At 35.2% G+C, this 72,089-nt stretch overlaps 3 protein-coding genes, 1 non-coding gene and 1 pseudogene across 4 annotated transcripts in view; 2 read left to right on the forward strand and 3 right to left on the reverse strand.

Moving 5' to 3' along the window:
* Positions 1 to 5,686: 5,686 nt before the first annotated feature.
* Positions 5,687 to 5,793, reverse strand: LOC116111858. The gene has a single exon (XR_004125131.1). It is a non-coding gene; the product is annotated as a small nucleolar RNA R71 (small nucleolar RNA).
* A 26,328-nt stretch (positions 5,794 to 32,121) lies between these two features.
* Positions 32,122 to 35,120, forward strand: LOC116111806 (annotated as a pseudogene).
* A 244-nt stretch (positions 35,121 to 35,364) lies between these two features.
* LOC116111807 (putative disease resistance RPP13-like protein 1) lies at positions 35,365 to 38,722 on the reverse strand. The gene is made up of 3 exons (XM_031397955.1): positions 38,164 to 38,722; positions 35,564 to 38,121; positions 35,365 to 35,442 (listed from the first exon to the last, which is right to left on the reverse strand). The coding sequence occupies exons 1-3, from the start codon at positions 38,720 to 38,722 to the stop codon at positions 35,365 to 35,367; spliced, it is 3,195 nt and encodes a 1,064-aa protein (XP_031253815.1).
* A 28,355-nt stretch (positions 38,723 to 67,077) lies between these two features.
* On the reverse strand, positions 67,078 to 70,371 carry LOC116111808 (putative disease resistance RPP13-like protein 1). The gene has a single exon (XM_031397956.1). It carries the CDS (start codon positions 70,369 to 70,371, stop codon positions 67,078 to 67,080), a length of 3,294 nt encoding a protein of 1,097 aa, XP_031253816.1.
* Positions 70,372 to 71,899: 1,528 nt separating this feature from the next.
* Positions 71,900 to 72,089, forward strand: part of LOC116111827 (sufE-like protein 1, chloroplastic/mitochondrial) — a 1,201-nt gene continuing 1,011 nt past the window's right edge. The window contains exon 1 of the mRNA XM_031397977.1: positions 71,900 to 72,089. This exon is cut by the window's right edge and continues 1,011 nt beyond it. Coding sequence (XP_031253837.1) covers positions 71,918 to 72,089 — 172 coding nt within the window. The 5' untranslated portion in view covers positions 71,900 to 71,917.

Below are 72,089 nucleotides of genomic sequence, written 5' to 3' on the forward strand. Positions count from 1 at the left end.
AGTGTCATTTCATTTTTGGACATACTTCGACTTTTCTTCCTTTGGAGAGAGAGAAAGTAGCGAGAGCTTTTGCATTCCCAAGTTTAGGTTCTTCCGACCATTTTCACTGTAAAACTTGGCTTCTTATTTAGTTTTTTTCAATTGTTTTTTGTTCCATTGGTGCTTTCAATGGATTTTAGGTCTTTAGAACTAGTTTTGGGAGAGTTTGGGTCAGTTTTGAGGGGGAGACTAACGGTTTTGTTAAAAAATGGTTTACTAGTTGGTTTTATGGTGCGATGTTTTCAACCTGTAGTGGTATTTTGGATTTTGGTGGTTTTTGGTGTCTTGAGGGAGAACGAAGATGAAGTTCTTAGGCTTTTCACTTGATAAGGCAAGAACTATTTGGCCAAGCCGAACGAAGGCAAATACGAGTTACTAGGGGAAAGGTTGAGTTGAGCAGACGCATTTTGTTAGAGCCGAGCAACGCTTTGAGTAGAGACTTCAATAGGCAGAGCTAAGCAGACATGTTAGGGGGTGATCAATACCAGAGCGAGATTGCCCTAACTAGGGGTGTAAATATAGCTTTCCATGTTAGGCATATGCTGAGCGGTCATAGTGCTGAGCCGAGCGATGATGGCCCAAGTAGAGAAGACTTGAATATTGGCTCTGAATTGGAGAGTGCTCATGGAGTGGAACATGTTGATGGGAGTGAGGTTCCCTCTACTAATAGTGGTCATGGAGATGAGCAGAGCCTTCCCAGAGTTGGGATGCTCGTTGATAATTCGGTATCCAGGCTTATCCTGAGGGAGATGCTGAAGATCTCGTATCTTTAAGATACCTAAGTCCATAGAGATCAGAGCCCCGACTAATTATGAAAGGGTGGACTGGCCGTGCCGGGGTGGGTCAGCATCTATAAGTAGACCTTAGTGGAGGGAATGTGTTTTCCTATTCCGAGGTTGGTACGAGACGTGTTGAACACTACGTCATCACTCCCAACCAATTGATGTTTAACGTTTGGAGGTTGCTCATGTCTATCGAGTGTTTATGTATGCGACTCAACATAGAGTTCAAAGCCATGGATCTGCTCTACTCGTATTATTTGAAGAAACACAACAAGGAAAGGGCTTGGTACCTCTTTATGTTGTGGTATGGCAAGAGACACTTGGTGACGGGGCTTAAGACCTATGATAAGAAGTGGAAGGATGGCTAATTCTTTGTAAAGGGGGAATTGGTCTTCAGGGAAAGTGGAGCCAATGATATCCCTTTCTTTCGGTAGGCAATGAGTAAGTAACCTTAGAGTTCTTCATACATGTTAGTGTAATGAATCTCATTGTTCTTTCTTTTGTAGAACTAAATTACAATTGAGCATTGCCTAGACTTCGTGATAAGGAGAAGAGCTGAGCGATACTTGAACTCGTTGAAGAAGAGAGGAAATATCTCCACATATTGGCTGAGTCAAACTTGAGAGGGAGTCATTTATGGGAACACGTTTCAGAAGTGCAGCAAGGTATCTTACTTCCACCTTGGAATTTGTTGCTGTACATCCTGTTGGTTCGGTACAACAATCTCATTATCTTTGGTAAGTCTACTCATCACCCTCTAACTCATGAAGAATTATACTTTGCAAAGGAGAGGATGATGGGACCCTTTCACGTGCCAAGCGTGAAAGAGATCAAGGAGAAGTGTTGAGTTAAGTCGGTAAGGAAGAGGAAGAGGAAGAGAGTAGAGTAGGGAGAAACTTCTTCGGTTGTCGTTGATGTGAGTCTAAGCCTTGTCCCCCCATCCACTCAGAGGGTGGAGCCAACTCTGAGGGAGGTGGTGCCTGATGATGATAGCATGAAGATCGTCATCCTGTCCAACACCTGGGCCTACTCCAATACTTCTTTTGTTGAAGCTGTAATGGAGTCTTTCCCCCTCCCTGACGCTCAAGAGGATTGGTGCGGTCTAGGTGGCCGAGTGGACTACCACCCATATTTTTCAAGTATCTGATGACTTAGTCAAATTTTGCATTCACTTTTTTTGTACTTGACATCATTTTACTCTTTTGCTAATAGGCTCTTACTAATAAGAGCTTGAAAATACACATTTACTTAGTAGTTTATGGAGATTATTTATGAGAAATTAGGCTTAATTTGGTAAAGTTGCTTGATATTTTCATAATTGTCTTTTATGGGATCATAGGTGTGTTTGAGTGTTTTTTAGGTTATTAGGAGTAAATATTATACCCGAATGAACATTCATATCAACAACGGAAGGAGTGACAAGTAGAAACAAACGGATCAAGAATCGGAGTTGAATTGAAGAAGTTATGGAGCTTTGAAGTAAATAGGAGATTCTAGATTACGCTCTAGTTTGAGCATGCCTTGGTGTTTTGAAAATATCTCGAGCTATAGACCTTGGATCAGGACGATTATTTGACTATTGGAAATCTGATTCAAAGGCCTACATTTCATATGTTTACCACTTCTCTAGATTACATCGTTATCAAGCTCAAAAATCACCATCTCTGAAGTGCTATGGAATGATGCGAGAAGAAGAAGAGTTATTACTATGTTGCGACACACTTTATCCACTAGCTACCATGCTGCAGCACAGTACCGGGGCTAGGGATGGGCACAAAGCCCGGCCTCACGGGGACTCGCCCCGCCCCGCCCCGAACGGGGAGGATTTTCCCCGAATTTTTCTGGCTTCGGGCTGGGATCGAGCCCAAGATTGGCCCCCGGAATTCAGGGATGGGCTAGGGCCAGGATAGGTTTTGGCCCGACCCGCCTCGCCCCGTCCCCAGCCTGTATATATATATATATATATATCTAATTAAAAATCAATCATATAATATTTTAATATTTGAAAATCAATTATACATTATACAATAACAAATTATAATTGTGTAAGTATTTATGAAACTATATACAAATAGGTTTTGGCCCGACCCGCCTCGCCCCGTCCCCGGCCTGTATAATATTATATATATATTAAAAATCAATCATTATAATTTTAATATTTGAAAATCAATTATACATTATACAATACAAATTATAATTGTGTAGTATTTTATGAAACTTTACAAATAGATAATAAATAAAACAATATAATAAATAAATCATTATAAATATTTGTAATATATATATATTATACATATATGTTATAATATGAAACAAAAGTTATACATTCAACTTATATTGATATACATTTAACATTATACATTATACATTATATATTATATGATATATACTATATAAGTATAATAAATATAGCATATATATGTTGTACATTATAATTATACATAATATGCTATTATCTATAATCTTACGTTAATACATAATATTATGTAATATATTTTTGTTTGTTTGATTGATTTAATGAATCAATAAATCACTATAATTTTTTTTTTGTCCCTCATTGAATCATTATTTCAATTCTATTACCTAATTGTCTTTGTTATATTGTGAATTGTGATAGTTTTTATTTAGAATTTATTATAAATATATGGTAGTTATTTATTTAAAATTTATTATAATATATATGTAAATGTACATATATATACATTATATTATATATTAAGAGACCTTATTAAAAAAAAAAAAAAAAAAAAAAAAAAAAAAAAAAAAAAAAAAAAAAAAAAAAAAAAAAAAAAAAATGTATACTTATTACTTAATACAATAATACATAATATTATACTATTAATATATAATATATTTATATATATGTATAATGTATTATAATTATCATTTTGATATTTGGATTCATTATAATCATTAATCAGGGGCGGATCCAAAACTTGTTGAGGACTTGAGGGTGGGCATTTGAACAAAAAAATACTAATATGTATAATTTCTAGATTTTGCCCTACCCTAATAGAATTGTTAATTATATATTTAATTTTTTTTTTTTGTCTTTACGTTTAATATGTATATTATATATTTAATTTTTTTTTGGTTGATATATATAATTTGGAGAAAAGAATAATAAAAGTATAAAACTAAGGATACAAAAATACAAAAAGAACCCCAAACGGGGAATCCACGAATTCCCTGTTTGGGGAATGGGCTTTTTTTGGGGATTCCCCGAACGGGGCTGGGATTGGGCTTTCGGGCCGGGGCCGGAGATAGGGGTCCCCCCCAGCCCGTGCCCATCCCTAACCGGGGCACAGTCACGGTAGTTAAGAATTTGTTATTTGTTTAGGAAAATAGGGTTAAGAGTCCTAAACCAAATAGAATTAAGGAAAATAAAACCCTAACCCTTGTGGGATATAAATAGAAGTCTTTTAACATTAATTAAGGGATTCTTTGGGGGAAGAATTAGAGGAGGCTAATGCAAGAGAATATCAAAGTGACAGAATTTCTAAAGCTTTTGATTGGCAATATAGAGAAGTCTTCTTATTTCTTTCTTGAGCTCATGTTTCTTATTTCAATGAAGATGATTATTTCTTTCATGTTGATTATGAACTAAACTTATTCTCTAGGGCTAAGATGTAGGCCAATCTCTTGATTATGTGTTGATTTATTTATGTTGATTTTTATTAAGATTTCTTCATAAGTTCTATTATTATGCTTAATGTTTTTTATTCTTAAGGGCCCAAGAATTGAATGAACTAATGTACTAGGTTGAGATCGAGAGATGATACTCAGTTGGTCTATGGTAGTAAAACCATAGGTTGACGAACGCTAGAGATAGGACGATTTGTGAGGTTTTGGTAAACTCCATAAAGCGTAATGATCTCCAATTGCTTAAATTTGATTAGAGATAATTTGGATTAGAAATTAGGGGTTAATTTGATAATTGTTCGAGAGAAAGTTATTGGAAATTTAGGGAGTTTGACCTGTAGGAAGAGCTTAATAAAATTAGCACAAGTGATCAATACATATGACTAAGAGTTGGTGTGAAATCTATGCCCTAGGTCTAATCATCTTGCTCTAAACCCACAGATTTATTTTAGTTGTTTTCTTTTCAGTTTTTTTTTTTTTTCTTAATTTCAATTGCTAATTTTATTTAATTTAGGTTTTCCTTGATACAATTTGGATTAATCAAATAGTAACAAGATAGTAAATTTTGGTAATTGATAGTAGTAATTCCCTTGGGTTCGACATCCGTGTTCTTACACTTTATTACTTACACGATTTCGTACACTTGCGAAAATCCACAACAAGTTTTTGACACCGTTGCCGGGGATTGTTTTTATATTATCAATATCAATACAAGCTGTTTAGTTGCTAATGTGGTTTGTATTATATCTTTTTTTAAATTATTTTAGTTTTTAGTGCTTTAATTTTTAGTTCTATATTTTTAGTGTTGGACTATACAGAGGGGTTAGTTCAATGACTGATGCAAGAGTTGAAGTTGTTCAAAGAGCATTGAAGGACTACTCTAGTCTTACTATTGAAGGGTGTTATTCTAGCATCAGGAAGCCACCAGTTCAAGCGAATACTTTTGAAATAATGCCAGCAATTATTCAATTGATACATTCGGTTCAATTCGCAGGGTTACCTAATGATGATCCCAACATGCACATTGCCAACTTTCTGGAGCTATGCGACACATTTAGACACAATAGAGTATCCGATGATGCAATTAGGCTTAGACTTTTTCCATTCTCTCTTTGGGATAAAGCTAAGAGTGGTTGATTTCTCTGCCATCAAGAAGTATTACTACATGGAATGAGTTAGCTCAAGCATTCCTTATGAAATATTTCCCACCTGTCAAGTCTACTAAGATGAGGAGTGACCTCACTAATTTTTTCCAGCAAGATATGGAGTCACTCTATGAAGCTTGGGAGAGATATAAGGATCTCTTACGGAGCTGTCCTCACCATGGGCTGCTAATATGGTCACAAGTGTAGACGTTTTACAATGGGTTGTTGCCAAATATACAAGTGATGATTGATGCTGCAAGTGGGGGAGCTTTGAATAATAAAACACTAGAGGAAGCCTATAAATTGATTGAGGTGATGGCTAGCAACAATTACATGAGACCTTTGGAAAGGAATGTTCAAGGAGAGTAGCGGGAGTGCATGAAGTCGATGGCTACACCGCATTGGCCGCTCAACTTTCAGCCATCCAAAAACAATTAGGTGTTGCTCTCACAGTTAATGCTATTGAAACTCGTTCTCTAACATGTGAATTTTGTGTAGGAAATCATTTATCTAGAGATTGCCAAGTAGGAAGTCTGTTTGCTCAACTTGAACAAGTGCATCATGTCAACAATTTTCAAATAGGGCAAGAGAATACATACTCAAGCATATATACTCCAACATGGGAAAATCATCCAACCTTCGTTTGGAGTAACAACAATGAGCACAAACCACCACCAAGCTTCCAACCTCAAGAAAAGAGATTGAATATGGAGAGAGTACTCACTAAATTCAAGGAGGAGTTAGGAAAAAGATTTGATAAGAATGAAGCTCAACTCCAAAAGTATGAAGTTTTATTGCAAAACCAATCCACTTCCATATGAAATCTTGAAACTCAAATGGGGCAAATCCACAATACTTTCGCGGGAAGAGTTCAAGGAACATTTTCAAGTGATACCGAGAAGAATCCGAAGGAGAGAGTCAATGCTATCATGCTGAGAAGTGGTAAGGAGTTGAAGGAAGCAAGCAAAGAAAGAGAAACAAGGGAAAAACTTGAAGATGAAAAAGAGGGGAGAACCAAGTGTGCCGCAGCACGGTGTTGCGGCACAGGGGCAGAAATTGACGAAAATGCCCATGTTGTGACGAACGATGACACGACCCTCCCATATCCTCACAGAGTGCAGAAACAGAGAATATACAAGTAATTTGGTAAGTTTATTGACATGTTTAGAACTTTACACATTAACATTCCTTTTGTAGACATGTTGGAGCAAATGCTTAAGTACGCAAAATTTCTAAAGGAGATTCTTACCAGGAAGAGAAGGTTTGAAGAACATGAGACAGTGATACTTACGGAAGAATGTAGTGCATTGCTATTAAAGAAACTACCACAAAAGCTCAGAGATCCAAGGAGTTTCACAATTCCTTGCACAATAGGTAGTATTCATTTTGATAAGGTTTTATGTGATCTAGGTGCTAGTGTAAATTTAACGCCCTTTTCAATTTATAAGAAACTAGGCCTAGGGGAAGTAAAACCAACCACTGTTCATCTTCAATTAGTAGATAAGTCTATAAAATATCCTAGGGGAGTAGTAGAGGATGTCTTAATAAAAGTAGATAAACTATTTTTCTCGATAGATTTTATTGTATTAGATATGGAAGAAGATCGGGAGGTGCCTCTAATTTTAGGAATACCTTATCTAGCTATGGGTAGAACGCTGATAAATGTTCATAAAGGAAAACTAATCTTGAGGGTTGAGGATGAACAAGTTGAATTTAATGTTTTTGATACTATGAAATGTCCACCCAAGTTAGATACTTGCTTTATGATTAGCATCCTTGATGATAAAGTAGCTGAGACCTTAGAAGAAAAATACCCTCGTTTACCCCTAGAAAAATGTGTTGTCAATTTTAGGACTTTGGAGGAGGAAATTGAGAATAAGAGAGAAAGGGAGCAATTGAAGCTTTATGTAGATGGTGGCATTAAGGATAGAAGGATTTGGATATTCCTAGATGATCCAGATTGAAGGAGTCAAAAAGTCGAGCTTACGACTCAAATAAAGTGCTTCTTGGGAGGCAACCCAAGCTCTCTACTTTAATTTTGAGTTTTGTTTTGAATTTATTTTAAATTTTTGTTTAATGTGTAAGTTGTGATAACTTTGGTTTGGTTTGATATGTTAGTTGTTTCTGTTTCACCCATAATTTTTGTTATGCACACTAAATTGGCCAAGAAAGGCACATAGTTTGTTTTTTTTTTTTACTAGATTTCCAATGACTATTGGACACAGCAAACGTTATGCATGCCTTCACGCGATTATCTCCACATTCATCTTGAACACGAAGGGTATTGTAGTTGTTCTCTTTGCAATGGTCATCTCTAACGGTTGGGGTAAGGAATATTTTTTTTCTTTTATATGGCCAAATTTGGTTTCATTCGTTGGACATATTTTGAATATCTTTTGTTTTTAATTATGTCTTTAAAAAGCTTTTGGGTGGAATTGTTTAGGTATGTTGTAGGGTCAAAGAGTCAATGTATTTTGTTTTGTTTTGGAACTCATACATAAGTCAATGATAAGACCATGATTGTGAATTTGTGACATTGAGATTTTATTAACTTTCATATAGTGTAAAGATGATAGTGGATGACAATTGCATTTAGTTATGACTCTCTTGGGAATGGGTTTGATTGGTTGAATAATTCGGAAACTTAGAGACATTTTATGTATGTTTTTATGGGCAATAATTTTTTTTTGGTGAAAATTGTGCATAAACTCTAGAACTCATTTGATAACCACTTGAGGCGAAATACTAGAGTCCTCATTGCTTAGGATATGATTTAGGCAATTTTCATTGGAACGATTGAGCCTTTCAAGCCAACCTATATTATTTTATCCCTAGTTAACCCTTTGAGCCTATATATACACTTGGTAAGCCTTATTTTTTTTTTTTTTTTTTTTTTTGGTTTTAAACCCACTATATCTCACTTTGATGATGAAGCCTAAAACACTTTCCGACTCATCTTATTGCGAGAGACTTCATTTGGGATGGCCTTAGAAGAAAAACTCATTAAAAGAAGTGTGGTAGAAGAGAGTAAATATATCTTTTGGACCATAACCTGAGTATGTGCAATGAGATAGGTTGTGGGGGCTGTGAAAAGAAAAAAAAATGATAGTAGAAACAAGGTGGGGTAGACAATTTTTTTATGAGTTGCTATCTTTCTAAGTAAAAAAAAAGCAAAAAAAAGAAGAAAAAAAAAAATTTTGCAGAAAAATGGGAAGAAGTAGCTGGGGAGAAGAATTGAAATGAGGTACATTACATGAGGGTTTGTGCTAATGTTAGAAGGAATAGTTCAATCAATGTGAAAGAGTAAAGGGTGAATGAGAAGGGAAGCAAGGAGGAGATTGTTCATGGTCATTTATTGTAAAATATTAAGTCTCTTACATTTTGTTAAACATTCCTTTCCATTCTTTCGTAAACCATTACCCTAGCCTAGTGTTACAACCATGATAAAGACCTAATGATCCGAGGTAGTGATTGGATTCTACATTAGTGGAGAGTGGTTTGAAAAGTGAGCCTATGGAGTTTGATTGTACATTTGTTTTTTTTCTCTTACTTTGCCTATGAAAGCTATGCATAAAATCATCCGAGTTTTTGAATGAATGGTTTGTGAATGATTATGAGATAGTCAATAATAAAAGTGTAGTTGAAATTTGCTTATTCTTTATATTTGCGTGTTGTTAATTATTTGATTTGTTCACATTGACACAATTTTTGAGACGATTATATGTATGGATCCTAAAATGTTTGTTTGAGTCTTTAGTTTTGAGTCTAGGTGAGGTTAGGTTTGGATGTTTGTGGGTATCATCACTAGAAACCCTTACGAGACTACAACTCGTCCAACTAGGGCCGCCTAGGGGTTTAAAGCTTGTTGCATATGCTAAATGCAACCGTGACAATCTACGGAAGTGATTTAGGATAAATTACATATAGATTTTATTTTGTTTTTCTTTTCAAGCTAAAAGACTTGTTCTATCGCTTAGCTTGCTAGGGACTAGCAAGAAGCTAGTTGGGGGTTATAATAAGAGCTTGAAAATACACATTTACTTAGTGGTTTATGGGGATTATTTGTGAGAAATTATGCTTAATTTGGTAAAGTTGCTTGATATTTTCATAATTGTCTTTTATGGGATCACAGGTGTGTTTGAGTGTTTTTCAAGCTATTAGTGCTAAATATTATACTTGAATGAATAGTCATATCGACAATGGAATGAGTGACAAGTAGAAAGAAACGGATCGAGAATCGGAGTTGAATTGAAGAAGTTATGGAGCGTTGAAGTAAAGAGGAGATTCTAGATTACGCTCCAGTTTGAGCATGCTTCGGTGCTTCGACAATAGCTTGAGCTATAGAACTTGGATAAAGACGATTCTTTGATTGTTGGAAATCTAATTCAAAGGGATACATTTCATATGTTTACCACTTCTCCAGATTACATCGTTATCGAGCTCAAAAATCACCATCTCTGAAGTGCTGTGGAATGATGCGAGAAGAAGAAGAGTTATTATTATGCCGCGGCACACTTTGTCTAGTAGCTACGATGACGCAGCACAGTGTTACAACACACTTTGTTCAGTAGCTACCATGTCGCAGCACAGTGCTGGAGCACAGTCATGACAGTTAAGAATTTGTCAACCGTTTTTGTTTAGGAAAATAAGGTTAAGAGTCCTAAACCAAATAAAATTATGGAAAATAAAACCCTAACCCTTGTGGGATATAAATATAAGTCTTTTAGCATTATTTTGGGGATTCTTTGGGGGAATAATTAGAGGGGGCTAACACAAGAGAAGATCAAAGTGACAGAATTTCTGAAGCTTTTGATTGGCAATATAGAGAAGTCTTCTTATTTCTTTCTTGAACTCATGTTTCTGATTTTAATGAAGATGATTGTTTCTTTCATGTTGATTATGAACTAAATTTATTCTTTAGGGCTAAGATGTAGCCCAATCTCTTGATTATGTGTTGATTTTTATTAAGATTTCTTCATAAGTTTTATTATTATCCTTAATGCTTTTGATTCTTAAGGGCCAAAGAATTGAATGAACTAATGGACTAGGTTGAGATCGAAAGATGATACTTAGTTGGTCTACGGTAGTAAAACCATAGGTTGAGCGAATGCTAGAGATAGGTTACCACAACTTGTGAGGTTTTGGTAAACTCCATAAAGTGTAATGATCTCCAATTGCTCAAATTTGATTAGAGATAATTCCGGTTAGTAATTAGGGGTTAATTTGATAATTGTTTAAGAGAAAGTTATTGGAAATTTAGGGAGTTTGACATGTAGGAAGAGCTTAATAAAATTAGCATAAGTGATCAATACATATGAATAAGAGTTGGTGTGAAATCTATGCCCTAGGTCTAATCATCTTGCTCTAAACCCCAAGATTTATTTTAGTTGTTTTCTTTTCAGTTTTTTTTTTTCGTTTAAATTTCAATTGTTAATTTTATTTAATTTAGGTTTTCCTTGATACAATTTGGATTGATCAAATAGTAACAAGATAGTAAATTTTGGTAATTGATAGTAGTAATTCCCTTGGGTTTGACATCCGTATTCTTACACTATATTACTTGCACGATTTCGTATACTTGCGAAAATCCACAACACTTACTAGAGGTGCACATCTCCGAAAGTTGGTAACCACATAGGACAGAAGGAATAAGGATTTGGAGAGGCACAATAGAAATCTTGCCGATTCTAACTCCCAGCTAGAGGGCAAGTTTCATGTTGTAGCTGAGTACAAGAGAGAGAGAGAGAGAGAGAGAGAGAGAGAGAGAGAGAGAAGGAGCTTGAGGGTGTCTAGGCTGAGTTAGAACTCCAACTTCAAAAAGCCCGAGCCAAGTGGGAAGCTGAAAAGGCTTCTCTTTTTAAGAGGCTCAAGACTGTAGCCATAGAGGCAGTCTTGAAAATTCGGTCAAAGCTGATGGAGGAGTTCAAGGAAGTAAAACAAGGAGAGTGGGAGCCAAATGAAGACACTGTCGAGTACAAAGCCATCCTTGCCAAACAGGGGATTGGATCTGAGCCAAGAGGTGGCAGTGTTGAGCCTGTTATTTCTGAGATTTGTCTAGAGGAGCAAGGAGATGGGTTGCAAGATCCCGAGTGCGAGTAGTTGGTTGCGCCTGAGACTTAACTGTTGTGGGATATGGCTGGGCCAAGCAACAAGGCTACTAAAGATCCTTTGCCTTAGTTAAGTTTTTTTTTTTTTTTTTTTTTTTTTTTTTTTTTTTTTTAAAGTGTTGAGTGCACTGGATGATGTTTTTATTAATAGTTTCTGCAACCTATTATATAGGGGCGTGACCCCTCTTGCCTTCATTTCATGTGTTTATTTTTCTAAGTATTTATGCAAGTTTTTTATTCTTGTGACTTAACAATCCGGGTTGTTAATTATGTATGAGAGGAATGACCCTTCTAGCTCTTGGGCATTTGATCACAAACAAGCAATTTTACACTTAAAAATACTAAATATACCTCGATTTATTAATAAATAAAGAGAAAATAAATTTGCCTTTGAGCAGAGTTACTTAAAAGAATTATGGGAAAGGACAGGCCCACATTGTCCCCTATTATTAATGAGAATTGTCTAAGTTTTCTGGGTGATAGAGCTGAGCCGAGTGCTATCAGAAGTGATAGACTTTTAGGTGAACTACATTCCAACTGTTGTTGATGTCTTGACCTTCTGGTGTTTGCATTTTGTAGGCTGCCTTTCTGACATCCTTGGTGATCTTGTACGGTCCCTCCCAAGTGGGACCACGCTTATCGACTTCAAGTTCCTTCGTGTTCTAAAACACTTGGCGTAAGACCAAATCGCCAACTTTGAAGACCTTGGCTTGGACATTCTTATTGTAATGTCGAGTCATCTTTTGTTTGTATATGGCGTTAAGAATGAGGGTCTGATCCCTTAGTTCATCTACGGTGTCTAGGTTATGGCAAAGTTGCTACCTATTGTTGTCATCATCCATCCATTGTAATCGAGCCGAGAGGACCGAGACCTCCACGGGAAGGACTACCTTCAAGCCATAAGTAAGGGAGAAAGGTGTTTCTCCGGTAGAATCACCTGGGGAGTTCATCTGCCCAAGCCCCCTTGGCTTTTTGGAGCCTTCTCTTTATTGTCTGCATGATCGTTTTGTTAGACGACTCAACTTGTCCATTTGCTTAGGGGTAGCGTGGAGTAAGAAGCTTAGCTTGATCCCTCACATCTTGGAAAAGTTTTGAAAGTCAAAGCTTATAAATTGGGAACCATTGTCGATGACTATCTCCTTTGGCAGGACGAACTAACAGATGATGTTCTTCCATACAAAAATCTTCACTCTCAATCTCTAACTTGGGCAAAGGCTTTGGCTTCTATCCACTTGGTGAAGTAATCAGTAAGTGCCAACATGAATACCCACTGCCTCCACGGGGTTGGACGTTTCCCCACTATGTCCATCCCCCATTTCATGAATGGCCAAGGGGTAAGGATGGAGTTGAGCCATTTGGGAGGAAGGTGTGAAACCTGAGCAAAGCATTGGCAATTGTTGCAATGCTTAAAGAATTTGGCTGAATCAAATCGCATAGTGGGCCAGTAGTAGCTGACCATGAGTGCCTTATTAGCAAGGCTATGACCCCAAGCGTGATTCCACACTAGCCTTTGAGGAGTTCTGCGAGTACAAACTTTGCTTCCTCAGGGGTGATGCACTTGAGGAACAAACTCAAGAAGGATCTTTTGAGTAGGTAGCCGCCTAATAGACTTATAATTTTATATTTTTATTATCCTTGTATTTAGTTTATTTAGCATGTTTAATATCTTATGGTGCCTATTTGTAATGATTTTTATGTATAAGGCATTTGTGGTTAGGAGTTAGTAAAATATACGTAAAATCATAAGTTTCTAGCATTTTTACTTTTGGATGTTTTGGGCTGTTTGTAGATTTTTGACAGAGTTGGAGTTACATGCAGTTTGGTTTTTGGACCACCTATGAAGCTAAAGTAGACATCTTAAGCTTTCCAAGTTGGGGTGGTACGTCCAGATATGACTTGGTTTGGGCTTCCAATTGTTGGTGTAAAGTCAAAGCTGAAAACTGAAATCGAATCCTAATTGGAGTAGGATTTATGTCCGACCATAGGAGCTTTAAAAGGGCATAACTGGATCTTCAAGAACTCAAATGAGACAATTCAAAAGCCCGAATTGAATTAAACAGCCTGAACTACAATTCTTCTGAAGGGGCCGAAGTCCATAAAGCTCTTTATCCTATCCAAAACTAGCCTGGAAGTTACAGCTTTAGCCCAGAAGCTTTAATCCTTAGCCGATTTGGATTATTTTTGTATGGCTCGTATAAAGACTTCGTCCAACTTCAAGAGGGAGTTCAATACAAATCTAGAGGGCTGAAAATTCATGTGTATGAGCTGGAATTTCACTTGCACAAATTAAGGGCAGGTTTGAAGAGAGAGAAAGAAGTGTTTTCCTAAAAGGGTTTAGTTATTTGACTTAATGTTAGGAGTTGCCTTTTAAAAGGGAAGTTTTGATACGTTTCTTTGGGAAATAAAAAAAAAAAAACAGAACTTTTAGGATGCTAAGGTTTTAGAGTTGGAGACAGAACGCAATTTTATTTTTCCTTTTCTTAGCGTCTTTCATCTCATCATTTCGGGCTAAATTCTTTTGTTCAATTCAAGGAAACACCAATCCCGTTAGCATAATTGTGAGACTTTGTTATTAATTTTAGTTATTCTTATATTCATATATATGTGTTTCTTTGTTTTATTCAATATGGTTGCATGATTTAATTGATTAAAGAGGCTTGTTAATTGATTGATTGTGCGATTGATTGCTAAACTAAATTTGTAATCCGTAATTGTTATAATATTCAGTTACATTAGTAATTAAGCAAAACAATTGTGATCCAAGCTTTTGTTGATTGTTCAAAAGAAACATGGAATGAATTAAATAATCTGACGCTTGTTTGATTGTTATTCATCTTTAACTACTTCCTAATTCGTAAGGCTATCAGTAAATTCATAAGGATTACGTAATACCAAGTGGTTTATTGATAAGAATTAATTTGTGTGTCGGGCTTAGATTAATGAACTTAGGGAAGATAAAGATTGGCTGGCTTCTTGATAATCTTTGGTTAAATAGTCAATTAAAGAATCATATATATTAAAAGTCAGTGATCAGTTTGCAACCGTGGGTAATTTCCTTGAGTTGAAATCCTATTTTTTTAATTAAATTCTCTTTACTTAATTCTTGTTAGTAGTAATTAATTTTAGAAATAAAATTTCCCCCTTTTTATTTCATTAATTTATTGTGATATTAAGTTGGGTAATCTAATTAGCTAGTCTCTGTGGATCGACTTGTACTTATTGTGATTACAAGTTGTGAGTAGAGTAATTTAATTATTTTTGGTTGCACTCGGCATGCATCACTGTCATAGATTGTTGACAGGCTATTCGCAAGTATACAAAATTGCGCAAGTAGTAAAACTGGAGTAAACGAGTGTCGAATCCCAAGAGAACTACTTACCAAGTACCAAACTAATCTATTTTATTACTATTTGATAAAACAAAATTTTAAGAATGATTTAATGAAAAATAAAACGACCCAAAGGCTAAACAAAAGCAGAATTGTATTAATACTTTGGTAAAAAAATTAATATGACTAAACCTAAGGCACAGATTTCACACCAATTTAATCCTATGCATTGACAATTATTGCTAACCTAATTAAGCTTATTCTAAAGGCCAAACTCCCTAATATTTCAAGAACTTTCTCTTGAACAATTAGCAAATTAACTATTAAGCAACAACCCAAAATATCTCTACGTTGGATTTAGAAGTTAAAAGATCATTAAGTTCTATGAAATTTACCAGAGTCTCACAGATCTTGGTATAACCTATCTCTAGCATTCGCTCAATCTATGGTTTTATTACTTTAGACTAATTAGGTTTCATCTCTCGATCTTAACCCAACCCATGATATCATTCAACTCTTGGATCCATAAGAATTGAAAGCATTACACACAATAATAAAACTTAGAATTAATGCTCAATTAAAATTAACAACAATGACGTCAATACATATTCATAAATTGGGCTACATCTTTAGCCCTAGAAAAGAAATTTAGTTCATAATTGCAATACTAAAACAACCATTGTATCTAATAACATGAGTTCAAGAAAGAAAATAGAAAGCTTCTCTAATTGGTGAACACAAACTACAAGAATTCTTGTCTCCAAAATAGTAACTGCTCTTTCTCCTTCTCTAATCTCCCTAAAAATTAATTAAAGACTCTTATTTATAGTGCTAGGGTTTGGAGATTAATTAGGAAAGAATTAAATGCCTTAAACTACTCAGATTCGGACTAGGAAAATACAATAACCCAAACAGGCCCGCAATTCATCGTTGCGATGACAGAAATAGTCGCTGTAGCAATCGTTTTTTCTGTCCCACGAGTCTGGAATCTTCAGAATTTGCCAAAGTCATCAACATGAACTTTGTAGCTCTCTAAATAATATTTCCAACGCCACAATAATCATCGAATTATGATTTCTACAGCTCAAGTTATGATCAAAACATCAAATCATGCTCATCTTGAAGAATTTCCAGGTTTTAAGTCTCATTTTCAACGCGTCACAACTTTCTCGTTTCAACTCTGATTCTTTCACCGTTTGTTCCAACTCATCACAATTTATATCGACATCATTCTTCTTTATTCAAATATCATTTATAACCTAAAAATACTCAAAATACACTCGTGATCCCGTAAAAGGTATTTATGAAGTAATTAACTCAAATTTCACAATAAAAACACATTTTTCCACAATTAATCCAATTGAGTCGCTAAAAAGATATGTATTTTCAAGCTCTTATCAATGGTGAACCAAGCCACTTTGGCTTTCAACCGGCTTGCTTCATTTCTGTCCCTTGGCACCTCATCATTCTCTGAGTAGTGAAGGATGGGTGTCATCCATGATTCATCTGGGCCGATTGGTAATACCTCGAGTGATCTAATCCCTATGGTCAATGCTTGGAGGTGAACCATAGGAATCATTGTTGGTGAAAGTGCTTGAAGAGCCAAGCCGAGGTTCACCAAAGCATCCACATGAGAGTTCTTTGACCTTGGGACTTGGGTGATTACAGTCTTCTCAAATGCCAATTGAAGTTCTTTGGCTAAGCTGAGGTAGGAGGTCATCTTTGTGTCTCGAGCTTGATAGGAGCCTTGAAGCTGATTCACCACCAACCGTGAATCAGACTTAACTTTGAGTTTCTTAACCCCCATTTCATTTGCGAGGGAGAGGCTAGAGATCAATAACCGTGAATCAGACTTAACTTTGAGTTTCTTAACCCCCACTTCATTTTTTGTTGTCTTGAAGCTACAGCGTATGGACTGTTGTATGACATCCCCTTTGATGCGTGCAAATGCAACATCTAATTTTACCTCACTAAATTCTAATGCAAACTCATGTAGTAGCGAAGAACAAGTAAGGGTCTTTCCCACAAAGGATTTGCGAACTTAATTAATTATCTACTTCAAATAAGGGTTTGTCACGAATTATAAAAACTCAACAAAACTAACAAACTAAAAGCAAACAATGTAAACCAAGCAACTAATAACGAAAGAGAAATCAATGAGAGAAACGAGATTGAAGTTTATTCGCCACCACTAGACATGGATTACATATAATAAAAGCACTCTTCAACTTTCTACCCTCTTGACCATGTCAGCTCAGAAAATACCAAACGTTGATAAGTCTTATCTCTCCTTACTGAGTTGTTGGACTAGACACTATCATAACCCAATTCCCTATTTATTAAATAACCTAGGATATGATAATAACAAAGACGAAGAAAATCTTAGTAAAACTCGGTTGGATTAATGGAGTTGATGATGATCTCCTCCAATTCTTCTTCTCCAAGCTTTCTTTAATCTCCTTTTTCCTTATGTTCTTGAACATCTTTGTTTTCTCTCTATTATCTCTAAAGAATCCCCCAAAATAATGCTAAAAGACTTGTATTTATATCTAAAAAGGGTTAGCATTTTGTTTTCCTTAATTCTATTTGGTTTAGGACTCTTAAACCCTATTTTCCTATTCAAAAATGGAAGAAAACTTTTCAGCTATCATGACTGTGCCCTGGCACCATGCTATGGCATGGTTGATTATGAACTAAGTGTGCTGCGGCATAGTCGAATTCCTCTTCTAAACCTAGCAAACATTCTTCAACATACCAGAGATGGTGATTTTTTAGCATGATAACATGGAATCTGGAAAAGTGGTAAACATATGAAATTTATCCCTTTAAATTAGCTTTCCAACGATTTAAGAATCATCTCAATATGCTATCTACAACTCAAGTTATTGTCAAAACACTGAGGCACTCAAACTGGAGTGTAATCTAGAATCTCCTCTTTACTTCAAAGCTCCAAAACTTCTTCAATTCAACTCCGATTCTCTATCCGTTTGTTTCCAATCATCAAAAATTCTCTTGCCAACATTATCTATCATCTGAATATTATATTTAAACAATAATGCCCTGAAAACACAATAAAAACACCCGTGATCCCGAAAAGTACATTTATGAAACAATTAAGTTAATTCATGCAAATCAATCCTAATTTCCCACAAACACTCCCAAAAAACCAATAAGTATAACTTCATTTTCAAGCACTTATCACCCTTCCAGAGAAGTGAGGACAAGTCCTAGCTCTCTGCCGTTGACGTTGTTTGGACCATCTATTGATAGGGTCTATTTGGATGACACATGGTCTATCAAGCATAGGAGCTCCCTCTTTGCCTGGATAAAAGTGTTAGGTGTGAAGTCGGAGATGAGGTCAGCTAACACTTGAGACTTAAACAAGTTGTGAAGGTAAAGAGATTCCTTCCTATTTGTCATTTTTGTAACAGAAAAGGTCACAACCTAAATGTTTTAAGTTCATTGCTTATTTGAAAAGATGTCTTGAAAACCATAAATTGTTCTCTAGTGTGAGCACACGTACTGAGAATGGTTTTTCTTCGAAAAGGGTGTGGAAACCCAAGTCTGATGTGAATTGTTTTGTTTCTCATGTGTCATTACTTGCTTTTTAAGATGATATTCGGTATTTTGATAGTGGTTGTTCTAGACACATGACAAGAAATAAATCACTTTTGTCTATTCTTGAATGCATTGATAGTGGACATGTTACATATGGTGATGGTAAGAAAAGTAAAATTCTTGGAAAGAGCTCAATTTTTCTACCAGGCTTTCCTGTTTTAAATGATGTTTTGCTTGTTGAAGGTTTGAAAGCCAATTTGATGAGTATTAGTCAGATTTGTGATAGGAACTTTGTGGTTCAATTTTCTAAGAACAAATGTCAAGTCTTGAATGGTGAATGTATCTCCTTACTAGAAGGGACAAGATCTAATAACAATTGTTATTTCCTTTCTAACCGTATTTCATGTTTCAGCTCTAAGATTGATTGCACTAACTTGTGGCATGAAAAGCTTGATCATATGAATTTCAAGGACTTAGTAAGGCTCTCAGAAAGGGAAGTTGTTAGAGGGTTACCCAAACTTAAACCTCCCAAAGGTAATGTGTGTGTTCCATGCCAACAAGATAACAAACCAAGAACTCTCATAAAGCTTTATCTTGTCTCAACACCTCTAGTGTGTTGGAGTTACTTCATATGGATCTAATGGGTCATATGCAAATTGAGAGCTTAGGAGGTAAGAGATATGTGTTTGTTTGTGTTGATGATTTCTCTAGATATGTTTGGGTTGAGTTTTTAAAAGAGAAATCTGATTCCTTTAATGTTTTTCAAAAACTGATCAAAAGATTACAAGCTAAGAAGAATAGCATGGCTAAAAGGATTGTGAGGATTAGAAGCAATCATGGGAAGGAATCTGAGAACACTGACTTTGCCAATCTTTGTGATATGTAGGGTATCTCTTATGAATTTTCTGCCCCAAAGACACCCCAACAAAAGTTTGACAAAGGGGAAGATTGTTGGTTGTTTTTGTGAGACGGGTTTGTATTGATCTTGTGATCAATTTCTTGTTTTGTTCATAAGTTTGACAAAGGGGAAGATTGTTGAATATTTTGTCAAACTTATGGTGCGTGTGTGCACTAAAGTTGTGTGTGTGCACAATTATGTCTAACTTATGCTTTTTGCATTTTCATTACTAGTGTGTGCACAGATGATGTGTGCTTGCACACTTATGTCAAACGTATGTATGTTGGAATTTATTTCGCATTTTATCATGACTGTGTGCACACTTTCTTTCTGCGCTAACATTTGCATGTCTGATTTAGTTTGCGCAAGTTGCGTATTTTCATTTCATGCTGAGATATTTTTTTGTTATCTGATATGTTGGTGTGAGGACCACTTATAAGTGTCCCAAATATTTAGAAGTGGTCCAAGAAATCTGATATTTCCTTTTTCGTCTGTGGTCCCAAAATTTTGGTGGAATATTTTCCCCTTTTGGACCAACGTATATATCAGCCCTTGTCTGCTGACTTGGCATGAATATTTGTTCACAAAAATTCTCTTTATTATCTTCATTCATGCGCATTTTTTAGCTAACCTGAATATCCATTTTGTTGGAGCTCTAATCTTTTTGGATAGTTGTTTCTTGGTCAGGTTCATTTTTATGGGTTTGTGCCAAAACCATTTTGCTTATTTTCTTTATTGAATGGCAACTGGAACAAGGTTCCATTGTTGATTCTGGAGCGTGGCTTCAGTGTGTGAAGCTTAGGAGGAGCTCAAGCTTGTCCAAGAGTGTTCCTGGTGTGTAAAGCAATCCAAGAGTGACAAAGCATTAGGGAATCAGGTGGTGTTTAGCATAATATAGAACAGGGAGTTCTCTTTGTTGTATCTAAAATCAACTCTAAATGTTTGTTCTTATAATGTTTGATGTTATAGTTGATTAGCTTCGATCTGGACAAGGTCTCATAGATGTAGGCTAAGAGAGGTTTTAGTTGAACCATGTATATGTTTGTGTTCTTTATGTTTTCCTGCTTATGGTTGTTGATTCATACTTAACTTGACAATGTTTAATCAACATGGTAAAAACATTTCCACTATGCTTTAAAAATGGGTACCTAAACGTTTACTAGAGTTCATTAACTCTTAACATTACTTAACTAAATGAAGTGAAATAACATAAATGTATTAATAACCTGATTTCAAAATCTTTTGCACCTTATGCTGTGAGCACCTTGTTGAGGAGTCAATAAGTCATCTTTGATAAGTGAAAATTACCTGAAGAAGCCACTGTAAGTTAAACATGTAACAAGTTGGTCACCTTGTGAATCTAAGGAAGAGAACTAATTAACAAAGACTAGATAATGTAGAAAAAAATTATATGGTTCAGTAGGTAAAGAAATTGACACTGGGTTGTAGATGTACTTGTGATCTATCTTTACTTCAGGAATGAGAGCTATCTTGGACCACTTCTCCCCTTTTATATATTTTGCACCCTTTTTTTAGCAGATGACAATTTTTAGGATACAATTGCAAAAGTGAGGAGGGTAAGCCTGCCTCCGAAAACCATTTGAGCTCAGGGCAACTCTTAAGCCACAAAATTGCAAGCAAAGTGAGGTTCTAAAAACCCTTGGAAGACAATTGTTGCAAGTCTGAGAACTTTTCAATTTTAAGTAAAGTTAGAGAGGCAGGCAACATCACTTCCACCTCTTATTCTGTAAAAGACATTACTTCTGAGCATTTAATTATGCGGAGCTGTCTAAGAGATGCAAACTTCAAGAGCAGAGATGGAAACTTCCTTTTCACCATGCACACATTACCAAGTAGTAAGCCCAAGTCTATGATCTAAACTGAGATTAAAAAAAAAAAAATACTAAAAATGTAGTTAAATTTCTTACAATAGGCATCAAATTACTTTATCAAATGAAATGAAATGACATATAGGATCTGTTTGTTACATTATATGAAAAATATTATTCTGAAAAAGTGTTTTAAGTTGAGCTGAGTTTAATCAAATCGAATAGGATTTGAATATGAAAATGTGATTGGTAAAATATCTGAAAATTATATCAGAATTGGATAAAATGCTGAATTATTGCTTGACATATTTTTTCAAAAGGGTTTTTAAGCAGGATAATTGTTTGATACATTTTTTGAAAATATTGATTATTTGATTCTTAAACTTTTTTTTTTTTCAGTTTAAATAATATTAAATAGTTGTTTGGTAATTTTTTATTTTTTTTTAAATCTCCATAACAATTTCAACTACTAATACATAAGTTAAAAACTAGAAATTGAGTACATTACAATATCGTAATTTCATAATGCATTAATACATATCTAAATTAATAATAGGAAGCTACTAGTTATGTTACGAGATGGATAGATGTTGAACTCATATACCACTAATTATGTTATCCCTCAGAGTTGTCATATTGTCTGTATTACGTTGATACGATTGATACAATCCATCCCCATCCTCTTCATTTTCTTCCCCGTTTTTCATATCACAATCTTCATCCTCATAAGCTCTATCTTCATTAAGCTCATCGAAGATAGGGTCCTCTATATTGAACATTCTGATAAAAATATGAATTATAAAACATGCTATAATAATCTCCAACAAGTAATTGTTCATGCCTTCAAGAATTGGGAACTTATTTTTCAAAACACCAAAGGTTCTCTTTATAACATTCCAAAGCGATGAATGTCTATAATTAAACAGTTCAAGGAGACCATTCTAGTTACGACGTCGATCGGCAACATGGTGAGGGACCCATCTATGAGGGGCAAGGAACCCACCTCTATTCGCAAAACCGACGTCAACTAAGTAGTATTTACCTATAATTAAATACTGATTATTATTTGCTCAATGGCTAAAAAAATGATTATCGTACGCAAAAATACGTAGAGAAGTTAGTTATACTTGGTAAAGGATGTGGGAAACCAGAATTAAGATTATCTAGAACTAAATTTAAAATTCTAGAGTCATGGGCAGATTCTTCCCACTTGGCGACGACATAAGTGAATAACATCTTGAAATCGCATACAACCATCACATTATGTGATAATGTTCCTTTACGATTTCAATTCAACTCGGCCAACTCAACAGATGCCCAAGCATGTACATGTATACCATCAATAGCTCCAATACAATTCTATTGACAAAATTTAATTTTAATAATATGACAGGACTAACAATATACAATAACAATGAATATAACTACCAACAAATTAAAGATAATAATTAAGTACCTTAAAGAAAGAGTAATACTTTGGGTTTGTTGATATCTCCAATGGAACATCATTGAAGTCAGTTGGCTTCATAAACATTGATTTCAACTTACAAATCGCATCACAAATTATTCCAAAATATCTACAAACTATCTCACCAGAGTGTTGGAAATTCTCCATACAAGATCTATTTGTTGCATTTTGCCCCATTGTTGTTAGAAATATCAGTAGTTGCTCTTGAATAGTCATGTTCTCGGTCAATTGCAATTGCCCTTGTTGTGCCAATATATTACATAACGTCTCAAAACATGGTTTGTACATGCGACACTTATGTACAATCTTTTGGGATGACCATTTAGTAGTTCTATCATATAATCATGACCATTTAATGAAGATGTATGTCTACGTTGACGTCTTTGCCTTCTCAACTATGTTTCTAACACAGTAATTGCTCTTGAATAGTCATGTTCTTGGTTGATTGCAATTGCCCTCATTGTGCCAATATATTACATAAGGTCTCAAAACATGGTTTGTACATGCGACACTTATGTACAATCTTTTGGGATGACCATTTAGTAGCTCTATCATATAATCATGACCATTTAATGAAGATGTATGTCTACATTGATGTCTTTGCCTTCTCAACTATGTTTCTAACACAACTAACGCACACAATCCAACTGCAACATATTCTAGGATTTCTTCTCCTTCACGTTGACGATTTCGTTGACGGTTTATATGCCTAAACGACGACATCTATACCTATCTATTTGTAACAATTTGTAAAACATTTTATATTTGCAATACCGAGCAAAAAATAACATTCAATGTATAAATCACATTACAATCTTCAACATATATAAAATATGTTCTTTCACATTGCAGAACAACACAATTTTCATCATTTCTTAAAATAACAAATCAAATGAAGTTATGGAATAACCACAAATGTTCATCAAATCTCTAATCAAGGCATAACTCAAGTCTTCAATAAGAAGGTAGTAAAAAGAAACAACTGTCAAAGGAATAAGTATCAAATAACAATTAAAAACATTTGTTCAACACATAAGACAAACAATCTCATCCATCAATTGTCAAAGTCATGATGCACCCAAGTTGTCCTTTGCTCTAGTGTCATGTTCACAAATATCTCACGCCATGTCGACTTGTCAACCAAGAACTTCACAGCCCTGATGAATATCTTGAAATCCAACATCGTACTTATCAAAATCTGCTAACAGTTTGCCATGGAATATAGATCAGTTGCAGCGCTTGTGTTCTCTTATGCATTCGCACCTTCAGATGCCAAACTCCTCTTAGTAATAGCCTCTATCAATTTATCAATCTCAATGTTTCCAAACATGATGTTGTGTTCATCCATTATATATTAAATGACAAAATACATAATAATTAATAACAAAACATTTGGTGCAAGTGTTTTTCTTTGATCCATCTCCATGTTGATTGAGCTTCACACACTAACATCAAAATTCATCATCACCATCACCATCATCTACGTAAATTTCAGTAAAAAATAGAATTCATAAGTTAAAACTTGTAATTTAATTTAAAATAGATACTAAGTTGCTTAAATATTTGAAACCAACCTTCTGAACCATCAGTTGAATCATAAAAAGAATGATGATCAGCAACTCCAACAGGAATAGATCCTTCTCCATATAACATTTGTTCCAACTCCTCATAATTAAGTTCATTGACCTCCTCTTCATCGTCAACTATCCAACCTTCAATTTTGTCAATACTTTCATAATCAATAGGATCGAAACTTATTCTCTTGTAACACCTCCTAAAATATCATAATGAAATATTAAAATCATGACAAGTAAAATATCAAAGAAAATAATAGATAATAACAATAAGAGTGATGCATAATTGAGTAATTGATAATGTTTTATACCTGTTTTACAAACGCAAATTATAGTGAACAAAAACAAGATCATTCAACATTTGATGCTCCAATCTATTCCTCTTTTAATTATGTATGGGCTCAAAAGCAATCCAATTTCGTTCACATCCCCAAGAGCTTGAAGTTTGGCTAAGAATTTTTATTGCAAACTTTTGCAAATTTGGAATACTATACCCAAATGATCTCCACCATTCATCTAATTGAAAATTGAACATAATAAATAAATTAGACTTAAAAAACAAAAACACTCATAAATTTTATAACTATTACGTACCAGGACGTGTGGTTTTGGCAGTTTCAAAAGCAAGCCCACGAGAAAAGTTTTCCCCTCAGTTTGAATATAATCTACTCTCTTCCATTAACCTTGTCTTGTTCAAATTGAACGCACTTGTTTTACTGTCAATAGTATCAAGGAAACCACTCATGACTTCTAGCTTGGCGCAAAAAGATGCTTCGTCATATTTAAAGGCAGGATTCAAATAATAAGCCGCAGCATGGATATCACGACGCAACGTCTTTTCCCAGCGTAGCTTAATGATTCGTGTATAAGGTTTGTACAAACCTTTTTTATTCTTAAACTTCTTAATTGCATTTTTCGCTCTGTACATGCCATCATACACATATTCTATTGCAGGCTTCTCATCTGGGTCAACAATCTGCAACAAACGCATCAATGGACTCACAACTTTGGATATCTTACCCATTTGTGTTTGCCTTTATTGCTTTTTGCATATCGAGAATCGACAGATGACTTATCTGTCACCATGGCTTGCAAGTCATGTTTGTGCTCATGAAGACTTCTCATTGCAATGAAAGTTATAGCAAAACGGGTTGCGCCCGGACAATCAATTTCTTTCCAACCCTGTTAAATTGATAAATAATAGATGTTAGTCAATTAAAAAAAAATGCATATTATGTTATGACTTGACAAGAACATGAGCTAAAAGTATATTACCTGTCTTTTCCTCAACCAACCTATCACGAATGTATGATTATATACAAACTTTGTCACCTCAGAAGCACGTCTCGCAAGATAAACTATGTGACCCATCTCAACTATGTCTTTTAACACCAAATTTATGCTATGTACTACACACGGTGACCAAGTAATACTCGGATATTTCTCAGACAACATTCTTCAAACAACTTTATAATTGGATCCATTGTCTGAGACAAAATGGACAATACTATTTGGTCCAATCCATAAAGCTACCTCCTGAAACATCTTCAACAATGTCCCAGCATCCTTTACAATATCTGAAGCATCAACTGATTTCACAAAACAAACTCCCTTAGGATAATACATCATAAAATTGATCAATGACCTATGTGAATTATCAGTCCAATCATCAGCCATTAAAGTACATCCAACATTTTCCCAAATCTTTCTGTAACTATCAACAAGAAGCTGCACTTCCTTCTTAGCATCTCTTAACAAATTGACATGCAAACCATGATAATTTGAGTGTTTATACTCAGGCTCAATTGCAACTATAACATCCACCAAATACTGAAGATAAATTGAATTTACAACATTAATTGAGATGCAAGCATCATAAAAGAATCTTGCAAAAGCCATATCTGCTCTCCACGTCGTATCTTTTCCAACTAAACAACTCCTAATTGATGGTTGAGATCCACCAATTGTCCTTGGAGCAAAATAGTCATCAACCCAATAGATTTTTTTCTTTTTGATTTGTCTAGCATTGTACTTTGTTTTTTACTGCTAAACCTACCTTCATTTATGTGAATTTCTGATGGACGAAACTCTTCACTATCTTTATTTAACATCTCTCTCTCAAATCCATGTATAGGAGCACCGTCGAGAGTATTATGCTTACTAGAATTAGTCTTCTCTTTATTCTTTATCCCAATGCCTTTTAGTGATTCTCTCATCAAGTATTGAACATCAAAATGAATTTTTAAACAAGCACCAACATCCCCCTTTGTTCTAGCTAGATGCTGTTTCATTCTAAAAATACCTCCTCCTCTAGTTACTTTCCCACAATGAAGACATTTTAATGTCTTCCTTCCATTTGGATCTACACCCTCAATAACATGTGCCCATGTTATATCAGTTCTACCTCTACTAGATTGTGAAGAAGACCCAGAGCCAGATGTTGACATTATCTATTTTTAATCTTTATCTACCTGTCAAGCTGTCACACAAGAAATAACAACAATTTAGTATGTCTTTCTTAAGCCTATTAATATATATCTAATATTATTACACTTGGTAACTTGTAGGTGAGAGATGAATTTGAACATTTGCTAGATGATGACAATGACATGGCTGATTTCAAAGCTATGATACAATGAGAAAAACAAAGAAAACAGAACAATTTACTAAAGACAGTTCTAAAAAGTGTGGCTGAGTTTGTTTATAGCTGAAGTTTAGTTTTTACTTTTTATACAATTTGTTCTATGATTTAAGGAATGTCAGAATTGAATTGTCACTGACTAATCCAAATATATTGAGAAATAAAAATGCATAAAACAAATCCAAACAATAAAGTAACAAGATGAATGTGCAATCAAGAGGCTACTTGAACACATAAGATATATGTCGTCCAATGAAATCATACACGAACTCTGTAACTTTTGATGCAATGCCAAATACAACACCACCAATATCAATGATTTATACTTTTTGACTCTTAAACGATGAAAATAATCAAGTTTTCGTAACAAGTAAGGCCTGTTCTTGTTCTTTTCTCTAGTGTATTGTCATCGTCACTCTTACCCAAATACTAGTAATTGAATAACAAAGGTAGAGGCAAGCCCTAGCTCTCCATAATTCTCTTTATATTAAAAATTGTTTTTGTTTGTTCTCATCCTCTTGAATAAGGCTTCCAAGCTAGCAAGAGCAAGTCACAAATTTTTATTTTTAATTTCTCTTTTTCATCATATAAGAATACGATTGTTTGACAGATACAATGAAGCTGTGGTCCATGACTGAAGACAAAACATGCCCCAGTTTAGTCTCATCTCCATTCACTAGAATAGAAACAACAATATTTCTCAATATGGGTATTAAAACAAATCTCAAAATATTTATACAAAACCACCCAACAAAGAACTAATTCACCAAAATTAAGGAACATAAAAAAAACAAGCACAAATGCATATACATTATTATGCTATAATTGCAACTATTAGTGGACCTCTAAAAACTAACCCACAAATGCATATACATTATTATGATAAATACATTAATAAAACAAGTCAACGCGCATAAGATATTGGCTGTTTAAGAGTCAAACAAGAGAGTTTGCTCTTCTTGTTTGTGAGGATGAACCAACAAAGACCGAAAAGATTCAACGCACAACTGCACAATCTACTTTACTTTAATATATTATGATAAATGCATTAATAAAATAAGTTGAAAAACGAAATGGAGCTGTCGTAAATGGTGTGTTTTTTACCTAGATCGTTGACGAGAGGAGGAATGGAGTTGTCGTCGTCGTCGTTGTCCAGGAATGGAACTGTCGTCGTCGTTGTCAATTTCCAGCAAGGAATGGAGCTGTCGTCGTCGATTTCCGGCGAGAGAGGAAGACTTCGTCGCGATTTCAGAGAGTTGAGTTGCGATCGATTTCAGCAAGGAATGGTTGCGATTTCATTGAGATTAAGTTTTGATTTGTGTGGGATTTCAGTTTTCAGAATGGTGTTAAAAAATTTTCAAAAGATTTTGCGTAGAGAAAGGAGAAAGTGAGAAATTAGGGATTTTTTTTCCCTTTTCAGACGTTGGACCGGTTTTTCAAGCGGTCTAGGTTGGACCAACAGTTTACACTGTTCACGCGGTTCATTGACAGGTTAAAGCAGGTTATTGAGTAATGTCGGGTTTTATATTAACTCGAACCGGACACATGACTGAGTCCCGATCCAACCGGTTGGACTGGCCGGTCCGGTTTTTAAAACCATGATCAATCCTATCCCAAAGTGGGTTTTCACGAACCTTTTTCTTCTTCCTATCTATGCATCTTCTATGTTGAGACATGTTTGATCGTTTTTCCCTAGCTAATCTTTCCGGATCAGGTTCCAACTCATCTTCATCAATGTCCACCGCTATAGTATCTCTAAAAAAAATGTTGGAGTCTAGTGGTTAAGATGTGGATGAGTAAGCCAAGTTTCTTGTTGCGTTTTGCTTGTCGAATATAACTTCATGTAGTTCTTTATCAACAAGTCCCTTATGTGGGAAGTCCTTTGCCCTTGGGTTCTGCTGTTAATGAAAACAAACATACATTAAATTTCATATTTCCCAAAAAAATTCGTACAAGTTACTTTGTAGTAAAACTCATAAAAATTTGAAATTTACCTTTAAATAATCTTGCCAAATCTCTTTAGGACATGTTGGAGTTTGAGACTTATGATCCCAACCGAACCCCGTATATTGAAGTAGAGCACGCCAAGAGTTATATACCCCTTTCAAGCAAAAATAATTAGAAGATAACTCTTTGACTTCAATTTTCCTCCTTATTTTAGTCCATAATTTATCACTAATAATCTTGTACTCAAAAGTTTTAATTGAAGTACCATGTGATGTTTTCGCACGCTCAGCCAACTGAACTAGAAACTCATGGGTCATTACAGCATCCCAATGAATAGTCACTCATCTAATAACAGTAGGTAGAGAACAACAACCAAGATTCAAACATCATAACAATCAGCACACATATTCAATACCAACATATCCAAATTTAAACCTTAAAAACTAAACAGATGCTCCAGAACATGCTTTTTGACTAACAAAATATAATCTTACAAAATAGAGAGAAATGATTACCTTGTTTGACCCAACAATAGTTGTAGGGGTAAGTAGAGGGGATACTACGGACTAAGTAAACCAACAAGGTCTTCGGTAGAATTCAAGTGCAGAAAAACGTCGGAACTTTTTCTTTTACCCAAAGTTATAATCAGTCCTGCAATCGTGGGCTGATTTACACCCCAATTGTTCATAGCATCCTATTTAGTTATTAGGATCAAATTACAATGCTCAAACTACAATATGAAATTCACATAAGTTAGACAAATCCCAAAAAACCAAAATGTGTGTTCCGTAATTATCACAAACTCAAAGGACAACCATAACACAATCATGTCCACGCATTTCAATTAAAATATAATTGACTGCAATTGGAATCGACAGTGACAACCATACTTCTCAAACTAAAAGGTGTGTTCTATAATTATCACAAACTCAAAGGAAGGCCATCAAATTCATCCAAATTGATGTATTCATATTATTCTCTCCTAATCTTATTTTTATGCTATGATTATATACGTAACTCAAGAATACTATAATTAGAAGTTCAATTAACAAAAGACACGTTTCTAAGTGACATACCTAACAAGTAACCCATAAACATCACATATGAAAACCAAAAGCAAAAGTTTGATAATTTTTCATAGTTTGAAGTTAGCATAATTGTGTATTCCTCAGATTATAGATATCATATTAATTTTTCACATAAATAGATAGTTTTTGTATTAATTTGCACATGTAGCTCTCACTTTCTAATGGTTAAACTGCATATGAATCTTTTTTCAAACAATGTTAACCGTTAACTAATTGTCAAACTCTTAGATGTTATAAAATAATTGCCAAATCCCGATTATTAAACAAAAGAAAAAGTAACTGTCATAACCAATTGTCACGCTTTCTAAAGTGTATTATATCAAGATTCTATTTCAAACAAACTCCAAAACTAATTAAATCCAGTATCACATTTGGAATAAACTTTATCTTGATACATGTACAAGTATAAACAAATAAACAATTAGTATGTCTTTAATAATTTCTTGAATGATTATTTTTATTATTATTGTAAATGTCTAAATAAACTCTAAGTTCTAGAATTATGCTCATCAATATTAAGATTTTATATATATTTATATAAAGGTTATTAATACTTACAACTCCTAAAAGTGGGCTTGGGTAGAACTCAATCACACCAGAACACTTCTATAGCAACACAGTCAATAACCCACAACTTCACCCACACCAGAGCAGTCGATCACACTTCTATTCCTTACCAGCTACAATAATTTACAGCTACATTAATAACAAAAAATAATCTACAGATACAAATCAATAACACAACCAGTTGGCCTTCACCAGTCCTGAAACACTGACCTTTATAGACGCTTCACCAAATTCACAGAAGTCGATCCAGCTTTATCAGATACTTTATCAGATAAAATTCAAGCCTGTCAACATGTGATCAATATGGTTCATTCTATGATAGGAAAAGGATATTTTCATAATATTTCATTAGTATTTGAATTTTGTCTAAGTTCGAAGTTGCCAAAACAGCAATTTCAAACAATATTTTAAGATCAGATCACCAAAATAGACAACAATGTTAAAAACAAATCCAAACACACGCCATTTAGAAGGAAAGGCATCGATGCACAAACCAGAAAAATCACCAGACGGGGAAAAAGGGAAAGGAAACTCACTTGACGATTCCTCGAATTAACGTGGATACTAAACAAACCATGGAAATTTGAAGAGGCAACACTAGATATACCAAAAGAAAAGACTTGAACTGAAACCCATTAGATTCATGCATAAACTCCTTTTCTAGGTCATTAGGAAAGGAGTAAACCTGCGTTCAGGCATTTCATCAAAATCATACCATCGGTACTATCTCTGCCCCAATTTGAGAAGATAAAAGAGATGGGCCTTGATTCAACTGTTCAAACAAAATACATAATGTTTTCCAGGTAGTGTGTAACCTGAAGTTATTGATGAAGATGGTGTTGCCGGTCAATTGGAGAGGATTGGCCGGTGAAAATCGTTAGGGATTGGGATTTTTCAATTGAGTTTAGGGATTTCAATTGGGTTTTAGAAATCGATTTTACATTGTCAATGTGGGGGGTTGTGCGAGGCGAAAGACGAAGAACAAGAGGAGGAAGAAGAGCCGAGGCTCAAGTATCAAAAGATGGGAGGTTTACGACTGGCGATAGAGCAATTAAGAAAAGGAGTTGAGGGAGTTGATGGGAGAGAAGAAGAAATGTTTTAAGTTGAATAGGATTGGAAAATTAGAAAACAGGTCCAAGCTATTTTCATTTTCAGGCAAAAAATATTATTTGAGTAGGATTGATTTTCAAATTAGATTCCCTCAATAACTAAACAAACACTTATTCAACTATTTAATCTAAATAGGATAGCAGAATAATGATTCAAAATACCGCAACAAACAAGCCCACAAGTATTGATAACCTGATTTCAAAATCTTCTGCACCATTATGCCATGAGCATCTTGTTAACGATTCAACAAGTCATCATTGATAAGTGAAAATACCTGAAGAAACCACTGCAAATTAAACTGTAACAAGTTGGTCACCTTTTGAATTTAAGGCAAAGGACTGATCACCGCAGAAAAGAAAAAATATAAAAAAACATATAATGGTTCCGGAGCTTTACAAATGGACAAACCTGAGATGAACGTACATCAAATGAGGTATGTAATTCTTTGAATTTTACTCTCTTGCTTTCTAGATGTACCCAAAACATTTGAGCTCGGGGCAGCTCTTAAGCCACAAAATTTCAAGCAAAGTAAGGTTCAGAAAACCCTTTGAAGATAGCTACTGCAAGTCTGAGAAATTTTCAATTTTTAGCGAAGTTAGAGAGGTAGGCAACATCATTTCCATCTCTTCTTCCGGAAAGGACATTACTTCCAAGTATTTAATAATGCAGAGTTGTCTAAGAGATGTAAACTTCAAGAGCAGAGACGGAAACTTCCTTTTAACCATGCACACATTGCCAAGCAGTAAGCCCAAGTCCATGATCTAAACTGGGATTAAAAAAAAAATAATACTAAAATTGCAGTCAATTTCTTACAGTAGGCATCAAATTACTTTACCAAATGAAATGAAACGACATATAAGTATTAATACCCTGATTTCAAAATCTTCTGCACCATTATGCTGTGAGCATCTTGTTAACGATTCAATAACTCATCTTTGATAAGTGAAAATACCTAAAGAAACCACTGCAGATTAAACTGTAACAAGTTGATCACCTTTTGAATTTAAGGCAAAGGACTAATTACTGAAGACAAGAAAAAATAGAAAAAAAATATAATGGTTCCGGAGCTATAGAAATGAACAAACCTAAGACGAATGTACATTGAATGAGGTATGTAATTCTTTGAATTTTACTCTCTTGCTTTCCGGATGTACCTGTGATCTCTCTTTACTTGAGGAATGTGAGCTATCTTGGACCACTCCTCTTTTTTTATCTCTTCTGCACCATTTTCTTTTAGCAGATGACAATTTATAATATACAATTGCAAAAGTGAGGATGGCAAGCCCAAAACATTAGAGCTCAGGGCAGCTCGAAAGCCACAAAATTTCAAGCGAAGTAAGATTCTGAAAAACCCTTTGAAGATAGCTGTTGCAAGTCTTAGAAATTTTCAATTTTTAGCGAAGTTAGAGAGGCAGGCAACATCCTTTCCGTCTCCTCTTCTGGAAAGGACATTACTTCCAAGCATTTAATAATGCGGAGTGGTCTAAGAGATGTAAACTTGTGCAACCCCCACTGAATTAATGGCTTATAGACAATCACATCTTCAATTGTAAGTGATGTGAGGTTGGCAGAAAACCTTTCTCCAGAGAAAGAATGAGATTCTGGCAGTTGCAAATTCCAAGAGAGCTGAGCCAGTGCATACGATCAGGCAGAGCTAAAAGTTGATCACATCTGCAGAGTGCAACGGTTAGACTGGTGCTGGGAAAGCCTCCATTTGGGAATGAAAAAATATTCCAACAATACCATATAGAAATCAGCTGAAGGTGACTTAGATTGTGTAGGCCCTCACGTATAAATTTAATATAGCAACTGCGGATTGCAATGTCTCGAAGAGATGTATTATTGTGAAAGCTCTATGCTATTGACTCCAATTGTGAACAATTCTTGACCTCTCCAGACAAATCTGATTTATCCAAAAGTGTACAAGCTCTTCAGAATAAATATTTAAATGTTCTACTTTTAGGAAATTTCAGCCCTCCCCAAGATAAAATTCTGGTTTTGCCCCTGTGGAGAACTCTGTCATTACACTGCATTGTCATTAAGCTGAAAACATGATAAGTCATAAATTATAGAGTTAAATTAGGCAAAGGTATAATAGTAGGTATGATCAAACTCAATTATATAAATACCAAACTACTATTAAACTTTTCATTACCTGATATCAGACTTACACACTATCACCTCCATTTCCTCACATATCGTAAAACAGGCTTCATAAACTCTTTGTCTGAATTAAAATAGTATAATTTAAAAAGTTGCAGTCAAATTTCAGATAGAATGTATTACATTCAACTTAACCAAACAGAAAGAAATCCATGCAAAAGCACTAATTACCTTCACTTCAAAATATTACCGATTAAGCGTCTTCTTGACAATTCTGTAACTAAGTATTGATAAGCCAAATTACTAGAAGAGTTGAATGAAAAAATGTTAGTGACAGTTCTCATCAAGTCATGGCACCGATTAACAAAAGCCAACAGAGGGAAAAAATTACAGAATTAAAACAAAAAAAAAAAAAATCATTTAACTAAGGAAAAGGAAAAAGGTCTAGAAACTGCGGCTTCATTGACTTCCAGTTCAACTAATTCAGCAGCTAATTTTTTAGTAACTAATTCAGCAGCTAATTTTATAGTAACTAATTTTAAAGATGTAAGAACCTGACATACCAGGATTAGTGTGTAAGGAAAGAATGAAATAATTCTCTGATGTTATTCTATTTTCTTCATTTCTGAGATAAAGGAGAGCTCATTCTTCCTCCTCCAGATCTGGATCAGAGATGAATCTGCCATCTATTCGAATGCGAGGAATGTGGGCTATTTTGGACCAATCTTGACCTTCAGTCCTTTTGCACCGTTTTTTCAACAACGGACAACCATAGATATATAATTGTAGAAGCGACGATGGTAAGCCTGCCTCTGGAAAGGATGTGAGATTTGGACAATCGCTGATAGACAAATATTCAAGAGCTGAGAGGTTTTTAAAACCCTCAACAGATAGGAATTTCAATCTCTGGAACCTTGCAAGGGTTATCCGAGATAGAGAGGTGGGCAACATCATTGCGTTATCATCTTGTGGAAAAGACACCACATATGGGCATCCTCTGATCTCAAGGTTTCTCAGAGATGTGAGTCTTTGCAAACCCCACTCAAATAGTGGCTTATAAAAATTAAGATCTGCAATAAAAAGTGATTTCAGGTTAGTGGGAAAACCTTCTTCTGGAATGGATGCAATATCTGGACACTGCCGTATTTGTAATTCTTGAAGAAATTTGAGGTTGTGCATGTGGTTCGGCAGAGCTTTAAGTTTCTTACATCTCTCAATTGAAAAAACTCTTAAGCTGGTCTTGGGAAGGCCTTCTTCTGGAAAGGAAACAAGATTCGGGCAATCCCATATATAAAAATCACGAAGACTGCTAAGATTGTGGAGGCCCTCAGGTATGAATTTAAGATTGTTACATTTACAGAGCTTAATATATCCGAGAGAAGTGTTATTGCGAAATCTGTCAGCTATCATCTCCAGCTTTGCACAATCAACAATGTTGAGGTGTTGAAGTGTATCCGGTAACTCGCCTCTGGTTGATAAGGCTGTGAGCTTTGTGCAACTCCAAATCTCAAGGTGTTTAAGTGCCACAAGTTGTTGGCCTATGGATGATATGCTCGTGAGAGATGGGCACTCAGAGATATACAAGTACTCAAGACTAGATGTATCGCTACTGTGCACTGAAAAAGAAGAAGATGAATGAGAAGTACAAGTATTCTCTTTAAAATCCAACAATCGCAGCAATTTTTCACAATTTTTTATCTCAAGCCATTTTAAAGAAAAAGGTAGCTTGTCTTTTACAATGAATCTTAGAGAACGGCAACCTCCAATTCGCAATCTTTCAAGAACTGCATTGTTACCCTGTATTCCCTCAGGCAAGGACAATAGAGCATTACAATTTTCAATCACAAGGACACTCAAATTGGGAAAGAAAGCAGCCTCTGGAAATGAAACAAAACTTGGGAAATTTTCAATATATAGTTCTTTGACAGAGGTGAGGCTGTGTAGCCCTTGTGGTTGCTTCATATGATGAATATCTTTATCCCAGAAACATAAAAGTTCTTCACAATCAACAATCTTCAGATGTTCAACATTATGAAACTCTTGTTTTAACCAATTTCCAACGTCTCTGATATTTGCAAGAGTCATAGACTTCAGTGACTTAGAATCAATCTTTTGACAACTGCACACAATCTCTTTGCATCCATCTATTTCTAGTTTACAGAGCATTGGGAAGCTTGAGAATGAAACCACCAACTGCAAACATTGAAAAATAACAAGCTTATTTAATGAAGGAAGATGACCAGGTAATCTTCCAGAGAGTTTGGGGCATCTTATAATGGAAAGCTCAAGAAGGCAAGGAAAATTTTCAGGTAATCTTCCAGAGAACTTGGGGCATCTTACAATAGAAAGCTCACGTAGGCAAGGAAATCTTTCAACGTGCTCATTTTCTTTGATAGAATCCCAAAGCTCCCATTCATCCAAATCCACTAAAGAAAGAGTCTCCAAACTTTGAAAAGGCTTTGAACAACCTTCCCCATAGATCTCTAGACCTATACTTTTAAGTCCTGTCATCCCCTTGATGGTTAAGTCTTTAAGTGACCCTAAAAGCCCCAAAGAAGGCAAGGATGTAGAGTTTCTACAGCTTTCCAATTTTAGGGTCACCATATTAGAGAATGATGGATCTCCTAACCAAGAAGGAATCTCTTTACCACCATAACCTTTAATAGTGAGCTCTTTTAGATTTCTATGAGGTTGTAGCATGGCAAGTATATCCTTTTCCAGTAGATTATCTCTTGAGTCGGAAAATTGTGAACTCCATTGTAGCGACAATACTTCTAAATCTTTCTTCTCACTTAACAAGGCCTCTCTTGCATCATGAGAACTAGTCACGTTTTCTAATCCTGAAATACGAAGTTTTCCACAAAGGAACTTTAAATTCTTCAATTCTTTCAAACCAGCTCCAGTTTCTTTACCCACAACAAAATCAGACAATGTCCAAAGATGTTTCAGATTTTTTATTCCAATAGGCATTTCTGTTATTAAGTACACATTTGTAATATCGAGATGATGAAGATTGATCAACGTCCCTATTTCCAAAGGCAGTTTCTCGAGACGAGAACAAGCATTTAGAAGCAATGTTTCCAAGTAGAATACTAAACTCAATGAACCTGGTAAACATCTAATTTTAGTGTCAGAAAGATCGAGATACCTTAGAAGCCTCAACTCTCCTATAGAATTGGGTATCTCAGTGATATAATATTTAGATAAAGATAGGGCCCTTATATTTTTTAACTTGGGCAACAAATCAGAAATAACCCTATCAGATATGTATCGACAATGACCATCTAGTGGCAATGGTAAAAATGTCCTTAGGCAATTAACTTTATCTAGAACGTGAAACTTACTTTTACTATCATAAGAACCAGTGATGCAAGAAAAATGACGAACCTTCTCACATCCTTCTGATTGCATATTCGCCTCAAATTCATCCTCTAACATAAAAGTACCACCTCCAGCAGCCCATTCAGCCAGGTCATGAATAAGGTCGTGCATTGTAACAACAGAAGGATCATCTTTCGAAGGTAGAAGCAATGCCTTGGACACTAAGGCATCAATGCATTCACCAGCTAAATCACTCAGCTCCTTCTTTTTCGCGGAGTGAAGAAATCCCTGTGCCATCCACAAATGAACTAATTGCTCCTTGTCAATTTTATAATTCTTTGGAAAAATTGAACAGTAAGCAAAACAACTCTTAAGATGAAATGGAAGATGAAAATAGCTTAATTTTAAGAAAGGAAGAATAACAGTTTTGTCTGAAAAATCCCAAAGTTTGCTATCCAATAATTTCACCCACTCATCCCCACTCTGCTTGAGTCGTAGAAGCCCACCCAAAGTTCTTGCAGCCAAAGGTAGTCCTCTACACTTCTCGACAACTTTTTCACGGATTAATTCCAGATTTCGCAGTCCAGAAACAACTCTGCTCCCACCAACATGATTTTCAAAAATACCCCAACAGTCATCGTCCGAGAGAAGCTTCAAACTGTAAACTTCGCCATTTCCAATCGTTAAAGCAACGTCTCTGCTGCGTGTGGTCACGATCATCCTACTCCCCGGTATGCCACCCATAAGGGGAGATTTTAGAATTTGCCACAGCCCATAATCAGTCGACCAAACATCATCCAAGACCAGCAAAAACTTTCCTCTAGAAATTGCCCCTCTCAGTTGGACCTGCACCTCATTTAAATCCTTGAGATCACAGGATTTGCCAGTGATTGATTCCAGAATTGTCTTGGAGATTCTCAGAACATCAAAATCATGGGAGACACAAACCCATGATTTTAGAAGGAAGTCTTCCACTGACTAATAATTGAAAAACATCAGAACTAGGGTAGTTTTACCAAAACCTCCCATCCCCCATATAAATATAACACAGAAGTTAGCATCACTGGATTCATCTGTCAATAACAAGTCAAGAATTTTGGCTATATCATCATCTCTCCCAATAACAGCAGCTTCAGTTGGCACACATGTGCTGGGTGGTCTTTGCCAACCACCAGTTAAAGAGCCTTCAGCAATTTCTTTCAATCCAAGTCCCTTTTTTTCTTCACAGATATCTTCCAAATGGCCAGTGATCTCTTCTATCTTGGACTTCATATCAAGCTCGATGTTGATTGGTTGTTCCACCACCAAATTCCGCCGAAAAAATTGATAGGAAAGTCCATCCAGGAAATCCTCCACATCATAGGCCAAGACCTGAATATCATCTAACCATTGGCTCACACACACGTTCTTCACTTGCTTCTCCTCCGCATCATTAAGCACTGCCCGAACCGTCAGCAATTGCTTCTTCAGCAGCTTCAGCTCTGAACGCAACCCATCTTCACATCGTTTCAGAGATGCCAATCTCTCAAACAACACTTCAAATATTGGAGATAAAAATATCTCTCCCGTCGGCATGGTTGAACAAGAAGAAAAAAAGATTATCACACAAGAAGAAAAAAGATTATCACGACAAGAAGAAGAAAAGATTATCACGACAAGAAGAAAGAAAGATTATCACAACAAGAAGAAAAAAAGATTATCAAGAGTAACCAATCTCAAATTGCAGATCTGTAAATCGGTTCTCAATAGTCTTCTCTTTTTTTTTTTTGGGTAATTTTTCTTTCTCAGTAGTCAATAATTCATCAAAATCCTAACTTATAGCCATGACCACTGTGAAAAAGTGTACTGATTGTTAACCTAGCCCCACAGTAACGTACTGGTTCACTGGTTATCCTTAGATCGTGGTCCCGTGAACCATGGACCATAATCTACGGCTGTCAACGCCTCTTTTTGGGACCGCATTATCGGTGTTAGCAAAGCCAGTAACGTTACAGGAGATAAGGTAAATCTTTTTGTCTTAACATATAATAATGGGAAAAAGCCACTATTAAATTTAGAAATTTTTTTTGTGGGTCCATCATCCATGTTTGCTAAATAACTATGGGTGCGTTTGATTTATTATTTTGGGTAGAATTTTGGGGATAGTATTGGATAATTAAATATAGTAGTATTAGAGGTAAAATTTAAAAATTTATTAAAAAACCCCCTAAGTTTGCTAATTTCCTAAATACCCCAACATGTAAATTGATAAAAATACCTCCACCACCTGTAGTACCAGATTCCGGCTACCACCGTCAGAATCTGGCCTGAAAATTGCGTTACGACACAGACCGATCAGATCTGTGTCGTAACGCATCATTTTCCAGCTAGATCTACGGCCTGCCGTGGCCGTCGACGGCCGGAAAAGGCCAAAACGACGGTCATCTTTGGCCGCGACGGCCAAAGATATGGCCGTCGTTTTTGGTCAACGATGGCCAAGATTTGGCCGTCGTTGACCTCAACGAAGGCCATTTCTTTGGCCGTCGTTCACGTCCAAATCTGACATTTTTCGACCAAATCCGTGGTGGATCTGACCGAAAAAGGCCAGATCGGTGAACTTCCGTCCATTTATGGTTGGCAGGTTGGCCGTTGTACAGATTCCAGTTACCACCGACGGTGGTTGCAGGAATCTGGCGAGTATGGGTTGTAGGGGTATTTTTGATAATTTTTAAACTTTTTTTTTAGGGTATATTTGATGAAATTAATAACCTTATGGAGTCTAAAAGTAATTAAAAAAATAGATTAATATTCTTGGAATAATGTGCCAAACATTATTTGGAGAATAAGATCCAAAATTTAGATAAAAATAATAAGCCAAACATAGCCTATAATAATACGCATGGCAATCATAATTGTTTAACGATTCCATTTATTCAATCCCCTGAAGTTTAATTAATTACAAAAATGCCTCAAAAGTTTCTAAATTAACATAAAACCTCATGTCTTTAAATTTTACATATTAAAATAAATTGTAAATGGGCAATTCGATAAACATCTATAAACTTCTAAAGGTGTATGTTAAGATGATTCACTAAACTTATCTATAAATTTGTAAAAATGTATGTTCATCCACTAACCTTGTACTAATGATAGAAAACATTTATAATTATAAAAACATGATATGGTAAAAATCTATAAACTCGAAAAGGTGTATGCTCGGACAGTTTACTAACCTTGCACTGACAGGTGACAGCAGAAAAAATTTATAATTTCTGAAATATCAGAGAGTTTTTTATAATTACATCAAACTTGAGGGATGAAGGCCTTTTAAACTCTTTATTTAATTGATTGCTTCCTAGTAAAACCGCGTGGTCTCCACCATTTGACGTTTTGTTTGTAGCATCTTCTAATATCCTGTCAAAATATTCTTTTATTTAGTTTGGTTTAGGCATGGGAATACTATTATTAATATTCACCATAAAGTTAAACCCTAAATATGATTTAGGTTCGTTTGATTCACTATTGAGAATACTAATAAAGTTAAACACTAAAAAATAGCTTATTTTTAAAATATTATTCTATATTATTTAATTTCTTTTAAACCCTCCTAAATTTATTAATTTACTAAATATCCTTAAATATTTTTTTTAGAAATTACAAAAATACTCCATCATGGGTGGGTTAAAGGTATTTTTGTTAACTTTTAATATTTTATTATAGAGGTGTTTAGTAAATAAACAAACATATGGAGTATTTTTGTTAATTTTTAAATCCTACATTGTAATACCCGTCTAATTTAACTTTTTTCAAAATATTATTCTAAAAACTATCAGAATAATGAACTAAACGGACCTTATTTTCAAAATATTATTCTATATTATTCAATTTCTTTTAAACCCCCCTTAATGTGTTAATTTAACTAAATACTCCCAAATATTTTTTTTAGAAATTGCAAAAATACTCCGACCACCCTTTGGTTATAGTGGCCGGCTGTCCGTATTTAATGGGTGGGTTGGGGGTATTTTTGTTAATTTTTAATATTTTATTATAGGGATGTTTAGTAAATAAACAAACATAGAAGATATTTTTGTTAATTTTCAAATCTTACATCGTAATACCCGCCTAATTTAACTTTTTTCAAAATATTATTCTAAAAACTATCAGAATAATGAACCAAACGGACCCTTATCTTCAAGTTTTGTGTTCAAGTACCCAAGGACCAATTCTGATCGTTCATAGTCAAAATGAAAAAAAATAAAAAATAAAAATTATTCACAAGTCAGCGGTGAAAATGAAAATTCTAAATAATGAGACAATATTAATTAAATACTCGGAAGTTATAGCCATCCAAATTTTTACTGACTATAAAATTTATGAACATTCCATTCTTCAAAGCACCTCTTTCATGTCACTAGGCATGCATATTCATAGTAAGTTGTCAAGTTCTTTCAGAGAGTAGGGCACGTACAAAAGAAGAAACTAACACCATCTCAAAGCATTAGAAATTAATATTTCTCTCCTATTTTGTAATGCTTTTTTTTTTCTTTTTCTTTATCTCATACTTTTTTAAGAGAAAAAATAAAAACCTACCAAGAAATTCTATGTACAAAAAAGTATACAATGAACTTGATTGGTATTCCTGTAACTAACAAGAAGTCAGTGACCCTAGACAAATGGGGTTTCAAAATCTTCATCCATGACTGCTCGTTTGACACAAGAACTGAAAGTGTCGCCCATTGGAGCTTGTACCCCGTTGGACGCAGATGACAGGGCCACAATTTGAACAAATCAACACTATCTTTATTTATCTGCTATATGCTTTCTTTTGGTCTCGTATGATCTTGTAATCGCTAGAAAGAAAAAAGAAAAGAGAGCAATTAGGGCTTCAAAGAAATTCTATGTATAGAGTACAACAAAGAAACTTGAATGGTATCCTTGTACCTAACAAATCAGGAAGGATCCAAAAATTTCTGTTATGGTGGATCAACATAAAAACTAATTACACATTAATATTTTTGTCTATTAATATTTTTTTTAGAGTGGGTCAAAATCCAGAAATTATATATATTAGTATTAAAAAAAAAAAAAAATCCAGGGTGAGCCAAAAACTAGGCTGGATCCGCCCCTGCTAGCAATGATTCAGTGACACCGGACATTGTACTCAACAGCGGCTTCTTTATATTACCACCACTGCTTGAAACAAGTTTCAAAAGTAGCGCAAATGGTCGGGTCCTCCCATTGCAGGCCGTCCCACCATTGTTGCTCTCCCTTGATAACAATTCTTCCTTCTTTTGAGCTTTCAGAATCAAGCGGAAGCTTCTTGAGCTTAGGGCATCCGATAACTTCAATTTCCTTCAAATTGGGGAAGGGCAAGGCAGTCTGATTGATTCTCTGCAAGTTTTGAAGATCTCGTATTACAATAGATTCTAGTTTTTGGAATGGGATACGACCTCGCACCCTTTCTGGAAATTCACCCAGTCTCCCAACACTGATAAGGTCTTCCATATCAGAGCAATTAGATATCAAAATACGCCTGAGGCTTTTTGCAAGAATAAGCCATGTGAGGTGCTTCAGGTTTGAGCAAGACTTTATGTTTACTTCGCGAAGGTTACGGAAATCACATATTTGGGCGTTTTCTCCGTCTTCACAATTAATCTGCAACTCTTCCAAATATTCACAATCCGAAATATGTAATCTCTCGAGATTCTTCAAATCTGCTAAAAATATTTGGATGGACCTATGGGTTAAGTTTTGAAGGGATAAAGATTCCAAACAACTCACCAAACTGCGGGAGCTCAGAAGTCTTTCGAGAGCTGGAGGACTTCTTATTCTGATGTCCAAACTATTCAAACGTCCCAAACGAAGCAGCTCTTCTATCGAAAGTACTCCATCTAGATCCATTCTCAATGTCTGTAACTTTGGGAAGTTGGATAACAGATGTTGCGAATTTGTTTGGAGTTGAGATTTGACAAGGCTTTCAACTCTTCTGGCAATTCTTTGACCCCGGTGCTTGATAGATCAAGATGCTTCAGCGAAATCACTTTTGAAATCTCCGGCGGTAGTTCAGTGAGGGAGGGATTATTTGACAGATTTAGAAGAGTTATAGGCAATTGAAAGATTCAAAGGAAGAAGAGAGGAAGAAGCAATAGAGTGATGGCTGAGGAGTGCAATGGAAAAGACAAAAGCTTCGGTATTGAGAGGGAGCTTTGGCAAATTGGCAGGGTAGTGGAAAGAGAAAAAACTTTTAGGACTACATTGTGTTTTGTAAAAGAGACCTAGCCAAAAACAAAGAGCAAACGACATGTTCCCACTTGAATTCATATATTCTAGATTTTCACTTTTAAATTGAGAGAAAATTGTTTTATATAACGGTCAACGGTAAAGTGGTCATTTGTAAATCCAAGCAAACCCAAATTCAAAACACAAAAATCCTCTCACAGTAGCCGCCCACCATGGCCTAGTCGACTCCCATAACTCTTCAATCGTATGGTGAGTCGAAACAATGCGAAGTGCGATCAAAGCCAATCATTCAAAAATCCAAATCAAAGCAAAATCCAATCAAATCGAAGCCAAAAACAACTAACAAAACACAACCCAAATGCAATGGTAGGTGGTGGTATCTCGAACGCCAATTAGCGAGGTGTTAGAACATGAGACTATGGGGGTTTTGAAGAGGAGACGCCAATGATCCCAAGGATGGTGACTGAGGAGAGTTTTGGTTAAATTCTTTGGGTGGAAACATGTCGTTTGCTCATGACCAAATTAAGATGCCCCTCTTTCGTTATTTAGGAGGTATAATGGAAGTTAACTTGTTTTAATAAATCATTTCAAATTGATCACAAAACTGCTAGAAGATTAAAGCTTAATTTGAAATTGTTGTAACTTGACTTTTAATTAGGAGTCAAATTTAAAAATAATCGATTTTCACTAAAATCAATCAGGTGTTTGTTTTACTTAATTTCAAAATTACTGTTACCAAAATATGTATTTTTAAATATTTTAATTATTATGAAAACATATTTTAATATGAAAACATATTGATAAACCTTCCATGCGAACGTATAAACATTAAAGAAATTAAAAGAAAGTGAAAATTTGATCGTGCTTGTACTTCAACACTTATCATCAAGGCCTGAATTCTTAATAAATAAAAATATCATTTGACTATCTATATAATTAAGCTGTTAACAAACAAAACCTTTACGATGCGTTTATTTCCCTATTGTTGCCATATCCTATTCTTATCATTTCTAAAATACGTATTTGTTTTCCTATTCTAAAAATATTATTATATTTTATTCAATTTTTTTAAACCTCCTAAGTTTGTTAATCTAATTAACACCCCCCAAAAAAAGTTTTAAAGTTAACAAAAATACCCCCATCCACCCACATTAATTTGCTAGATTTCGGTCACCACAGCCGAAAGGTGGCCGGAATCTGGTATAATAGCACATTATCAGCTGATTTGGTCGGCAGTGTGCCGATATAACCATTTCTGGCTAGATCCACCATGGATCTGGCCGGAAAAGCCAAGATCTTCGGCTAAAGATCTGGCCATCAGCTAGTCATCAATGGCGGCCAAGATATGACTATCGTTGACGACCAAACATAGCCAAATCTAGCCGTAGATTTAGCCTTTTCGGCCAGATCCACTATGGATCTGGCTGGAAAAGGTCATCTTGGAGCACAACGAGCTAGATCTAGCTGGTCGTGCGTCGATACAGTGACTCCAGCCAAGGGTGGTGGCCGACTACCAGTATTTAATGAGTGGGTGGAGGTATTTTTATAATTTTTAATGTTTTTATTATAAAGGTGTTTAGTAAATTAACAAACCTAGGAAGTATTTTTATTAATTTTCAAATTCTATCTGGTTATTACCATTCAACTCTTACTTTCTCAAAAATACTATCTAAAATGCTAAAAATTTTGTTCTATCTAAAACCGTGTGGACTGCACCACAAACTAAGTCTTACTAACAGTCAATCCTGCAATAGTTTTAAATTTTAATTCGTGATTAACAAAAGTCACCAGCCGCAGATATCAATTGTTTCTTTCACTAAGCAATCAGTTCTTACCCTCAAATTCTTTTTACTTTCTGAACATGTTCAGTGAAAGGCAAAGGCAATTTCAGGGAAGAAAAGGTGTAGACTTTGTCAAATTGACTCAACTACATGAGGAAATATCAGTCCTTCTGGTGCTGATGACTTAAAAAAAGTTTCATACAGGAACTCGTTTCACTTCATTGTTCAGCAGACAAAATTTCCAAGCTTTATTAACCTTACTGAGTCAAGTAAAATCTGGTTTAGACTAATGCTGTTCGCTGCCTAATACTGCCAAGTTTTAAACCTCTTTTCTGGCTCCTGAAATTTAAACGCAACTTCTCCGCAGAAAACTTAATCTGGCCTTGTCATATTGACCCCATTACAAATATGGTCTTTGTTAAAATCTAAAAAACAAAATGAAAAGTCACTTTCATCTGATTTTTTATATTTCCAAACAATTTCAATCGCAATGCAATGGCAATTTCTCTGAAGAGAAGGTCTGGACTTCGTCACATTGACTCTGGTAAATCGATGAGAAAGACAGTGGACACATCGACAAATTAAAGTAACCTTTCCTTAGATTCCTCTTTCCTAACCAAACATGCTTAATTAATTAATACAAATGTTGCAGTTTCTCTTTAGAAAAGGCGCACCTTATTTCTGATTGAATGGATATAAAGTTTGAACTTCACTACTTTACTCCTTAGATTTACATAGGATTATGCACAACTTCTATTTTATTGGGTTTGCAAAATGTTGTGTTTTAACAAATTCACTTGGGTTTAGACTCAAATTAACACATCGGATAATTTTTAACGTTATTTCACTTCTCTGGTACTAATTAGCAAATCCTTAATTATTTGCTTCCTTCACTTTTTTTTTTTTAACCACAAGACAAACCTCTGGGACAGGATCAAAAACAAAAGTCTAACCAAGACAAAAGAATTACACGAAATACTATCTTCCAATGCACATCCTACATAGGACAAACTCTGGGATAGGACGAAAACAAAAACCCATACAAAACCATCTCTAAAACATACACAAGACAATCATCATCAAAACAAAGCCAACCAACAAAAATTCACCCTTTAAAAATGCACTCTTTTTCTCATTTTAGAAAGAGCCAGTTGATATTTCAATTTTATTTTAATTTCCAGAGGCATTTGGTTAACTATGACTCTCATTTATTTAATTATTTTCATTCATATGTATTTTATGTCTCTTCATTCTTCAAGCATCTATTTGGCAGTGGAATATTTAAAAAAAAAAAAAAAATTGCCCCGAACAGGGCATCACTTGTAAAGAACATTGACTATGTATACATACAATTTAATTTTATTATTTTCAAAACACATGAATAGCACACAAATAGAAACATTGACTACCCATTTTCTGATATCCTACCTATACTCATCTTTCCGTCCAATTTTATTTCACATTACAACTTAATTTCTACTTTTTCTAAATTGAGTGTCGAAGTTGATCTTTTACAAGTTTATCCTCATCTTTTCCAAGTTGTTCAAGTTAAAGATGATAAGAACCTTGACATTGTTGGATGGTTTTCATTAGGCCATAATAATATTGAGTAATTAACTTAATGAGTTATTACATATAAGTCATTTTTCATTAAACATCCCTAAGTTTGATCATGATGTGTTTCTATGTTTGATCAATGGCCCCTTAACTCTACACAAATTGTTAGATCAATTTGTAACCATTAGATAAAAATAATATCAATGATTTAGATGTGTTGATGCAAGATTTACACCAACCAGAGTGATCTGATTAATCTTGGTGGAATCGGAACCGTTGTGTGTGTGATTAAAGATAACCAACAATTGCATATGAAAAATGCGTAAATGTAAAGAACACAATAAGTTTTTAAAGTAGTTCGGCAAGTTAAAACTTAAGCTTATGTCCACCATTTTTCTTATTGCTTAGAGAGCTTACAAGAATAATAATAAAAATACCTAGAACAATTTGCTAACCCCTCTCCCATCGTTGGAAGGGGTTTATATACAAGTTTGTAAACAAGGAAAGAGAGAAATTATTGGGATTGTAATCACTTTCAAATTGCAATTTTAATATTCTCGTGATTGTGCGCTAAGATTGCGCCAGTACTTCTGTTGATCTGATCTCTTCTAAAATATCTGAGATCTGAGCTTATCTGTGATTTGTCGAACAATTGCCAGATTCAGTTGCAACTAGCTTATGCTAGGTCGAGCTATAGCTCAAGAAGCTTATGATGAGGTCGGACAAGCGTTAAGTTGAATTGATTCTAGGTTGATTCAGACTTCTCCGAGCTTAATGGAAAAATCACACACAACATCTACCCCTAGTGTTCAGTGCTCGTTTCGAGCTCTAAAGACTAATTGCTCAATTTGACATTTAGCTCAAACTTCACAAGTTGTGTGCTATCTGCAGACTTGACTTAGCTTTGTGAGTCAACTATAGCTTTGGTCAACGTTAGCAAGGCTTAAGCTTTTTTTTTTGTGATATTCTTGATAAACTTAGAAGTTGAAATGAGGGGCATGTAATTTCCTTGTGGTCATGTTGCATTAAATGCAGCCAGCTTTTACAGTTACTATTCGTTGCACTTGGGCGACTACAGCTGTCCAAGCACGAAGTCGACTACAGCTGCAGAATTCCGACGATTGATTGCCTTTTGTGGATGATTGACACATGGATGCGTCGAGTGGCCAAGATTGCTCGACGAATGGAGAGCTGAGATTCGTCGTAAATCAACGGTCGAGATCGAATCCTTCCCTTTTGTCTCCCATGCTCACCATTATAAAAACAGGCATTTTCATTGGAATTGTACAGTTGCAAATATTTTCATACCTCAAAGTTGGTTGCTCTCTATTCTCCATCATTGCTTCTTCAGACCTATGGCAATCTTCCAGCGACTTCTCACCGTATTTCTCATCCAGTAAGGCTCTTGTTCTCATTCTTCTTTATTTCAAGCTTTCTTTGTCATTGAGGGTGGCCATTGTCATGGGCACGCTAGCTTTTTTAGGATTTTTTTTAGTAGACCCACTAGTTTGGGTTTTAAGAGGGTTTAGGGAGGTGGCCGCTGGAATCTTGGTAGCTCGCTCACACCTCTTGGTCATGCAAGCTATCTTGGATGCCTAGACTGAAAGAAAGTGTAGATAGGTCGTTGATATTTTAAGCTTTGACACTTGGTCACTTCTGTTTTTAGTATCCAAAGGCGTGCTTGTAATGATTTCTTTCTATTAGTATGCTCAAACATATACTATGTAAAAACATACATACTTTTTAAATGAAAAATAGTTGGGCCTAAAATTTTTTTCTTTACTTAACATATATTATTCTTTACAAAAAAAAAAAAAAAAAAAAAAAAAAAAAAAAAAAAAAAAAAAACTTAAACACAAGGGACAGTAATGCCATTTCTCTCTGCTTGCTGACGTCCATCTGACCGCTGTTTACATATTTCCTATAGAACATGGAAAAACAACGAGGTAAGCACAAAAATGCTCAGTAAGTAAATCCTCTGCTACTTATCCCTGAAACTTATTCTTGATTCTTTCCTTACTCTATTCTTTATTCTTTATTCTTTCTTGGTTCTTTCTCTGCTTCTAACTCTTACTGTTCTTTCCTTCTTTCTTTCTCTCTGTTCTTTCTTTCTAATTCTTTCTTTCTATTCTTTCTAACTATGAAATAGGTCATGGTATTATGCATGAATGAAATGTATATGCAATAATGCATAGAAATGCATTTTCTTTCTTCTTTTCTATTCCTTTTCTTTTCTGGTCCTTCTTTCTTTCTTTCTTTCTTTCTTTTCTTGCTAGCTCAAGCTCTTCTTTTCTTTTCTTTTCTTTGCTTGCTCAAGTTTTTTAATTATTTCTTATTCTTATTCTTATGCCGATAGGACTCGGTTGATGCATGGATTCGGAACCTTGACTGTGTGAGTGAGTATGATTCTTATCTACATGCACTCTTGCGGACTGTACAAATTCTTTCTTCTTCTTAGGCCACTCAATTAAGATGGCGTGCATGTAGGAAATTCTTCTTGGTACAACCCTCATCCATATGCACTCTTGCAGGTCCTACAAATTCTTCTTCTTCTTATGTCGCTCACTTAGGGCGGCATATGGGAAATTCTTCTTAACACTCATGGGTTCCCCATCGCGACAACCTATTCTTTTCTCTTCTTTAGCACTTTCTTTCTTTAATTCTTTAGTGCTATTTCTTTCTTTCTCTTTATTCTTAAAATTCTTTATTCTTTCTTTAAGTGCTCATGCATAAGCAAGTATATGCATGTGGATAGTTCATGCATATGTTTCTTTCTTTGGGGCAATCATATAATGCAAATATGCAATGTTGCACAAAAATAAGTTTCTCTACTTATGCATATGCTTCTCTCAAGCATTTCATCAAACAATAAGCATGCATACATAAACTCTAATTCAACTATAATTCTATTTCTTTCTTGGACCATCCATGATTGGAGTAAAACTCCTCTACAATAACTCTAAACCTGTACAGAAAAGCACTTCAAATATTCTCCTTAAATTCTTTCTAAGTGCAACCAAACTTCACTTGGTTACCACAATCCCAATTCTACTTCTTATGGCTAAAAAACCACTCATCAAAGGCCATCAACTCATCAACAATTACATTCTCAACAATCAATCTCAAAATCATAAGCATACACATGCATAACAAATCATTTGGTTGCTTAAGTCTTAGCTTGGGTTGGATTTACTTACCTTTTTGCTTGAGTTCTTCCACAAAAGCTTCATATCTTTGGTAGACTTGTTCTCTTTCTCAAACCCTAAGCATAAACTTAATAAGAATTCCATACTAACACCAATTAATCTCACACAGAACAAGAGTTCTTACCTCTTGATGCTTAGGATCAACTCTCTACCAAGATCAAACCAAAAGCCCTTAAATCAACCTTGGAAAATTGATGGAAAGATAAGAGAATTGGGGGTAAAGGTGGCATGTGGGATACAACAAATGAGAGGGTTTGTGTGCTTGAACCCTTAATATCTCATATAAAGATCACTCTTTCCCATTTTGCCCTTGCACTTCTTAGGGAATTCTGTCCTTGTCCTTTAATTCTTTACAAATTCACCCCCATTCTAACATATTCTCCATGAAATTTCCTTGTATTTCACTCCCCATTTTTCCTGCTAATTAGGGGTGGAATGGTCATTTTACCCATATGAAAAATTCTCTAAAAACTTCACAAGGAAACTCAGCCAACTCTTCGCCCCCGGCGAAAAAGTATAGAGCCTACGTCGCCCTGGCAAAGCTTCTTTTTCGCCGTGGCGAAGTCTGCACTTCCAAAAATCCGCAAGACTTCACCAAATTTAGGGCATCCAAGCAACTTTAACACATATCAATTCAACTAAGGGCCAATAAACAACATTTAAAAGCAAATGAACATGAATCAAAGATGTACCTCAAAGTGGATGTTATAGTGCTACCACCATGTTTTTGTCTAGTAGTCACAACAGCGAGATGCCAGCAAAAAGTAAAGAAAGACCTACAAAAAGCTGAGAGAGACTTGGCATAGTAGCAAGATACCAACAATAAGCTGACTTCCAAGCTTGCCACGGCTCAAAAAGCCGCATCGGATTGGGATCTAGCCGGTCGTGCCCTGGTAAGGCCTTTTCTGGCCATGGATCCATTCTAAACATTCACAATAATCTTTAAAGTAATATTTCTTTCCGTTAATATAATATACCCCTATAATAAAACATTATATGATCCAAACGCCCCCAAATTTTTATATCGATTTGTAACCATTAGAGCAAAACAATACCAATGATTTAGATGTGTTGATGCAAGATTTACACCAACCAGAGTGATTCGATTGACTTTGTTGGAATCAGAACCGATGTGTGTATGATGAAAGATCACCAGCAATTGGATATGAAAAATGCGTAAATGTAAAAGAACACAATTAGTTTTTAAAGTGTTTCGGGAGGTTAGAACTTAGACCTACATCCACTGTTTTTCTTGATTAGAGAGTTTACAAGAATAATAATCAAAATGTCTAGAACAACTTGCTAGCCCCTCTCCCATCGTTGGAGGGGGTTTATATACAAGTTTGTAAACAAGGAAAGAGAGAAATTATCGGATTGCAATCACGTTCGAATTGCAACTCCTATATTCTCGTGATTGTGCGCTATGATCGTCATTACTGTTGTTGATCTAATCTCTTCCGAAATATCTAGGATCTGAGCTTACCTGTGATTTGTCAAACAATTACCAGATTCGGGCTCAACTAGTTTATGCTAGGTCGAGCTATAGCTCGAGGAGCTTATACTGGGGTCGAACAAGTGTTAAGGTCGAACTATACCTTGTGGGATTTTGACTTCTCCTAGCTTAATGGAAAACTCACACACAAGAAACGTAACTATTGAGTTTAGTGGGTTTTAAATGGAAACATGGGGAGTGATACCAATAAATATGTCTACCGCACCTTTAAATGAATTTTATTTTTGTCTCCTTTTATTTTTTATTTTTTTCCCTTCCTTTCTCCTCAAACCCTTAAGAAATTATTTAAATAGATTTAATTATCTTTCGTTTTTTCTCTTTCATCTCTCCTCTCTCCTTTAAAAAAAAAAAAGGAAACAAATTATTAATATTTTAATAATATTTCTTCTTCGCTTATGCAATGAACTTAGAAAAGTCTATGTTTATCCTAAAATTACGTGTAAAGATGGATAAATACAATAAAAAAAAAAAAAAAAAAAAAACTTAAAAACTAAGTTCTATATGAAAACCGTGTGGACTCCACCTCCAACCACTCTACTAATTCACTCAAAAGCACTAAAACACTCAGTTCTTACCCTTGGATTCTTTTTATTTTTTGTTTTATTTTCTGAACATGTTCAGTGAAATGCAAAGGCAATTTCTTGGAAGAAAAGGTGTAGACTCTGTGAAATTGACTCAACTATATGAGGAAACATCAGTCCTTGAGTTGCTGATGACTTTAACCAAAAAAAAAAAAAAAAAAGGATATAGGAACTCGTTTGACTTAATTGTTCAGCATACAAAATTTCAACTCTATTGAGCGAACACATCTATGGTATTAACTAGCCCAAATTATTTGGTTCCTTCCCTCTTCGGCCCATTTGAGAAACAACCAGCGGATCCTTTCAGTTTCATTTTTCAGATGTATTTGGTTCACTTGTACTCTCATTTTTTTACCTTAATTTCATCTGTCTCTATTTTAAGTCTCCTCATTCTTGAAGCATCTATTTGATAGTAATGCCACAGAGAGCTGCACTTTTGATGCATTCTACCCACCTCTCATCTCTTCACAATTTCAAATTTATTTGGAGTTAGTCTAATCTGTACAATTCGAAGTAAAAAGTAGAAGTAAGATAACAATTCAAATGCATTATTTTCTAAACTCATTTTTTCGACTGATGTTCTTACTTAAAATCTTACTCTTGTTAAAATTTGTACCACATTGCCAGTAGATTATTATGGCATATATATATAGTTAGGTACTCTTATCCCTTGAGTTAACTTTTAGGAGTGAGTTTTATCCAAGTTTTTTGGTGTCTGAGGTAAATTTCTACTATCTCAAAAATCTCATTTTGTTATTTTAGCTAAACAACACCTTGTGTAGATGTGGCCTTCTGATTTGGGCTTTGTTGAGTTGTTTTGTCTGCTTATAATTCACTATTTCACAGGATTATGCTTGGGCCTGATCCTCTTAATAACCTGAGCTGGATCCACTACTTTTGGTATTGGAAGTGCTCTTACCAGCAGACAGGGATAAGTTCCAAAATTAATCCAGGGATTCATCCATAACAAAAAGCAAGATAATTAGGTACAAATTCTAGCAACAAACATTGAATCATTGATCCTGTACAACATTTAGTATACATGTTATATATAATGTATACACAAAACATTTTCAAATGTCAGAATTTAATGAAGTTCACAAATTTCTTTCACTCGCATGTTTATGCGTATCTCAGGGAGAAGGTCTTCGTTTGGGTTTAAACTCCAAGATAAAAAAAAAAAAAATCACATCAAAATTACCTTGCATTTGGGTTTAAACTCCAAGATAAAAATAATAATAAAAATAAAATTGCGGTTAAATTTCATACACAAGGCATCAAATTACTTAACCAAATGAAATGAAACAACATAAAAGTATTAATAACCTGATTTTAAAATCTTCTGCACCTCATGCTGTGAGCAGCTTGTTAAGTTATCTTTGATAAGTGAAAATCACCTGTAGAAACCACTGTAAGATAAACGTGGAACAAGTTGGTCACCTTTTGAATTTAAGGCAGAGACTAACTAACAAATACTAGATAATGGGGCTGGTCGGGCCAGGACTGGGTACCTCTTGAGCCAAGATTGGGTACCCCTTAACCTAGGCCCAAGCTTGACCCCATGACAAAAGCCCAGTCTTGACTTGGGCTTGTCATGGGTATGATAGGTAAAACCCAAACCTAGTTCGATAGACTTTTTGTAATCTCAATCCCGGCCCAAGCTCACCCATTTTTATAATGTGAATTTTTAAATATTAATAAATTTTATATTTTTAATTCTAGAAACAGTTTTATATATTAATTTATTTTTTAATACTCACCAAATATTAATAAATTTCAATATATATATATATATTTATATGATAATTTTGTAATTAGATATATAGTATAAGAGTAATTTAGTAAAATTAATAGTAAAATTATCCGACCAGGTCGGGACTGAAGACATACCCATGCTCAACCCTTACCCAAGGGTAGGCCTTAAAATTAGTCCTAGGCCCAAGCCCAAGCCCACTAACATAGGGTAAAACTAGGCCTTTTGGGGCCAGGCCAGGTACCCAGAAATACCAGGCCTATTGCCATCTCCATTGGTCACCTTATGAACTTAAGGCAGAGAACTAATTAACAAAGACAAGATAATGTAGAAAAAAATTATATGGTTCAGTAGCTACAGAAATTGACAAACCTGAGATGAACAGTACAAGGTCGAAATGTGGTAAATCTCTGAATTTTACTCTCGTAGCTTTCTATTCTGGATTGTAGATGTACTTGTGATCTATCTTCACTTCAGGAATGTGAGCTATCTTGGACCACTCTTCTCCTTTATCTCTTTTGCACCGTTTTTTTAGCTGATGACAATTTATAATATACAATTGCAAAAGTGAGGATGGCAAGCCCACCTCCGGAAACCATTTGAGCTTGGGGCAGCTCTTAAGCCACAAAATTTCAAGTGAAGTGGGGTTCTGAAAACCGTTTGGAGATAGCTGTTGCAAGTCTGAGAAGTTCTCAATTTTTAGCGAAGTTAGAGAGGCAGGCAACATCATTCCCATCTCTTCTTCCGGAAAAGACATTACTTCTGAGCATTTAACTATGCGGAGTTCTCTAAGAGATGTGAGCTTGTGCAACCCCCACTGAACTAATGGCTTATAGATATTAACACCTTCAATTGTAAGTGATGTGAGGTTGGCGGAAAAACCTTTCTCCGGAGAAAGTATGAGACTCTGGCAGTTGCGAATTCCAAGAGAGCTGAGCCAGTGCATATTATCAGGCAGAGCTAACAGTTGATCGCATCTGCGGAGTGCAACGGTTAGACTGGTGCTGGGATGATGGATTAGTTAAGCAATGTGCAAGTTGATCTGAACACCTTCGGTGATTAAAAAAAAAAAAACATATATACAAGATCCAATAGAAGAACCATACAAAATCTAAATGTTGTTTGACAATTTAAGGGTTGCGTTTGCATGATATGACTTCTTTTAAGTAGTAAACTTTACAAAGTAGAGCATTGTTTGATTAACAGTGAAAGGCTATATATGAATTGACAGATTATTTGGTTGTGCAATGTAGAGTGTTTATCATATAATTATAAACTAATTTATATAGAAATGTTAAGAGCACCATGTCAAAAATTTATCATTAAGGCCTGAATTCTAATAATACAGATATATTTGAATATCTATGTTAAGCTGTTACAAACCAAACCCTTTTGACTTTTCTCAGCATCTAATTTTCCTTTCTTCATATGCCGTCGCTAACATCAACTATAATAACAAGAGCGCACCATTGAAATGTATGGCACTTTCTTTTGTCTTACTGTTTTATTTTTCTTAATTCAAACCCTAGGGTAACAGAAATAAATAGGTTCAACTTTTGAGATCTTGATCGAGTTAGTGATCATCCACTTCTAGTTCTAGCATTACCTTTATGAACCCCTTAGATCATGTGATACAATGGTCAATTAGTGGACCATAATTTAAAAGGCAGAAAAATATTATTTCACCCTCGATATTTCAACGATATATTTCTTCTCTGCGCATGCCATGAACTTAGAATCTTTAAGTTTATCCTAGGATTACGTGTAAAGATAAATGAGAGCAATAAACAATCTTAAACTTTTGTTTTATCTTAACAACTCTTACTAATAGTCATTCCTGCAAGAAGTTTTTATATTTTAATTCATGGTTAGCAACAAGCCACCAGAGTTATCGACTACTTCAGTATTAAAGGGTCGGACGCACTTGGAGATTCTGTTGCCCGTAGATGGTTTTGGGCTTTTTCATGTAAACCGCTGTAATTTTTTTTTAAGTTATTAGTTCATTTTTGGGTTGGGCTTAGGAATAGGAATCCTTATAAAACTAGGTTTAATCTCTTAAACCTAGTATATAAACATACTTTTCTCTTGTTATGAGTGTGAGAGCAATTTATTCATTGTAAACGAGAGAGGTGACATATGCAATAATATTGACTCAGCTGGACGTAGCCCACATTGGGTGAACCGGGTAAATCGCACGTATAATTTTCTTGTTTACTGTTTGTTTTGTTTTACTATTATTATTTTGCTCCTGTTGTTGTCTCTATTTCGTTCACCACCAACCTCAGATTTTCATTGTCTGTTGCTCTTAACTTATCAAAAGCACTGTAGCATAAGGAAATTATGGGAAGAAAAGGTGTAGACTCGCGTACATGAGGATATTGAGACCAGTCCTTAGGATGCCGATGACTCGAAATTTTTCGTTTGGTTCCCTATTTAAGGGTTTTTAAAATAGTATTTTGGAAAAGTTGAGTTGAGTATATTCAGACAGTTTTTTGTACATTTTTAATAGTATTTTATGAAAATATTTAGATTATTGTTAATCACCTAGATTTGTTAATTTAATCAAACACCCCCAACAATAAAAGTTTATAATTGATAAAAATACCCCACCCACTCACATATGCCAGATTCTGACCATCACCATCGGAAGGTGGCCAGAATCTGCTGTAATAACCACTACCTACTGGATATGGCGGTCTGACCGGAAAAGCCAGTCTGGTCAGATCTTTTGGCTGTCATCAGCGGCCAAAAGATTTGGCCGTTAACAGCCAGATTTGGCGACTGTAGATCTAACATTTTTCGGTCAGATCAGCGCACTACCAGCCATATCCAGCTGGTAGTGCGTCTTACGGTAGATTTCAACCACCTTTTGACAGTGGTGATTGGAATTTGATAAATGTGAATGGATAGAAATGCTTTTGTCAATTATAAACTTTTATTGTTAGGGTGTTTAATTAAATTAACAAACCAGGGGTTAAAAGTAATTTAATAATTTGAGTTGAATAAAATATATTTTGAAGAGAATTTTGAATATTGAAACAAATGTATATTTGGATAGGATAATGGAATATGATAGAGTAAAAATAGTGAACCAAAGGGTCCAAATTTTTAATAACTTACAATTTTACAAATTCTTATAAACTCTTACATGCAAGAGTAAAATTGAAATCTAGAATCAAAACCAGTACAATATATAGCCATCCTTGCCTTAGTTGTCAGCAATTCCAGAATAGGAACTCGTTAGAGTGAACACATCTATGGATTTAATTAGCCTAAATTGTTTGGTTCAATCTTTGGCCCATTTGAGAAAGAACCACTGAACCAGCGAATCATTTCAGGCAGGGGCGGATCCAGCCGGCCCCCCTCAAATTTTTTTTTAAATATTAATATGTATAATTTATGTATTTTGGTCCACCGTAACAAAAATTTAATGGATAAAAATATTATGTATATTAATTTTTATTTTGGCCTACCCTAATAGGAATTTCTGGATGCGCCACTGATTTCAGGTTCATTGTTCACTAGTACTCTCATCTTTACCTGAATTTATCCATCTCTTTTGACACTCTTCATCCTTCAAGCATCTATTAACAGTGCCACAGAGCCCTGCACATTCGATGCATTCTCCCCACCTCTCAACTCTTCAACAATTCAATTTATTGGAGTTTTTCCTACAGTCTAAACTGTACATTTTCAATGTTCTGACAAGTTCTTTCGTAGGTTTGGGCTTGTGTTGTTGCTTTCTGCTGAGAACAGTATTGCACAAGATTATGCTTGGGCCTTATCCTATAACAACCGGAGCTGGATCCAATACCAAAGTATTGGAAGTGCTCTTCACCGGAGAATAAGATCTAGTGCTTTTATTTAAACTTCACCAACATTTTTTTTTTTTTTTTTTGAATGCTAGTTTTATAAACACAATAAAAGGGTATAAGATAATTTCACTCTTAATTTTCATGATTTCTCTCTCTCTCTCTCTCTCTCTCTCTTTCTCCTTTTTTTTTTTGTTTTTTCTTCTGGATGATGTCACTTTGTATCCCTCTTTGTATAGTCTTTATAAGATAACATTTTTCTTTTTTTTATGCCCGATAATATTTTTTAAAAATTACCATTAAGACCATAGAACACTGACAATGGGCCAAATAATTAGACAAATATGAGGTGTCCACCCCGCAATTAACCCACAATTTTTTTTTTTTTTAAAGATAATAGCATAAATATGATAGATGTTTACTTGGCAACAAATATGATAGGTGCTTACCCCACAACTCAAATAAAAAACTCCTAGTTATAGCTAACCCTCTTACCAAAGGGCTTGCCATGGACTAAATAGAAGAGATCATCGAAAACTTTGTTATCTCATATATTTAAAACTGAATTTCTCAATGCTTAAATTCTTTGTTTGGAAATATGTTTTTCGCGATTAAAAATTCTTTGAACGAATGAAGATGGAATCAAAAATAGAAATAATAATAGATATTGCATTAACCGTTCTTGCTGAGGGTTTGCTTTAAAAAATTATTTTAATCTTGTTTTAACTTGTAAGTTAAATAATGATGAATAAACTTTGCGTACTAACGGTTTTACTAACTAGTGTACTAACCTTTGTTAAAATCACACATAGTATCCATACTATGTATAGTACCCGTATTATACTTTAAGTTAGTACATTGGTTAGTAAAAACCGTTAGTACGTATAGTATTACCCATAATGATTAGCTGTGTGTATGTTAATTATATGATTATATTTGGGCTTAAGCCCACTGTTAGTCTAAGTTTTCTAGTTGGGTCTCCTGTTAGAAGGTTTTGTAACACATCATCAAGTTGGTGAGATGATTATTCTTATTGAACACACTATATGAAGGCTCTTTTCACCAAATAACTTCTAATCTTCCCGGAAACATGACATTAAAAATAGCCCAGGAGAAAAAATATTCTCACCTAGCTACAGGTACATTTTTACGTTTACAGGAATCGACAAAAAAATTCCAAAAACCATCGGCTTAGACATTACTAATGTGAGCCGTGTTTTGCTAACATGAGCCCATCTTTTGCTAAAGAGAACACTAATACACTTTAGTGTGATAACATGCATCCTGTTATGGTGAAAAATAAAAAATTCGTTAAAATAATAAAAATAATATTACTTTAAAAATGAAAATCTAAAATAAATATAATCAAGGACACCAACTTAAGATTTTGCTAAACAATGAGTGGGAATATGTCATTTGCTGTTTTAATCAACAATTTCTCTTTGATTCCTTCCACATGCCATGAACTTGGAATTACATAAAAATACGTGAAAAATCTGAATGTTTGAAGTGAAAATGCTTGGGAATTTCGTTGGTGTCAAAACCGTGTGGACTCCACCCACCTGGCACCTTCATTAGGTGTAAAAATGCTTGGGAATTTCGTCGTTGTTTGGTCAATCTTCATTAGATATCTATCGGGGATTGTGAAAATTTAGATGTAATGTGATTCATGAAGAATTTAAGCAGTATGGATTTATATGGGAGACTTTTAGCTCTCGTTTCATGTTAAGATATTACTCCAATTAAGAATTTAAATCAATAAATATGGATCTGTATTTTATACTTAATTATAATATATTGATAAACCTTCCATGCAGACGAACAAACACGAAAGAAATTAAAAGAAAGTGAAAAAATTGATGGTGCTTGTGCTTTGACACTTTTTTTTTTTTTTTTTTTTTTTTGTAATGATTAAGGTGACTGGGTTAGTTTATATGTACTTTAACTAATTTCTTGAGACCGTGGAACTATCGACTGAATAAGAGCTTTAATGATCACCCCTATTATCAATCGCGGACACCCAAAGCTTCAACTTTTTTCTTTCTTCACATTTCCATTGTTTTTTTTTTTTCCATGTTCAAGACAAAAGGTTCAAACAGACACAAAAAAAATAAAAGTATGAGGAAATTTTTACTATAACTTGATATTAAAATGGTAGCTTTTCACTAAAATTTTATTACCCATATTGAGTCAAGTAAATCTTGTTTAAACTTAGTATAAATTTTTTTTTTTTTTTAATATGTCCAGATTAGTTTGTACGTATCTCAACAAATCTTTAAAGTTTATTAAACATCTTACAAGCCTAATGAACCAAGTAAGTCACAAACATGATAGATGATCACTTTTTGAGACTCGAACACAAGACTTTTGGATAATCCACCTATATGGTTAAAATCTTACCATCCGACCACAAGTCAAGTGGTTCTAATTTTAAACCTCTTCCCATCAGATTTACTAATGCAGTTCGTTGCCTAATACTGCTGCCAAGTCACTTTCCAAACAAGTTGAGCGAAATGCGATGGCAATTTCTCTGAAGAAAAGGGGTGGACTTCGTTAATTGAATATGTAAATAAGAAAGACAGTAAATATGCCGACAAATTGATCTACCTTTCCTTAGATTCCTCTTTCTTAACCAAACCTGCTCAATTTAATACAAATAATGGGGATTCTCTTTAGAAAGGGCGCACCATATTTCTGACTGAATAGATATATAGTTTGAACCTAACTACTTTATCAACTTTGATTCACATATGCTAAACAGAGAGAGGAGATCGACTATGCAACACTTTCTATCTTATTTTTATTTAAATCTGGATTTGCAAAATTTTGTGTTTTAACAAATTCACTTGGGTTTAGATTTAAAGTAACAAATCAGAGAAATTTTAACCATACGTAAGATTATTTCACATCTCTGGTGTTAATTAGCAAACCCTAATCATTTGCTTCCTTCACTGTTTTTCTCATTTTAGAATGAGCCAGTTGATATTTCAGTTTTATTTTTATATCTCTTAATTATGTTTTTTTAGGTACCTAAAGTATCCAGACTCACATTGGAGTCTCCTAGTCCTCAAGGTCACAGAATCTCCTACAAGTCTAATGGACTAAGGTAATTGTACAAATATGATAGGTACATCTCTCATGCAACTCAAACATAAGACCATCGGAGTATAGCTAACCCTAATGGCTAAAGGGTTTGTCATCCGGCCATAAGGGCAGAAGTTATATATCTTCATTCTTGAAGCATCTATGTGGAAGTGGAATATTCAAAAAATTTGCCCCGGATAGGGTATCACTTATAATGGCACACAAATAGAACATTAAGTGCCCACTTTCTCATACCCTATACACATCTTTCCGGTTAATGTTATTTTACATTACAACTTAATTTCTACTTTATTATAGATCCCTAAGTTTGATCATGAAGTATCCTTTTGAAGCAAATAAACGTATAAACAAGATAACCAGCACCGGGTGATCTGATGATAAAAGAGTAAAAGGAGGTTCCATGAGCTTCTGAGTTTGAGTCATCCAAGCACTAATAGGGGTGGTCACTAAGACTCTTACCCAGCCACCAATTCCAAGGCTTTGAGGGATTAGTTAAGCAATGTGCAAGTTGATCTGAACACCTTCGGTGATTAAAAAAAAAAAAAACATATATACAAGATCCTAATAGAATGAACCATACAAAATCTAAATGTTGTTTTGACAATTTAAGGGTTGCGTTTGCATGATATGACTTCTTTTAAGTAGTAAACTTTACAGAAGTAGAGCATTGTTTGATTAACAAGTGAAAGGCTATATATGAATTGACAGATTATTTGGTTGTGCAATGTAAGAGTGTTTATCATATAGAATTATAAACTAATTTATAATAGAAATGTTAAGAGCACCAAGATACGTCAAAAATTTATCATTAAGGCCTGAATTCTTAATAAATACAGATATATTTGAATATCTATGTTAAGCTGTTAACAAACCAAACCCTTTTGATCTTTTCTCAGCATCTTAATTTTCCTTTCTTCATATGCCAGTCGCTAACATCAACTATAATAAAACAAGAAGCGCACCATTGAAATGTATGGCACTTTCTTTTGTCTTACTGTTTTTATTTTTCTTAATTCAAAACCCTAGGGTAACAGAAATAAATAGGTTCTAACTTTTGAGATCTTGATCGAGTTAAGTTGATCATCCACTTCTAGTTCTAGCATTACCTTTATGAACCCCTTAGATCATGTGATACAATGGTCAATTAGTGGACCATAATTTAAAAGGCAGAAAAATATTATTTCACTCTCGATATTTCAACGATATATTTCTTCTCTGCGCATGCCATGAACTTAGGAAAGTCTTTAATGTTTATCCTAGGATTACGTGTAAAGATAAATGAGAGCAATAAACAATCTTAAAACTTTTGTTTTATCTTAACAACTCTTACTAATAGTCATTCCTGCAAGAAGTTTTTATATTTTAATTCATGGTTAGCAACAAGCCACCAGAGTTATCGACTACTTCAGTATTAAAGGGTAACGGAGACGCACTTGGAGATTCTGTTGCCCGTAGATGGTTTTGGGCTTTTTCATGTATAACCGCTGTAGGATTTTTTTTTAAGTTATTAGTTCATTTTTGGGTTGGGCTTAGGAATAGGAATCCTTATAAAACTAGGTTTAATCTCTTAAACCTAGTATATAAACATACTTTTCTCTTGTTATGAGAGAGAGAACAATTTATTCATTGTAAACGAGAGAGGTGAGGCATATTGCAATAATATTGACTCAGCTGGACGTAGCCCACATTGGGTGAACCAGGGTAAATCGCACGTATAATTTTCTTTGTTTACTGTTTGTTTTGTTTTACTATTATTATTTTGCTCCTGTTGTTGTCTCTATTTCGTTCACCACCAACCTCAGATTTTCATTGTCTGTTGCTCTTAACTTATTCAAAAGCACTGTAGCATAAGGAAATTTATGGGAAGAAAAGGTGTAGACTCAGCTACATGAGGATATTGAGACCAGTCCTTAGGATGCCGATGACTCGAAAATTTTTCTGTTTGGTTCCCTATTTAAGGAGTTTTTAAAATAGTATTTTGGAAAAAGTTGAGTTGAGTAGTATTCAGACAAGTTTTTTGTACATTTTTTAATAGTATTTTATGAAAATATTTAGATTATTGTTAATCACCTAGATTTGTTAATTTAATCAAACACCCCCAACAATAAAAGTTTATAAATTGATAAAAATACCCCACCCACTCACATATGCCAGATTCTGACCATCACCATCGGAAGGTGGCCAGAATCTGCTGTAATAACGCACTACCTACTGGATATGGCCGGTCTGACCGGAAAAAGCCAGATCTGGTCAGATCTTTTGGCTGTCATCAGCGGCCAAAAGATTTGGCCGTTAACAGCCAGATTTGGCGACTGTAGATCTAACATTTTTCGGTCAGATCAGCGCACTACCAGCCATATCCAGCTGGTAGTGCGTCATTACGGTAGATTTCGACCACCTTTTGACAGTGGTGATTGGAATTTGATAAATGTGAATGGATAGAAATGCTTTTGTCAATTTATAAACTTTTATTGTTGAGGGTGTTTAATTAAATTAACAAACCTAGGGGTTAAAAGTAATTTAAATAATTTGAGTTGAATAAAATAATATTTTGAAGAGAATTTTGAATATTGAAACAAATGTATATTTGGATAGGATAATGGAATATGATAGAGTAAAAATAGTGAACCAAAGGGGTCCAAATTTTTAATAACTTACAATTTTACAAATTCTTATAAACTCTTACATGCAAGAGTAAAATTGAAATCTAGAATCAAAACCAGTACAATATATAGCCATCCTTTTGCCTTAGTTGTTCAGCAAATTCCAAGAATAGGAACTCGTTAGAGTGAACACATCTATGGATTTAATTAGCCTAAATTGTTTGGTTCAATCTTTGGCCCATTTGAGAAAGAACCACTGAACCAGCGAATCATTTCAGGCAGGGGCGGATCCAGCCGGCCCACCCTCAAATTTTTTTTTTAAATATTAATATGTATAATTTATGTATTTTGGTCCACCGTAACAAAAATATTAATGGATAAAAATATTAATGTATAATTAATTTTTATTTTGGCCTACCCTAATAGGAATTTCTGGATGCGCCACTGATTTCAGGTTCATTGTTCACTAGTACTCTCATCTTTACCTGAATTTAATCCATCTCTATTTGACATCTCTTCATCCTTCAAGCATCTATTTAACAGTGCCACAGAGCCCTGCACATTCGATGCATTCTACCCACCTCTCAACTCTTCAACAATTTCAATTTATTTGGAGTTTTTCCTACAGTCTAAACTGTACATTTTCAATGTTCTGACCAAGTTCTTTCGTAGGTTTGGGCTTTGTTGAGTTGCTTTCTGCTGAGAATCCAGTATTGCACAAGATTATGCTTGGGCCTTATCCTATAACAACCTGAGCTGGATCCAATACCAAAAGTATTGGAAGTGCTCTTCACCGGGAGAATAAGGATTCTAGTGCTTTTATTTAAACTTCACCAACATTTTTTTTTTTTTTTTTTGTAATGCTAGTTTTATAAAGACACATATAAAGGAGGTATATAAAGATAATTTTCACTCTTAATTTTCATGATTTCTCTCTCTCTCTCTCTCTCTCTCTCTTTCTCCTTTTTTTTTTTGTTTTTTCTTCTGGATGATGTCACTTTGTATCCCTCTTTGTATGAGTCTTTATAAGGATAACATTTTTCTTTTTTTTATGCCCGATAATATTTTTTAAAAATTACCATTAAGACCATAGAACACTGACAATGGGCCAAAATAATTAGACAAATATGATAGGTGTCCACCCCGCAATTAACCCACAATTTTTTTTTTTTTTAAAGATAATAGCATAAATATGATAGATGTTTACTTGGCAACAAATATGATAGGTGCTTACCCCACAACTCAAATAAAAAACTCCTAGTTATAGCTAATCCCTCTTACCAAAGGGCTTGCCATGGACTATAATAGAAGAGATCATCGAAAACTTTTAGTTATCTCATATATTATAAAACTGAATTTCTCAATGCTTGAAATTCTTTGTTTGGAAATTATGTTTTCGCGATTAAAAATTCTTTGAACGAATGAAGATGGAATCAAATAATAAGAAATAATAATAGATATTTGCATTAACCGTTCTTGCTGAGGGTTTGCTTTAAAAAAATTATTTTAATCTTGTTTTAACTTGTAAGTTAAATAATGATTGAATAATACTTTGCGTACTAACGGATTTTACTAACTAGTGTACTAACCTTTGTTAAAATCACACATAGTATCCATACTATATGTATAGTACCCGTATTATACTTTAAGTTAGTACATTGGTTAGTAAAATCCGTTAGTACGTATAGTATTACCCATAATGATTAAGCTGTTGTGTATGTTAATTATATGATTATATTTGGGCTTAAGCCCACTGTATAGTCTAAGTTTTCTAGTTGGGTCTCCTTGTTAGAAGGTTTTGTAACACATCATCAAGTTGGTGAGATTATTATTCTTATTGAACACTATATATGAAGGCTCTTTTCACCAAAATAACTTCTAATCTTCCCGGAAACATGACATTAAAAATAGCCCAGGAGAAAAAATATTCTGCACCTTCTGCTGTGAGCATCTTGTTAAGGAATCAATAATTCATCCTTGATAAGTGAAAATTACCCGACGAGGCCACTGTAAGTTAAACATGTAACAAGTTGGTCACTTGAGAAGGCAATGGGGGTAGGCCGGGCCAGGATTGGGTACCCCTTGGCTTGGGCTCAAGCCTGTCCCCATGACAAAAGCCCAGTTCCAGCTTGAGTCGGTCACGAGGATGACAGGTAAAGCCCAAATCCAATTCGACAGGTTTTTTGTAATCTCAGTCTCGGCCCAAACTCGCCATTTTTATAATGTGAATTTTTAAATATTAATAAATTTCAATTTTTTTATATTTTTAATTCTAGAAACAGTTTTTATATATTAATTTATTTTTAAATACTCACCAAATATTAATAAATTTCAATTATATATATAGGATAATTATGTAATTAGATATATAGTATAAGGATAATTTAGTAAAATTAATAGTAAAATTGTCCGATCAGGTCGGGACTGAAGACATACCCATGCCCAGCCCGTACCCAAGGGTAGGTCTTAAAATTAGTCCCAGGCCAAAGCCCAAGCCCGCTAACATAGGATAAAGCTAGGCCTTTTGGGGTCGGGCCAAATACCCAAAAATACCGGGCCTATTGCCATCTCTAATGGTCACCTTATGAACTTAAGACAGAGAACTAAATAACAAAGACTAGATAATGTAGAAAAAAATTATATGGTTCAGTAGCTACAGAAATTGACAAACCTGAGATGAACAGTACAAGGTCGAAATGTAGTAAATCTCTGAATTTTACTCTCGTAGCTTTCTATTCTGGATTGTAGATGTACTTGTGATCTATCTTCACTTCAGGAATGTGAGCTATCTTGGACCACTCTTCTCCTTTATCTCTTTTGCACCGTTTTTTTAGCTGATGACAATTTATAATATACAATTGCAAAAGTGAGGATGGCAAGCCCACCTCCGGAAACCATTTGAGCTTGGGGCAGCTCTGAAGCCACAAAATTTCAAGCGAAGTGAGGTTCTGAAAACCGTTCGGAGATAGCTGTTGCAAGTCTGAGAAGTTCTGAATTTTTAGCGAAGTTAGAGAGGCAGGCAACATCATTCCCATCACTTCTTCTGGAAAAGACATTACTTCTGAGCATTTAACTATGCGGAGTTCTCTAAGAGATATGAGCTTGTGCAACCCCCACTNACTCACCAAATATTAATAAATTTCAATTATATATATAGGATAATTATGTAATTAGATATATAGTATAAGGATAATTTAGTAAAATTAATAGTAAAATTGTCCGATCAGGTCGGGACTGAAGACATACCCATGCCCAGCCCGTACCCAAGGGTAGGTCTTAAAATTAGTCCCAGGCCAAAGCCCAAGCCCGCTAACATAGGATAAAGCTAGGCCTTTTGGGGTCGGGCCAAATACCCAAAAATACCGGGCCTATTGCCATCTCTAATGGTCACCTTATGAACTTAAGACAGAGAACTAAATAACAAAGACTAGATAATGTAGAAAAAAATTATATGGTTCAGTAGCTACAGAAATTGACAAACCTGAGATGAACAGTACAAGGTCGAAATGTAGTAAATCTCTGAATTTTACTCTCGTAGCTTTCTATTCTGGATTGTAGATGTACTTGTGATCTATCTTCACTTCAGGAATGTGAGCTATCTTGGACCACTCTTCTCCTTTATCTCTTTTGCACCGTTTTTTTAGCTGATGACAATTTATAATATACAATTGCAAAAGTGAGGATGGCAAGCCCACCTCCGGAAACCATTTGAGCTTGGGGCAGCTCTAAAGCCACAAAATTTCAAGAGAAGTGAGGTTCTGAAAACCGTTAGGAGATAGCTGTTGCAAGTCTGAGAAGTTCTAAATTTTTAGCGAAGTTAGAGAGGCAGGCAACATCATTCCCATCACTTCTTCTGGAAAAGACATTACTTCTGAGCATTTAACTATGCGGAGTTCTCTAAGAGATATGAGCTTGTGCAACCCCCACTGAACTAATGGCTTATAGATATTAACACCTTCAATTGTAAGTGATGTGAGGTTGGCGGAAAAACCTTTCTCCGGAGAAAGTATGAGACTCTGGCAGTTGCGAATTCCAAGAGAGCTGAGCCAGTGCATATTATCAGGCAGAGCTAACAGTTGATCGCATCTGCGGAGTGCAACAGTTAGACTGGTGCTGGGAAAGCCTCCATTTGGGAATGAAAGAATATTCGGACAATACCCTATAGAAATCTGCTGAAGGCGACTTAGATAGTGTAGGCCGTCGGGTATAAATTTAATATAGCAACTGCGGATTGCAATATCTCGGAGAGATGTGTTATTGTGAAAGCTCTCCGCTATTGACTCCAACTGTGAACAATTCCTGATCCGGAGTACTTCAAGTGACTCAGGTAACTGACCATTCAGCGATAAGGTTCTGAGCTTCGGACAGGTACTGATCTCCAGGACTTTCACTGCAGGTAACTGGCCTTTTGATGATAAACAAGTAAGAGATGGGCAGTTGCCGATGGACAAACTCTCAAGAAGAGATGTGCTAGTGTTGTTGATCTTCTCCTTGTACATCAATGAAGTAGAAGAGGAAGAAGAAGCAGAAATATCCTCTTTATCATCCAACAACAGCTCCAATTTCTCGCAACTTCCAATATGAAGTTCTTTCAAAGACGAAGGTAGCTGGCCCCTTACAAAGGATGTCAGGCCATTGCAATTTCTAATCTCAAGTTTCGTGAGAATAGGAAGAAAACAAGCATCTGGGAAATAAACAAGACTCGACCAATTCTGAATACACAACACTCGGAGGGGGGTGAAGCTATGCAGCCCTGCAGCTAGAGAATTCTCCAGACAAATCTGATTCATCCAAAAATGTACAAGCTCTTCAGAATAAATATTTAAATGTTCTACTTTTCGGAAACTTTGTGTTAACCAATTTCCAGTCTCTGAAATATTTGAAAAAGCCATAGACTTCAGAGATTTGGAGTCAGCTAAACCACCCCAAAACATGCCTTTGCATCCAGCAATTTCCAGGTCACAGAGCATTGGAAAACTAGAAAATGAAACCATCAACTGTGCACATTCACGAATCACAAGTTTTGTCAAGGATGGAAGATGCTCTGGTATTCTGCCAGAAAGCTTAGGACAGTTAAAAATGAAAAGCTCGCGAAGGCCTGAGAACACTTCAACACGTTCATTTTCTTTGATCACATTCCAATGCTCCCATTCTTGCAAATTCTCAAGTCGAAGAGTCTCCAATGCTGTGAAAGGCTTTGAGCAACGATTCCCATAAATCTCAGAACTTATACTTTTTAATCCCCTCATCCCTCGAATTGTGAGGTATTTGAGTGAATTTAAAAGTCCAATCGAAGGCAAGGATGTGCATTTCTCACAATTATCCAATCTTAAGAGAACCATGTTGGAGAATGATGGATCTCCTATCCAAGATGGAAACTTTATGCCACAATAGCGTTTGATTGTGAGCTCCTTTAGATTTCTGTTAGGCTGTAGTATGTCAAGTAAATTTTCTTCCATTGCCTTGTTTCGCAAGTCATCCAATTGAGACCCCCATTCTAGTGTCAACACCTTAAGATCTTTTTTATCAACTAAAATGGCTTCTTTTGAATTCTGTAAATCAGTTGCATTCTCTATTCTGGAGATGCAGAGTTCTCCACGAAGAAACGTTAAGTTCTTCAAGTCCTTCAAACTACTCCCAACACCTTTGCCCACAATAAAATCAGTTAGTGTCCGGAGATATTTCAATCGTGTAATTCCAATTGGCATCTCTGCCAATAAGTTTGCACCTCTAATATCAAGATGATGTAGATTGATCAAATTCCCCATATTAGAAGGCAACTTCTTAAGATAGAAACAATCTCTTAAAATCAGCATTTGCAAATTAAGCAGTGAACAAATCGACTCAGGCAAACTTCTGATATAAGTATTGCAAAGGTTGAGATATCTTAAAAGCTTCAAACTCCCAATAGAATCAGGTAATTCAGGGATGTAATAATGCATTAAAGACAACACCCTTAATTTTTTGAACTTTGGCAATAGGTCAAAAAGAACTGTATGGGATATGAAACGAGGACGACTATGTAGTGATATTGGAAGGAATGTCCTCAAATTTGTAACTTTCTTGAAAACTTCAAATTTATCTTTGCTATCACCTAGAAAAGCACAAGTGTAAGAAGAGTAACGAGCCTTTTCATATCTTTGCAATTGTATATTGGACTTTGTTTCATTCTCCAACCTAAAACATGATTCTCCGGAAGCCCATTGAGCCAGATCATTGACAAGATCGTGCATTATGTATTTAGAACTATTACTACTTGATTGTTGAAAAATTGACCTTGATAAGAGGTCCCAAAAGTACTCACCTCCCAGATCTTCTGATTGTTTATTGTTATCAAATTGTTGAATGAGACCTTCTGCCATCCACAAAGGTATGAGCTCTTTCTCTTCAAATTCATAATCTTTTGGGAAGATCGCACAATAAGCGAAACATCTTTTTAGATGTGAAGGAAGATGATTGTAGCTTAACTTCAAAACTGCAGGAATCTCACTTTCATCTGCTAAGTTCCATATTTTGTTGTTCAATATATCCTCCCACTCATCCAATCTTTGCTTAGAACGTAGAAGACCACCAAGAGCCCTTGCTGCCAGGGGCAAACCTTTGCATTTCTCAACCACTTTCTCGCGTATTAATTCTAAACTTCCATACATCTCAGTATCTCTACTCTCAAAAGCATGTCTTTTGAACAAGGTCCAACAATCATCATCTGATAGAAGCTTCAAGTTATAATATTCTAATGGTCCCATTGTTAACGCGACTTCTACATTACGAGTGGTCACAATTATCTTACTTCCTGGTGCTCCAGCCATAAAAGGAGACTTCAAAGCTTGCCACAATTCATAACTCTTGCTCCAAACATCATCTAAAACAAGCAAGAATTTTCTTCCAACCAGTATACTGTACAGTTGAATCTGCACCTGATTTAAATCCTTTAGATCACAAGGAGAAAGAGTGACTGACTCAAGGATCGCTTTAGAGATTCTTAAAACATCGAAGTCGTCAGAGACACAAACCCATGCTTTTGGGTCAAAATCTTCTACTGCCCTGTCATTATACACCTCCTGCGCCAGCGTCGTTTTGCCAACGCCTCCCATCCCGACAATGGATATAACATGAAAGTTGGCATCAGTTGGCTCCATCCTCAACAACATTTCAAGTACATTCTTTTTATCTTCATCTCTCCCATACATAACAGGTTCATTCACCAAACATGTACTAGGAGTTCTCTGCCTAACAGCAGACCTTGATCTTCCTCCAGCAATCTTCTCCAATCCAAGTTCTATCCTTTGCTTGCAAATTTCTTCCAAGCAGCTACTAATATCTTTTATCTTGGATCTCATACTAAGATCAAACTTTACAGCGCTCGGGTTAACACAAGAGAAACAAGCTGGGACGAGGCTCCGAACCTTGCTAGTGCTGGATTGATCACGTTCTGCCATCAATTTGCGGCTTGAAGCTTCGGTTGCAAACTCATCCAGAATGTCCTCAACATCATACGCCAAGTCTCGGAGATCATCCAGCCACATTTTCACAGCTCTGTCAGTCAGTTGCTTCTCCTCCGCATCCACGAGCACTGCCTCAATCATCTTCAACGTCTTCTCCCACCTTTTTAGCTTAGAACGCACACCCTCTTGACTTGCAAACTGCAGCAACTCACGGGAGGCCAATCGGTCGAACAACACTTGAAGAAACGCAGAAAGAAAGAGCTCTGCTAGAGCCATGATTTTCCCAGAAAACACAAGAATAAAAGCTAACAAAAGCTAGTAGTTTTTGGTTCTATGGATACTTGAAAATTTTTAGAATGGCTTCAAATCTACTTGATGAAATGATAAATAGTATAGTATAACTAAAAAGTCAAAACGGCATGGATTTCACCATAAGACAAAACGGTGTGAAATTGACCTTATGTTAAAAGCTAGGAAAAACACAAACCAATTAGGATTTTTCTCCTCTATAATCAACTAGGCCTGGACAGATGAACTAGGAATAGAATTAGGATTTTAACAGTAACTATTTATGATGCTTATGAATAATGTTATACATGTGATGCATGTTTTGAACAGACGGGCAGTTCAAACATCTACCAACAACAGCTTTACAACCCTTCCTATCCAGAACACAACTAGAAAGAGAATTCCCACAAATCTGCCAACCATCTCCAAGATTAATATATTTTGGATAATCTTTTTTCTGCAAATTTACAATTTTTTGACAAGTAAAACAGATAAGAGTCCCATTAGAAAAATGAGATTTACAAAATGGTCGATCCCAAAAATTTCGGGCCATTGGTGCTTCCTGCAAAATGTATCAACTTAAATTATAATATGATAAATATACTAAAAATACTTAACAATTTACCACATACATCATAATGGTCAATATTAGCGGCCCTGGATGAGTGCAAGGAGAATTGAAAAAAGTAAGAGACAGTTCTAAAGTGATATAGTTTCTCAAACAAATGCATGGAATGTTCTTGGTGAAAGATTGGGGGGGAATATGTAATTTCGCCCATTGTCTGGGCTGAATCGTACTTCCTGAGCAGGGCCCATTTGGTTACGAAAGCCCATTAACTTTTCCTCGTTATTTTCTCCCTTAATCTCTCTGTTTCTAGACTCCTCAAATCAGAAGAGAGCAGAGGCCATGGCTTCTTCTTCAATCTCTTCCTCCCTACGTTTATTCACTACCAAATCGATTCTCACACCAAAACCCCGGAAAAACCTCTCTTTCTTTTACAAACCCCTCACTTTTACAAACATATCACTTTCTCCCTCGCTCGTCTGCCGCTCTTCTGCCACCTCCTCTCTTCAGCCCC

Source organism: Pistacia vera, unplaced genomic scaffold (assembly GCF_008641045.1).
Source record: "Pistacia vera cultivar Batoury unplaced genomic scaffold, PisVer_v2 Contig650, whole genome shotgun sequence".
Classification (NCBI taxonomy): Eukaryota; Viridiplantae; Streptophyta; class Magnoliopsida; order Sapindales; family Anacardiaceae; genus Pistacia; species Pistacia vera.

Coding starts and splice junctions, on each gene's coding strand:
- LOC116111807 (XM_031397955.1), bottom strand. CDS start 38,722: ATGCCGACGGGAGAGATATTTTTATCTCCAATATTTGAAGTGTTGTTT. Junction 38,122..38,163: donor ATGGGGGATGGGAGGTTTTG/GTAAAACTACCC, acceptor ATTATTAGTCAG/TGGAAGACTTCCTTCTAAAA. Junction 35,443..35,563: donor GCCGTTCTCTAAGATTCATT/GTAAAAGACAAG, acceptor CTTCTTTTTCAG/TGCACAGTAGCGATACATCT.
- LOC116111808 (XM_031397956.1), bottom strand. CDS start 70,371: ATGGGAGGCGTTGGCAAAACGACGCTGGCGCAGGAGGTGTATAATGAC.